Genomic DNA, 61,686 nt, shown 5'->3' with positions numbered 1-61,686 from the left:
CATTTTGGCAACGGTTTTTATGCGTTTCTTTTGTACAATTATTTAAACAACAATAAAAAAGCGTTGCTTAAAAACAAATCATAGTAACGGTTATAAAACCGTTCTTTAAAATAGTCTAAGAGAACGGTTTTAATTTGTTGCTATAAAATAATGAAAAATTGAATTCAACAGTAACACTACAAAAAACTGTTGTCTAAAACTATCTTAGAGAACGGTTTTAAGGCGTTGCAAAATTTGGCGTTTCTAAAGCCCATATTTGTTGTAGTGTTTGTTGAGGATGATCCAAATTTTTAAATTACTGTGAATAAGGGAAAGGTTCTAGTTGAAGGTCGTAATATACAAATCAAACTAAATAAATTTATTTACAGGCATTCTTTCCTCAAATCCAGAGTAGCATAGCTATAGGAAACCACAAGATGTAGCTATAGGATGTTAGGATTAAATGTCTATGGTAATTACATGCCAAACTCTGCTGGCATGGATAAATTGTACAAGTTGGCATTTTTTAAGATATTTTTGTTGTTTAGATATTGGAATTGATATTTAGATAATTTTTGTTGAAAAGTACTTTTAAGATAATTCTTTATTGGATTGTGTTTCTTTTACATGGTAAAATATTTGAGATATTTAGAGTCTAAATACCAAAATCAGTCATCAAAATTAGTCACTAATGTATTTATATATAAATACATGTGTTGTTCGATTTATTTTTAATATATATTTGTATTTCAATATATATTTTATACTAGTGGCTAATTTTGATGTACATCTAGCATGATTGAAATTAAAAAAATACATATAATGATTAAGTACTGCTTTATTTGATAATTCGGTAGCTACGAAACAGCTTTTCCTAAAAAATAAAAATAAAAACATTTTGAACATGATAAAGCTGTTTTGGAATTTATATCACAAAAAACTATATATAAGTTATCTTTACAACTAATTTTAAATTGTAAGTTTTTCAAAAACACTCAAAAACAATGAAGAAAACCTCATATATGTTCATGGCCGTTTCACAAAAACAATATATCCATCCATGCAACAGTTATTGGAAATTCACTTTCAAAAAGAAAACATTTCTATTCACCAAAACATTAATGATAACAAAAGATAAAAGTAAACCGAGATAACATATAACTTGGGACTAAGCAACAAACTCAGCTGCTATACTTAATATATGGCACATTAATTGTCAAATCAGTAAAATAAAAACTACTTTTATTTTCCTTACACCAAACATAAATCAAAGGTAGAGAAAAATCTAGAAAGTTTGCTGATTCTATGCCTTGGAGTCAAAATCACTAGCCGGTTTTTGCTTGCTTCTTAAGTTAGCCAACACCCTTGCAGCAGCCGAGTCTCTTGCTTCGCGAGATTTGGAACAAGTGTCACCCCCCAATGAACACTCAAAGTCGGGTCCTTTAAAGGTCACCAAAGCTCGGAATCCACTTTCATTAAGCAATGTATATATAATATATATAGTGCATGTCAAATACATGATAATTCTTCAACATAGATATACAAGCAACATAACTGTGTATCACAAGAATCTTGGCTTCTACACCTAAATTGGACAACTTACCATCTGATGGAGATACTCGATACATTGGTATGGTCCAAATATTTTCATTACATATACTGTCTAGTTCCTGCAAGATTAAACAGAGATCTGAGTACTTGTATGGAGATCAAAGGAACAGTTGCCATTGATTGCTAACTAACAGGTCATGAACATAAGCATTATTATCAGTATTATCTAACAGTCTCCCACTGACAAAGCAACATTCATGGATCATGGGACCCTCTGTTGAAACAGATTTAACAAGGCATCATAGATTCGTTAAACCGGTTCCTCTTGTTTTACTCAAACACATAGCTTAAGCATGTGAATGCACAACAAACGCCAATCACAAGTGTTAATCTGAAGGAAAAAGACAATGCCGAGTTCCCTTCTGTGCTTGGCCAAGATGATTCCCCACTTGGTTCAAATTCTGTTGTAATAACAAATGCTTCAATACGTGATGTACAGTTAGAGTCTGCTCATGTTCAGTTTTCTAATTCTAGTGATGCTCAGACTTTACTTGAAAAGGAAGAAGAAAATACTAATTCTAATATCCTTCCTACAAGTGTTGATAGAACTGAAGAATTGCCTTCAGCTCAAGCTCTGATAAATGATGCTGCAAAAGAATGGAACTCACCAGCAATATATCCTACGGAAATGAAGAGGGAAAAGAGAAAAGCCAAGAGCAGACCATATTGGATACAATTAGTATGTTGCTCATCAGTGGATCTTCAGAGAAGGCAAAAAACTGCCATATGATGGTTATGGTTATAGTTATTTTTATGCTATTTGGGGTCTTGTCTGCTTCTAGAGTTGAGATACATATTTTGATCATGCGTCTCATTCTATTGAACTGGATAGCCTCCTAGAAGTTTAGTTGTATATTTGAAGCATGTTCAGTTGCCATTACTGTTTATGTTATTTTAATGTATCATTATCATGGCTTTGGTGCCTTGTTATATATTGAAAATTAAGAAAACGTTGTGATCTTATGAGCTTTACAAGTAGGGAGGATTTTAGTCCAATATGTAAGGAATCAACCTTTTATTATTGTTGTGTTTTGAACTTCCATCCAAAAAATGTTAGACGATTTGAAGTACATAAATAAATAAATACTGTCGATAATAAGCTCGCTATTTGGTCCATAAAAATACATGTGAGTGTGATCCTTAAAAGTGCAGTATGACTGGGTATATCATTATCCTTAAAAGTGTCACTGTCAAATGTCAATTATGCAAAATTGGAACATTCTCCTTCCTAAACTTCAGACGCAAACCCTAAAATTTCATTATGCAGTTTTCAGTCGATTGTCTTCAAACCCTAGATACTTCCTCTCCCTATTCTCCACAAATTCCACTTCTCAGCCATCCCAATGCTCAAAGCAAATCTGCCCAATGACGACCATCAGTTTTTCTTGCAACACTTACAACAACATCAAGGTACTCCGGAAAATTCCTAATAAGATCACAAGTTTTCTCCAAAAGCGATCTTTTGGCATGTTTGGGAACTGACACTACAAGAAAAATGCGCATTTGTAACAAAAAATATTGTTACAAAACGTCAAAATTTTGAAACAAAAGTTTTTTTGTAACAAAAAAAGGGTCCATTGCAGTAAGTCCCGTTACAAAAAGTTTTGTAACAAAAAATGGAATTGTTACAATTCAATACCATATTTTGTAACAATTTTTTCTGATACAAAAAACCAGAAGCCGTTACAAAAGTGGTAACAAATTTTGATCTTGAAGGTATTTTTCGTGACAGTCAATTTTTTTCCTATAAAAAAATTTTGTTACAAAATGTAACATGATTTTGTAACATGTTTTTTCTTTAGTTACAAAAGCAAATTAATGATTTTGTAACAAATTTTTTTATTACAAATTACATGCATAATTTACTAAATTATTTTTTAAATTAACTAATATATTAACGATTTTAATAAGTAAGTTTACATGTAATAATATGCAAAAACATACATAAGTCAAACAAGATCTTTTTAGCTAAAATTGTCTTGAAACAAAATAAGATTAGCTAGTGAGTACATTGATTAGTTCAACCAAAACATATAAGTTCTAACATAAAAGTTCAACCAAAACATTAAAGTTCTAACATAGATTAGTATCTCTATGCATCAAAACATTCTTAAGCCCTCAAGGTAGCATATGGTCACCATTTCAGCACTCCTGTAAATAAGAAAAACCAAAACAAAAAAGTTAGAAACAAGATATAACACTAATTATAATTTTTCCACTAAGTTTTATCCAAAATGCTTAGAAAAATTTCGGCAGAACCTCCCCTAAAACTTAGATATTTCCACCGTCCACGGTTCCAACAAACACAACTAATTCACAACTTATGTCTCAGCCAGATCCAACCAAATTTATCAAACCAAATAATAGGACATTTATCATTTTTCAACCATGACACAAGTAAAATGTGATAAATAGATCCATATACAAATTAAAGTATACTAATATAAAATGGGAATCATCTACAAGTTCAAAACTTAGAAGTTAAAATTAACTAATTCCTTAAGAATATATTCTCAGAGTTCAAAACTAGCCAATCAAAAATACAAATTATCAAAAATTAATAATTCAATATATAAACTTAGTAGGCTAACTAATCACAATTCAATCACAACTTAGTGAACAAATTTATTAAATTTACATAAATATCAATTATCAAACAATTAAATTTAGGACTCGTATAACAGAGGGCGGCATAGTTGATGATCCATCAGTCTCAGCTAACTAAGATAAAGAAATCAGATGATGTGCAATAATGTTCAATTATTGAAGGAATACAATTAAAACACAACAAAGGCTCAGATAAGGCTTTTTTAAACCTGCTGAAGAAACTCTAAAAGATCAACATCATTTAAGTTGACACCTAAAATACAAGGTAACTACAAGCAATTACATAACACCACACATCAGTAATATACTAATATGTAAAAATATTACTATATATATTTTGAAAAACAATTTTAAATATCCGATTTGATAAGATTTTTATTGAGAATAGAAAAAAAAAATTTAAAAATAAAATAAAGCCATAGGTCAAATTTTGATTTGGATTTTTAGGTATATCTTCATTCTAAATAATTATTCAGTATTTTACCCAAACCAATGATATTTTTAAACCTTATATTCTAAATAATTTTTTAAAATAAAGTATGAGAATCACAAATTCCCATGTACAAGCCATAATAAGCAATTAAGCATGACTTGAAATATAAGCAGGAATCAAAACTTTCATCATCTAAGAAACAGATGTGAAGTATATCATGAAGCTCTCTAATCAGAAAAGTAAGCAATGTTTGCCGAAATCAATATCCTACTTAGTCCATCAGTCGGAAGGGCAAAAGAAAATGTAAAATGTGAAATAGTAATGTGATACATTCATACACTCAAACTTCCATTATTGAAATGAATGTACCTTTGAAAGCCTTTGTATACGCGACGTTGCAGCTTTGCGAACCATAACAGCATCAGATACTACTTCCAGTACATCCTCGACTAGCAAAGAGTAAGTACTCACTTAAAAGTATGGCAATTAAGAATTATATTTTGTAGACTAAACCCCTTAGGAGTCACAAATGATCAAAATGAAGGAATTATGACTTGGATTTGTTAACATAGGATGTAGACTTTCATTTCCAATTGGATTGGCAAAAATTGCATGCTATTTTGAGTTCTGAACTTGGTTTTATTAACCTTACAAAGAGGCACTAACTTACCAAACTTGAAGGCATAATTGATAGTCCAAATGAATCAAGCTCAAGTTCTTCAACAGCACCTGAATTGAGGCTGAACGTGTATCTACGCACCTAAGAGTTTAGACTTCCCTTATCAAAGTTTAGACTTCAACAGCACCTGAATTTAGGTTTTATCCATTGAAGATGAAAGTAGAAACTGCATCAAGAGATATTATAGATCAGACTAACATTCAAACAGAACACATGAGAGACAAATATATAATGTCTAGTAGTGTCATATCTAAAAAAGAAAATATTGTACAGGAGCTATCCTAAATGCATTTGCAGTTTATAAGATTATAATTATTCTTAATCACATTATAGGTTAACAAGTGCATTAGTACCTTAGAATAATACTCAATTGCATTTTTGAAGTCCTTGTCTCCAAATGCAATATCCCCAAACTTTTTTGTGTTCAATATATCTTGCACTTGTTGTGTCCACTCTTGAAAGAAAGCTGCAACAACATTCTCGGTTAATTGACAAGAGAAACCACAAAAGAAGTTGGCAGAACAAGATATACAATTATAGTCTTGTGAGAAATTACCAAAGATTTGTGCTAATCAACATCTCAGTACAAATAGAAGAAGAAAAAACAACAACCAACATAGAAAGTAGATCCTGCCTTGTACACAAATTTATGGTCATTGAGAAAAGCAAACAAAACATATAACAAATTAATGGCTTAAGAAAAATGTGAAACGTTAAAACAAGAACAAAAAAAAAACTAAGACATGGAAATGGAACATTTTTGTACCCCTCTCTCCCTCCGAGAGCTCGCACCGGTGACGCCTTCCTCGCGGCTCCATAATGGTGATGATGGAAAGCCTGCAGCAGACGCGATGGCAGCTCTCTCCCCCTCGGCGATCTCTGGCCTGACCCACGGCTCTTTTTTCCACGCATCTTCTCTCGGCAAAATCGACGGCAATGGCGAGGCATGTGACGGCGGCTTCTGATGGTGACTGCGGCGGACATGAACGACGCTGGTGGCAGCTGGCTTGACGGCGACGACTTCTCTCCTCTGTTCGTGCTTCCAGTGGCGGCGGCAAGGACAGGTTCGACGTCAGAGACACGAGGAAGCTGGCAGCGATGGCTTCCCCATGCCCGCGAGCACAACGGCAGTGATTCGTGGTGAGGGCGAAGGCAAAACAACGAGGCGACGAGGAAAGCTCCCTGCGTTCGACCTCTCTTTCTCCTCTTCGTCGACAATGCAACAACCTTGGCAGCGCGGCAGCGGTGTGCGGCGGCGGCGGCGAGTTGCTCCCTCCCCTCTTCTCTCTCAACCCGCACTCTCTTTTCTTTTCCCTTTCTTCCTGTTCTTCTTTCTGTTCTTGTGTGTGTGGGTGAGTTGTGTGTGTACCGTGGGTGAGGGTGAGTGTGAGAGATGAGTGTAGTGTTAGGGTTAGGGTGGTGTGGGGTAGTTTAGGTATTTTTATTAAAAGTAGGGTTAGTAGTGTAATTTTATGAAATAATTAAAAAAATAAAATAATAATCAAAAATCAAATTAAATATAAAATTTTTATCTTAAAAATACTTTTCAAATTCAATTTGTAATTTATTTTCACTCAAATACTAATTTAAAAAAATATTAGATATAAATAAATTAATTTTTCTTTATTTATAAAATTAGGTTAAAAATCTGAATATTTAAAATTAAGACATATAAAATATTCACTATTTTTCAATTATAAGAAATCTAAATAATAAATAAAAATTTACTCAACTTTTATATAAAAATTTCTAAAAATATAATCTTAAATAAATATAATACATCATAAATAATTTATTAATAACTTTTTAAAATTCAGAGTTTTACACAATCATAATACAAATTTCTTAAATTAAATTGTATAATACTTCTATTATTGAATTTTAATTTCAAATAACCAATTATAAAATTCGCACAAGAATATTAATTAATTTAACTCCAAATATTAATAAAACTAATTTAATTACTCTTTATAGATTAGTTTATAAAATAAGAAGTTTAAATTAATAATAAGTTATAACTATTTCATGATAAAAGTTACTTAAATTAAGCTATATAATTCTTTCTTATTTTTCAATTACTAAAATTACGCAAAATATTCAATTATAATAAAATTACTTAAGAATCTTAATTAATTTATAATGAAATTATCTCCGAATCTATTTAATTATTTCTAATAAAATAATTTCTAAAATTATAAAGTTTAAACTTAATAAAATAAAATCACAATTTATTTATATTTAGATTTTCAAAAATACAGGATGTTACAAAATAAAATTATTTTGAAAAAAATATATACACAATATTTTTACTCTTAAAGTGTTTAACATTTTGAAAAAAAAAATTGTTATAAAATATATTTATATTTTGTGACAAATAATTAACTTGTTACAAACAATATTGAATTTTGTGACAAATTAATTTTTTGTTAGAAAACAATTGGAGTTTTTGAAACAAAAAGGTGTTTTGTTACAAAACAATTGGTGTTTTTGAAACAAAAAACAAAATTTGTTACAAAATATTTTGAATTTTTGCAACTTTTTTTTGTTACAAAATATTACAATATTTTGTAACAAAACACCATCTCGTTACAAAAACTAACATAATTTGTAACAAAATAAAACAAGTTGTTACAAAATATTATCATGTTTTGCAACAATTTGTAATGTTGTTGCAAAATATTATTTTTTTGTAACAATCACATATTATTATTACAAAATACTATTTTTTCGTAACAATTTTAAATTTGATACAAATTTTTTGTTAAAAATGTTCCATTTTCTTGTAGTGTGAGAGCTGGTTCTTGTTTGGATTAGGCCTGGGGTAATCAGCATGAAAAATAAACAGCCAGAATAAACATTAGAAATGGACGCAGAAATTTATATTTGTTGCTGAATTAAAATGATAGAGATGATATTAAAGAGACCTCTCAATTCTCAAAACAATCACAATTACTCAGAGAATTTGAAACCCTTCTCTGTATCCTATCACTTCTATTTATACTAATCAAATGACTAAACCATTGTAACCAAGTACTCCTAGCTAACTCTTACTAATGGTAATCAACTTATATACCAATGTGATCCTAACCACTAAAGAATCAAGTTTAAGCACCATGAAATTTCAAAGGAAAATGACAAAGAAACTACAGGCAAATACCAGGTTGCTTCAACATCAGATAAATATTCAGTTTCATATTGTGAATATAGAATCATGAAGAGATCCCATTGATGATGTACACTTCTGCATCTAATTTTGTGTTTGGTTTGGAAAGAAAACTAAAATCTTGATCTAGGAAGTGTATAAAATTATGCTTTAAGAATTTTTCCCAACATTTTGCCCAAATGTCACCCATTTTGTCATTTTAAATGGGAGGAGAACCTCATTTCACTTGTAATGAGCTCATGCCACCGTTAAGTGCAGCTTAACAGAGCTTGTTATATGCAAAGAGTCGGTTCAATGAAGCAGCAAGAACAAGAGATTCCCCTCATAAAATTTGGCATAAAGTTTGTTTGAAGTAACAATATGGTTTACAAGAGTACATACATTGTTTGATCCATATAGTCATAAGCACAACCACAGGTTGAAATTCACAAATTAGACAGATACCATTATTAACCTTTATATATCTGCTTCAAATACCGTAAAAAGAAGACACTCTAGACAATGTGAAAAATGAGGCTTCTCAGCTGATAAATCTGTCAGCCTTAAAGCTTCTTCAATTTTGTCCCTCTAGCAAAAACATAAATAAATAAAAGTAAATCCAATTGGGGATCTGATAGATAAAAATAATTTCATTAAGATGAGGAGAAGGAAAATACAAATTGGGGATAAGCATTCCCTTATACAAAAGTAAAACCAAAAAACAAAAGATTTATCTATAACAAATCCACTTTTTTGGGGAACAGAGATTTGATTAGAGCAAAAAAGAATTTGCAAAAGTGGATACGCCATTTCAATGTATATCAAGGTATAGCAACCTTAAAAGATATGTGACAACAACACACAGATACAAGTTCAAATGATATCCATGTCTCCGTTTTTGTTGGTGTAATCAACTAAGAAACTGAGAAGGTCTCTTCTCCAACCCTGCCACAAAAAGGATAAGGATGAATAACTATAATAACTGTTGAAAACATGACATGAAGTCGGTCAGCAGGCGAGTCGTAGGAGCTACACAAATATAGCAACTAAGAGATCTTATATGCACTACTTAGTGGTTAGTATACACTTCTCTTATATACCTATTAAAAGTGATTGATAAAAGGTGAGAGAAGATAAAAAAATTCCTCTTTTATATCATAAACGAAAGGTGTACAAGAAAGGTGCACAATAAAAGTAGTACGTTTCTCCATTGACAGTATTAATAAGTGCCATATAGCAGTAGTAGTTGATAACATCAACATTCAAGCCCTGAGATGACCAAGACAAGCACTAATGATCTTATGATTAAAAAGGGAAAGTCAATTTATATATATCTATAGATAAATAAGTTATTACAACTTCATGCATCACTTAACAATAGTCCAACTGAGGGACTTACTTTAAAGATGTTGCTATGAAGGTTTCAGATATCCTGCTCATCCATCTCCTCAAGAATAACATATTTGCCAGCAGAATCTGTTGTGTGAAGCACTGCCACCTCGCCTTCACCAAAATGGCCCTTCTGAAGCTTCAGAAATCTAAAATAGAAAAATAGACTGAAAAAACATATAAACAAGCATAATAAAATTAAAGGAAAAAGAATTTTGGAAGACAAGTTTGCTGATGACTTACTTGTACCAGTTGAATAAACTGACACCAAACAGAATAGTGCAGAGACCGAGCCCTTTCACCCATGTAAATTTATCATGAAAGTACAATACCGCAACCTACACATAAATAGCATATAATCAGAAAGTGCAAGTAAATCTACAATCAGCAACTGCAACACTAAGAAACCTCTATCCTATTCGAACATAACATGCAACAATTATAAAAAATATAGTACTAAATTAATTCATATACTGAAGCAATGTAATCTTGACAAAATGATACCGAAAGGATCTGGTAATAAACATACAAGATTAAGAGGAACCACTGGATATTCATATCAAAAGCTATCTATCAACAAAATTTTCAGCCAAATTTTAACAAAGTTTCAGCACATTCTTAACAAAGAGTAACAAATTTTTCCAAATCTTTCTGATGTTAAGCATATTAGAAAAAGAAACCCAACTTTCAAGAGACAGTAACAAAATCATGAAATTTGAACAAGATCAATTACAGACCAAAAACAGAACAACACTCACAGAGCCAAAAATCAAGAACAATCAGCACAACATACTAAACAGAGCCAGAAATCAACAATAATCAGCAACTAAAATTAGAATACAACAACATATAATCACCCTAAATCCTAAAATCAATAAATCTATCAACAAAAATTCAAAAACAGCAGATTCAGAAGTTAAAAAACACTAAAACAGCAGCAGCAACATAACAAGTGGCATGACATTCAGAAATCAAAAGCACATCAACAGAGCAAATAGTTAAGTTACAATGGTGATATCACTCAGATGCATGTCAATAAAAAATAAAGAACAAATAAAAAAGCAACACAGCAACACACAAAACAGCACCACATCAGAAGATCATTCAAAAAAATATCACAACACACAAAAATAGCAACACAGCAGAACTAGAGCTCATTAGTAATCAAATAATCATTCAATAAAAAATTAAAACACAAAACATTCAAATATTCGGTAATCAAATAATCATTGAACATGGCATAAATAAAAAACGCAGAAGTTAGCAGTGAACTGACTGTCGAAGTCTAAGGTTTTTTTCTTGGTTGAGCTTCTGTTCTCTGAACTCGAAGGAAGGAAACTAGAATGGGGATGTGTTTTTCTTCTAAGCAGTCTGAGAAGAGGGGGCAGAATCGTGACGGAGACAGAGGCCAGGCGACGGACGACCAGACGACGATGGTAGTGCCTGAGAGCGACGGACGGCAGCAGTCCTTGCGGCGGTGGTGGAGAAGCTAGGGTTTCCTGTTTCAACTTCCTTTTTTTATTTGGGGAGAAGCTGTTAAGATAGGGGTATTAAAAGAGTATTTTTGTCTAATCAAATAAAGAAAGGATATTTAAGTCTTTTTATAAAATTAAATAAATAAATGTTTTTTATTTTTATTTAATTAAAAAGGGTGTTTTAGTAAAAGTGGTGATATACTATATATTTAAAAAAGAAAAAATTAAATGCTGACGTGGAAAATAAATTCCATATGTCTTATTGTTATTTATCTATATTTTAAACATATCAGTACGTATAAATTTATCATCGTACCGTAGCAAACACCTAATAATAAAGTCTAATTTTTATACATTGAAATAATCAAATCTTAATTAAGTCCTAGTTTGCTACAAGAATATTTATGTATCATTCATTACTTTCTATAGTTGTTGGAAAGTAATATGTACACAAATTGATCAACGGTCTTTTCGGAGCTAATACTCAAAATATCTTTAAAAGTTGACTTTTGATTTAATTTAATTTTTTAATTTTTAATTAATTTAAATTATACCCTAAAAAGCGTGACTCAAATTAGCCTCTCCATCTGTTTCTGTCACTTAAAAAATGACATAATATCATTAAAGGACATTGTTTTACTCTTTTTTCTATTATTCTTCCTCTTTTTCAATGTCTGAACCTCCCACTATCCAATTGCTATCACCCTCAATCATACTTTTTCAACTTTACCACCCTCACCACCACAACCCTCCTCCTCCTCACCTCTCCTCACTTCTTCTTCTTCTTCCTCTTCAATTTGATCAATGGAAGAGTATGTTAACGGGTTGAATTTCTAGAGGGTCTCACAGCTTGATACCAAAGTCACTTCTCAAAGAAGTGATCGATATGGCTCATCACCATGATGTGTACGTTAGCATTATTTGTTGATGTTTGAGTCTGAGAATTCTCTTTATTATTTCTAATTAGTTATTTGTTATTGTTGTGCTAAGTCAATAATGACTTGTGACAGGAATGCAAGAAGATGGGTGTTGAACTTCTGACACAATTGAACTCAATGTGAGCTCACTTGGGATTCCCGAAGATACTCTTTTTCTTTACCATTGTCAACTGATTAAATTGAGGAGAAGGAAGAAGAGGGAGAAGAGGGGTGGAGGAGGAGGGAGAGGGGTGATGTAACAACCCTAGTTTTTGAAAATTAGATAATTAGTTATTTGTGATTTATTTTATTTGTTGATAATTTTATTTTAAGAAAAATTATTTTACTAATGGTAATTAAATGGAGTTTCATCATAATTGGAGTTTAAATTAATTAGAATTTTTATATAAATTTTATTAGATATTTGGTATAATTGAAATTATAATTCTGGTAATTGAAAAATAAGAAAGCATGGTATAATTTAATTTAAATAAGTTCTATTTTGAATGAATTATGTTATTAATTTGAACTCCTAGAAATTATTTTATTAGAAATGATTAGATTGATATTTATGAATACTTTAAGTTTAAGTCAATTAATATTTATGTACAATTTTTATTATAATTGGTTATTTTATAAATTGAAATTAAAGTTTCAGAGATAGAAAACTAATAGAGATTTGTATGATTTAATCTAGAAAATTGATATTTGAATTTAAATTGTACTTTACAAAATATAATTAACTTGTTCATTTCATAATGAAAATTAGAAATAATTGATTGAGCTTAAAAATATGTTGATAAATAATGTTCCTAAATATTTTTAATAGAGTACATTTGATTTTAAAATTATCCTATCCTCTAATTTTATCAAAATATCTATTCATATCTATCCATATTACTTTATAAAATTCCTAATTCCTAAATTCCCAAATCAAACTCATAAACCTTAATTTCCAAATTGAGGAACCCTAACCCTAGCTTCCCTTTGCCTCAGCCACACCCCACCCCTCCTTCACCCTCTTCAGCTAACACACTCACCCTTAATCCCCAAGTCAGCGCTGTTACCCTCACCACATGACACACACAGAGACTTACCTCTCTCACTCTCAGCCTCACCAACGAACTCACACTCATTTCCTCACTATACACACGCACGCACACATATGGAGAAGACAGGAAGAAAGAGTGCCAGCGAAGAAGAGGGAGGAGCAGCGCCGCCACCGCACTCCATCACACCTAGCCGCGTCTTGCTCGCCGTCGTACCATCCACCCACGCCGAGAAGGAAGAGAGAAACAGAGGAGGGTGGCGTTGCGTCTGCCGCGAGCTTGCCGCCAAAGAAAGCCGCCGTGCCGTCGTCATCGTCATCCTCATCATGACCTGTCACCGTCGCTGGAGCCAGCCGCCTTCGCCGCCGTTAATTCTTGTCGTCGCCGTCGCCGCTGGTCTGCCTTGGAGCCGCCGTCGAGTAGAACGCGAGGAAGAGGAGTTCTCGTCACTATTGTGCACCCAGTCATCACTGCTGCTTCCCATCCCGCCGTTGATGCCGCCGCCACTGTCACAATCACCACCCGAGCTACTGTTGGCTTGTTATTTCTGTTTGTTGGGTTCAAGATTGCTGCTGCTATTCTTGCTTTGCTCAGCCTCTGCTTGTGATTTCCGTGAGTTGCCGGAGCCTCTCCCGCCATCAGAGCTTATATTTGGTTGATGCCGCTGCTGGAGCTCCGTTGAAGTTGGTCATTGTCGCTGAAGCCTCCCTAGTCGCCACTGCCGCTGCTAGAATTGATGTTGCTCTGGCTTTACTCTGAATTGTTACTGCTGCTGCTTGGCTGAAGTTGAGACCTTTCACCATCACTGGAGCTGCCCAGAATCATCATGGTAGCTGCTAAGAGAGCAGAACGGATGTTAGAACTACCAATGGAGCTTTTGAGTTTAGTGATTTCCGTGAGTTTCGACTTTGAGGTAGGGGATTTTAATTGAAATTAATAGCTTTTAACTTATGAATGCCAAAGAGGTTTAGTGAGTAATTGCAAATAATTTATAAATATGATTAATTGATAGGAATAAGCTTGGTTTGAAGTTGTAAAATTTGGATTAAGTTTGGTATTGAGATAATATTCTAAATTGGTTTATTGAGTTTAGTTTATGGCTGTGAATGTTATTAGGTTTTGTTATTGTAGGTAATTAACTTGACAAGATTAATTTTGGTTAATGCTGTGACTGATATTGGTTTTCTAATTTTGATGGATTTGTTGGAAATTCTGATCTTATGTGATATTGCTGAATTGGTTAAAATCTGGTTGTGAATTGTATTTTGAATTACTGATTTTTATGATGAGTTGGCTGAGATTCTGATCTTGAATAAGTTATTTTGAATTATTTGATATTGGTTTGGAATTACTGAGAATCCTGTTATTTGATTATGTTGAGCTGGTTGCCATAGGCTGATTTGCTTGATGGTTGCAAATTGACTGAAATTATGATCTTTGACGGATTTATATTGAATTGAATGATGTGCTGGTTATTCGATATATTGTAACGGAAGTGGATTTGTTGGGTGACTGATTGAAGAATGGTTTTGGAAAATTAGTTATAAGTTTTTAAAGTTAGACTGGTTTACTTTTATAATAAATGATGACTGGGTGAAATTCTGAATTTAATTGATGAAAGGATGTTAGTTCTTAAACTGATTTGTGATGAGATAATTATTGACAATCTGTTATGATAATCGCTAATGAACGGATGGAGAATTGATTGAGTTTAATTTGAAAGGATTTTATGACTTATGAATTTAGTTGTGAATATATGAGATTGGAGTTGGATTGATGGATTAGTTGGAATTGTGGAGTATGATTGACTTGCTAATTATTATGAATTGTGAAGGTCTGGTTGATTGAGAATTGCCCGTTTGAAACTTGTTGAAAAAAAGGGCTGGTGATTTGTGGAGGAAGAGGGAACCCGTAAGGGTGGTTAAGTCCGAGTTTTAGGGGAGGTGCTGCCGAAATTTTATAAAATCTAAGGTTTTATTTGAAAAGTCATTTTAGAAGCTTTGAATTTGAAAAATGATATTATTTGAGTTTTATCTAGTAAAGAAAAGAATTATTCTATTTTAATTTTGATTTACTAAAGAAAGGTTTATGTTTCAAAATTAAATTATCTAGGAAAGAAACTATATTTCAAGATTGATTTAATATGAAAAGGAGTTATGTTTTGGGATTTATTCAACATGAAAAGAGTTATTCTTGGGGTTTGAAATAAAGGATTTTTTTTTTAAGTTTGATGAATTTTTAATATTTAAATTTGAATAGTAAAGAGAGATTATTTTTGAGTCTTTGGAAAGTTAGTAAACTTGAAAAAGAGTTTTATTTGGTTACTTTTAGTAAGAGGGTGATGTTTTGAAAAGTATTTAGCGAATTTAAAATAAATGATTTTCTTGAGTCTTTTGAAAGAAAATTAAACTAGAAAATAGTTTTAAAATTGGTTCGAGTTAAGAAGTTGCAAAAGTGGAAGTCGTAAAGTTTGTACAACATGATTGAATAAAGAAAGAGAGAGATATTGTATAAGAATATGTAATTGGAGATGAATAACGAGAATGATAACTTATGATGATAATTTCCCTGATTCTTTTGAGTAAAGATATTCGGTTTATGAAATTGTTGGCAAGGACGTGGGTTTTGTCCCGCTTGCGTATTTATGATTATAAAAGAGAATAAAGAGTAGAGGACCTGTTGAAAGGTTATTTGTTGCTTGAGGCAACACAAGAGATGTGTTTATTCATTTGTTGCATTATGGCAACTTTTGAGATATTTGTGTAATGATCTGTTGCATGAAGGCAGTCAGATAGATGGTGGTACAACCACTAAAAGCGCTTCCCTGGGATACTTAGCTATAATGCTATTCTGTAAGTCAGAGGACTCTTACAGAGGTATCGAGAAAACACAACTAGCATATACTCCTGTAAGTCAAAGGACTCTTACAGTGAGAGTGTGTGTGCTCCTGTAAGTCAAAGGACTCTTACAGTGAGTGTGTTGGGCAGATATAAGTTAACTAGCTCCGCCATGCAAGTCAAAGGACTCTTGCAGTGGGTTGCTAGTGCCGCCCTGCAAGTCAAAGGACTCTTGCAGTGGTTTGCCTCACAAGTCAAAGGACTCTTGCGAGGGGCGTTGCCAACAGGGAAGCCTTACCTGGTCAGAGGACTCCGGGTAACGTCGGGAGCGGGTATGTAACCGACAAATGAGCTCATTACCTGCACTAGGGATAGACATGCATCATCCTTGTGTGTGCATTTGCATTTGATTGGGTTTGCTCGTTGTACTTCTTTGTGATTGTGCTGTTTGCCTTGTTGTGACTTGTTTGTGTGCTGAATTGAATCTTTTGTTAGTGCTATTAGTTGGTGAATGTATGATGATGATTAAGAATTGATGTTGTGATTGAAAATTATCTATGAGGTTGAAAAATGCTTAAAGTGACCAGTTTTATATTTTGGAATTTGTTTTGAGCTTAGATTTTTGAAAGAGGTAAATAATTAGTAAAGTAAAACCAAAAGAGTAGTATTTTCAAAAAGAATTTGACAAAACTATAGTTTCCTTGAGTATATTAATTATTTGCATTCTATTTCATTACTTTTACGGCATTCCCATTCCCTACTGAGAACGTGTGGTTTGTTCTCACCCCAAAATCTTCCACCCTTTCAGTGACACAGGTTCGAAGACTCCGTTTGAAGCTGCGGGAGATTATAGAATTTACTTATGAGTTAAGTTACTTCCATAGAAGTTCCCTCGCTCTTATTGCTTAACATTTTTATTTTATACAGAGGGATAGGATATGTATGTGAGTTTTATTTGAAATCTTATGTATGACATATTATTATTAATAATTATGTGATTATTATTACTTGGTGATGTTTGCTATATGATTTTAATTATGATAACAAGATTTTCTGGTATTTTTACTAAAACAAAATCGCGATATCGAACTAAAGGCTCAATAGTAAATAGTTAATAAAGGGAAGCAGGTTGGTAACACCTTACTTTCGGTACGATCATGACGTTCTGGAAGTTGGGTCGTTACAATATGGTATCAGAGCAGTTCGTTCCTGTTAGAGCCTTGGGAATGGACTGACTATGCTTCATTGCATACTCTGAGTGTCTGTCATGCTTTGTGACTTGTTCTGATAACAAGAGTTTGTGTTTTATTTGCATGACTGTCTGATGATTAACACTGTTGGTTTACCATTGCATGCCTCATGGTATTAGGTCTGGCCAACTTAATACTAATGATTTATGTATATGGCAACACTAATGGGTTATCATAGACGAAATAGAAGAATAGGTAATGCGATTTACGGGGTTTGGGAGCGTTAGAGGTTATGAAGTTAGCTTCGATTCGACGTATAATCTTTATTCGTGCCACATGAACTCGTGCCATCTTTTTCTTAGTTGCTTTCATTGGAATTCTCATGTTTGAATTTCCTTCTTAGAATGTGATTTGCTTGTTTCCCAACCATATTTTGTCATTCTTGTACACCTTTACTTGCCTATGAATCTGATTGCTTATATAATTCTTTGAATATTCATCCTTGACAATGCCTATCCTTTTGTCCATATATTCTGCTTTCTTTGATTTCAGTTTGAACTTATTTTATTCTAACAATTTTCGAGGACAAAAATTTTTCTAAGGTGGGTAGAATGTAACAACCCTAGTTTTTGAAAATTAGATAATTAGTTATTTGTGATTTATTTTATTTGTTGATAATTTTATTTTAAGAAAAATTATTTTACTAATGGTAATTAAATGGAGTTTCATCATAATTGGAGTTTAAATTAATTAGAATTTTTATATAAATTTTATTAGATATTTGGTATAATTGAAATTATAATTCTGGTAATTGAAAAATAAGAAAGCATGGTATAATTTAATTTAAATAAGTTCTATTTTGAATGAATTATGTTATTAATTTGAACTCCTAGAAATTATTTTATTAGAAATGATTAGATTGATATTTATGAATACTTTAAGTTTAAGTCAATTAATATTTATGTACAATTTTTATTATAATTGGTTATTTTATAAATTGAAATTAAAGTTTCAGAGATAGAAAACTAATAGAGATTTGTATGATTTAATCTAGAAAATTGATATTTGAATTTAAATTGTACTTTACAAAATATAATTAACTTGTTCATTTCATAATGAAAATTAGAAATAATTGATTGAGCTTAAAAATATGTTGATAAATAATGTTCCTAAATATTTTTAATAGAGTACATTTGATTTTAAAATTATCCTATCCTCTAATTTTATCAAAATATCTATTCATATCTATCCATATTACTTTATAAAATTCCTAATTCCTAAATTCCCAAATCAAACTCAGAAACCTTAATTCCCAAATTGAGGAACCCTAACCCTTGCTTCCCTTTGCCTCAGCCACACCCCACCCCTCCTTCACCCTCTTCAGCTAACACACTCACCCTTAATCCCCAAGTCAGCGCTGTTACCCTCACCACATGACACACACAGAGACTTACCTCTCTCACTCTCAGCCTCACCAACGAACTCACACTCATTTCCTCACTATACACACGCACGCACACATATGGAGAAGACAGGAAGAAAGAGTGCCAGCGAAGAAGAGGGAGGAGCAGCGCCGCCACCGCACTCCATCACACCTAGCCGCGTCTTGCTCGCCGTCGTACCATCCACCCACGCCGAGAAGGAAGAGAGAAACAGAGGAGGGTGGCGTTGCGTCTGCCGCGAGCTTGCCGCCAAAGAAAGCCGCCGTGCCGTCGTCATCGTCATCCTCATCATGACCTGTCACCGTCGCTGGAGCCAGCCGCCTTCGTCGCCGTTAATTCTTGTCGTCGCCGTCGCCGCTGGTCTGCCTTGGAGCCGCCGTCGAGTAGAACGCGAGGAAGAGGAGTTCTCGTCACTATTGTGCACCCAGTCATCACTGCTGCTTCCCATCCCGCCGTTGATGCCGCCGCCACTGTCACAATCACCACCCGAGCTACTGTTGGCTTGTTATTTCTGTTTGTTGGGTTCAAGATTGCTGCTGCTATTCTTGCTTTGCTCAGCCTCTGCTTGTGATTTCCGTGAGTTGCCGGAGCCTCTCCCGCCATCAGAGCTTATATTTGGTTGATGCCGCTGCTGGAGCTCCGTTGAAGTTGGTCATTGTCGCTGAAGCCTCCCTAGTCGCCACTGCCGCTGCTAGAGTTGATGTTGCTCTGGCTTTACTCTGAATTGTTACTGCTGCTGCTTGGCTGAAGTTGAGACCTTTCACCATCACTGGAGCTGCCCAGAATCATCATGGTAGCTGCTAAGAGAGCAGAACGGATGTTAGAACTACCAATGGAGCTTTTGAGTTTAGTGATTTCCGTGAGTTTCGACTTTGAGGTAGGGGATTTTAATTGAAATTAATAGCTTTTAACTTATGAATGCCAAAGAGGTTTAGTGAGTAATTGCAAATAATTTATAAATATGATTAATTGATAGGAATAAGCTTGGTTTGAAGTTGTAAAATTTGGATTAAGTTTGGTATTGAGATAATATTCTAAATTGGTTTATTGAGTTTAGTTTATGGCTGTGAATGTTATTAGGTTTTGTTATTGTAGGTAATTAACTTGACAAGATTAATTTTGGTTAATGCTGTGACTGATATTGGTTTTCTAATTTTGATGGATTTGTTGGAAATTCTGATCTTATGTGATATTGCTGAATTGGTTAAAATCTGGTTGTGAATTGTATTTTGAATTACTGATTTTTATGATGAGTTGGCTGAGATTCTGATCTTGAATAAGTATTTTGAATTATTTGATATTGGTTTGGAATTACTGAGAATCCTGTTATTTGATTATGTTGAGCTGGTTGCCATAGGCTGATTTGCTTGATGGTTGCAAATTGACTGAAATTATGATCTTTGACGGATTTATATTGAATTGAATGATGTGCTGGTTATTCGATATATTGTAACGGAAGTGGATTTGGTGGGTGACTGATTGAAGAATGGTTTTGGAAATTAGTTATAAGTTTTTAAAGTTAGACTGGTTTACTTTTATAATAAATGATGACTGGGTGAAATTCTGAATTTAATTGATGAAAGGATGTTAGTTCTTAAACTGATTTGTGATGAGATAATTATTGACAATCTGTTATGATAATCGCTAATGAACGGATGGAGAATTGATTGAGTTTAATTTGAAAGGATTTTATGACTTATGAATTTAGTTGTGAATATATGAGATTGGAGTTGGATTGATGGATTAGTTGGAATTGTGGAGTATGATTGACTTGCTAATTATTATGAATTGTGAAGGTCTGGTTGATTGAGAATTGCCCGTTTGAAACTTGTTGAAAAAAAGGGCTGGTGATTTGTGGAGGAAGAGGGAACCCGTAAGGGTGGTTAAGTCCGAGTTTTAGGGGAGGTGCTGCCGAAATTTTATAAAATCTAAGGTTTTATTTGAAAAGTCATTTTAGAAGCTTTGAATTTGAAAAATGATATTATTTGAGTTTTATCTAGTAAAGAAAAGAATTATTCTATTTTAATTTCGATTTACTAAAGAAAGGTTTATGTTTCAAAATTAAATTATCTAGGAAAGAAACTATATTTCAAGATTGATTTAATATGAAAAGGAGTTATGTTTTGGGATTTATTCAACATGAAAAGAGTTATTCTTGGGGTTTGAAATAAAGGATTATTTTTTTTAAGTTTGATGAATTTTTAATATTTAAATTTGAATAGTAAAGAGAGAGATTATTTTTGAGTCTTTGGAAAGTTAGTAAACTTGAAAAAGAGTTTTATTTGGTTACTTTTAGTAAGAGGGTGATGTTTTGAAAAGTATTTAGCGAATTTAAAATAAATGATTTTCTTGAGTCTTTTTGAAAGAAAATTAAACTAGAAAATAGTTTTAAAATTGGTTCGAGTTAAGAAGTTGCAAAAGTGGAAGTCGTAAAGTTTGTACAACATGATTGAATAAAGAAAGAGAGAGATATTGTATAAGAATATGTAATTGGAGATGAATAACGAGAATGATAACTTATGATGATAATTTCCCTGATTCTTTTGAGTAAAGATATTCGGTTTATGAAATTGTTGGCAAGGACGTGGGTTTTGTCCCGCTTGCGTATTTATGATTATAAAAGAGAATAAAGAGTAGAGGACCTGTTGAAAGGTTATTTGTTGCTTGAGGCAACACAAGAGATGTGTTTATTCATTTGTTGCATTATGGCACTTTTGAGATATTTGTGTAATGATCTGCTGCATGAAGGCAGTCAGATAGATGGTGGTACAACCACTAAAAGCGCTTCCCTGGGATACTTAGCTATAATGCTATTCTGTAAGTCAGAGGACTCTTACAGAGGTATCGAGAAAACACAACTAGCATATACTCCTGTAAGTCAAAGGACTCTTACAGTGAGAGTGTGTGTGTGCTCCTGTAAGTCAAAGGACTCTTACAGTGAGTGTGTTGGGCAGATATAAGTTAACTAGCTCCGCCATGCAAGTCAAAGGACTCTTGCAGTGGGTTGCTAGTGCCGCCCTGCAAGTCAAAGGACTCTTGCAGTGGTTTGCCTCACAAGTCAAAGGACTCTTGCGAGGGGCTTGCCAACAGGGAAGCCTTACCTGGTCAGAGGACTCCGGGTAACGTCGGGAGCGGGTATGTAACCGACAAATGAGCTCATTACCTGCACTAGGGATAGACATGCATCATCCTTGTGTGTGCATTTGCATTTGATTGGGTTTGCTCGTTGTACTTCTCTGTGATTGTGCTGTTTGCCTTGTTGTGACTTGTTTGTGCTGAATTGAATCTTTTGTTAGTGCTATTAGTTGGTGAATGTATGATGATGATTAAGAATTGATGTTGTGATTGAAAATTATCTATGAAGTTGAAAAATGCTTAAAGTGACCAGTTTTATATTTTGGAATTTGTTTTGAGCTTAGATTTTTGAAAGAGGTAAATAATTAGTAAAGTAAACCAAAAGAGTAGTATTTTCAAAAAGAATTTGACAAAACTATAGTTTCCTTGAGTATATTAATTATTTGCATTCTATTTCATTACTTTTACGGCATTCCCATTCCTACTGAGAACGTGGGTTTGTTCTCACCCCAAAATCTTCCACCCTTTCAGTGACACAGGTTCGAAGACTCCGTTTGAAGCTGCGGGAGATTATAGAATTTACTTATGAGTTAAGTTACTTCCATAGAAGTTCCCTCGCTCTTATTGCTTAACATTTTTATTTTATACAGAGGGATAGGATATGTATGTGAGTTTTATTTGAAATCTTATGTATGACATATTATTATTAATAATTATGTGATTATTATTACTTGGTGATGTTTGCTATATGATTTTAATTATGATAACAAGATTTTCTGGTATTTTTACTAAAACAAAATCGCGATATCGAACTAAAGGCTCAATAGTAAATAGTTAATAAAGGGAAGCAGGTTGGTAACACCTTACTTTCGGTACGATCATGACGTTCTGGAAGTTGGGTCGTTACAGGTGATGGTGGTGGGATGGTAAGATATGATTGAGGATGGTGGCAATGAAATGGTGGGAGGTTTAGACATTGAGGAGGATGAAGAAGCTAAAGAAGGAGTAAAATGACGACGTTTAAAAACAAACAGTAAAACGATTTCGTTAATCGTATCATATCATCTTTTGAGTGATGGAAATGGACGGAGGGATCAACTGGAGTCCCTCCTTAAAGTTTTAGGTATAATTTAGGTTAATTGAAAATTAAATAACTAAATTGAGTTAGATATCAAATTTTAGAAACCATTTTGAAAATTAACTTGATCTTTTTTATTAAATATGAGATAATAATGCTATAAGTTCTCTCAGTGATAACTGTCCCATAGAACATATTTAGATGCATCTTTGCATATTCAATGAGAAGTGCTATAAAATGGGACAAGTTCCATATTTGCAATGCCACAGCATGTTCTGTCCACGCTCTCAAATCCTGTTCCACAATCACTTAACCAATATGTATATGTATCAAATTTCACATATGAATATGAATATGAATGTAAATTCTTTTGTATATTAAACCTAGAATATCATCATGTTGGGAGTGGATGCATGCTATTATAGTATTCTTTCAATCATTTACTTGGTATAGTCAAAGGCATTTCATCAGGATGAATGGACCATGAAGGAAGCAGCCACAATTATATTCAATGAAGTATAATACAACTGAGCCGAGAAGACTTTTAAAATGGATAAATTTCATTCACGAAGTACAAGCAATACAACATTTATTTAATATCAAAAGTTAAGATAAAGGTATCTTTTATCAAACAGGTACAACAATAAACCAGATGTTAATAAAGGATACTTATTTTGATCAAGGAATTGAACTTTAAGAATTGTGGGACACTTTTTTTGCATGCATGTTACATGGTGAAGATCTTGTTAGGAAGAACTCGATTCATGATAGTAGGGTTTTTGTCACCTAGAATAGGAGCATTAGTGTCAGGGAAGAACTCAACTCCTGAGAGATTTGTGAGTGTTCCATCAGTAGAAATGTCAACAGGATACCGAAGCAAGTGACCAGGAAGGTTATTAGATCCAAGTAAATCTTTGTTAGAATACAACTCCCAATACTTGTCCCCAAGTTGCTTCACTTTGTTAATACATTCTTCACTTTCTGGGTTGAGGAAGGTGTCTTCATGCATGCCAAGGTGCTCGTACCATAGGGACAAGCGGAAGCCATGGATTTGGCCTCTTGCAACACCCTGGCTGGTAGCCAAATGGTGCGGTTGATAAGCTCCGATGGCAATTTCGGTGTCTCTTCCACCATCCATTGATCTCTGGTTGATGTTGGCAGATCCAATGATTATGTACTCATCATCAACTGTGAAACAAGCAAACAAAAACAAACAAAAGAAAAAAGAATCCACATAAATAGCTATGTAAAGTTTTTACAATAAAAAATTACTTACAATACAAAGAGTTTTTTAAATATTAATTATTATTTGCTATGAAGCACGGACACTTCGCTGAGTTATCGTGTTCGTGTGTCGGACACATTTCAGACACGCGTGTCCAACCGTGTCTTAATAAAAAATAAAAAATTCTTCTCCGGACACGCCTGGACACACCTAAATACCATCACGTGTCCACGTGTCCAGTCTTATTCTTAACATATATTCTTAAAATAAATTTAGATATAGTATATATTATTATTTATTAAAATAAAAAATATTTTAAATGCTTGATATAATTAAAATAAGACATTAAAAATAATTAAAAATTTTAATTTATATTTTAATATCAATAAAATATCAAAATATCATTACAATTTATCTAAAAATACTTTATATTTTACATATATGCGTGTCCCCGTGTCATGCGAAATTTTAAAATTCGCGTGTCGACGTATCCCGTATCGTGTCGTGTCCCATGTCCGTGTCAGTATCCGTGCATCATAGATTATTTGTATACAAAAAGAGTACATGAACGTTAAATTTAAAATAATATAGAAATTTAGGTGTGGTTAACTTCATGTGAAGTTGATAGCTAGAGTTAATCAAACATATTAAATCATTTAATGACGGCCAGCTATGAACTTTACATGAAGTTAACTACACCTAAATTTTCATTTTGAAATAATCATTGACTTACCTATCATCATCTTGGAATGCACATAAATCATGAAGTGTCTTTCTTCATGGGCTTTCTGGTAATCAGAACCTTGTTCTGGTCTCTGTGGAGGCACATACTCTCCGTCCTTCTTCACCTCTCGATTGCCAAGATAGAAGAATGACAAATATTTCCGAGGATCTTGTTCAATTTTCTCTTCCTTGAGTGCTTGAACAATGTCCTTGTACATCATCTCTATGGTCCTCTTCTGCAAATATAATATTTTCTGAACAGCTCCAGTAGTGTTATTTATTGGAACACCCTCCGGCCACATTGGAATCACTACGTACACCATGAACTTCTCCTTGGCTTTAATCTTGCTAACAATTTTGAGTGAAAGCTCCTTTGGGATAAGATGAACAGAATCAAATTCTGTGCTATCCACACTCCACCCGAAAGCACTTCCTATGAAATATTGGTTCTCAATATATATGAAATTCTTTGCTCGCCGAATAGCATTAATGTATGCATCTTGAATGCTCCGATCTATCATCTTGTTCTCCCCACTAATAAGCCCGTGTTCAAAAGCTTCTTTAGCGGTTTCTGGAAAACCAAGAGTAGTTGTATCATCAATGGATCTGAACAACTGAACATTCCACGTGTCATCGTCATCATCAGGGTTCGTTACTTGAGATGGTGTAATGATGAAATCCTTAAGCTTTTCTTCTGAAAAAAGCATGCCCTGATCTGTGCCATGTTTCCAAAATCTCTGCACAAAGGTGGAGTAAACATCCCATGCAATAGGCCCTTCAAGATTACAATGTATATCATGCCATGGCTCCCTAGGACCACCCTTTTCAATTGCAGATCCAGAAATACTTGGTTGATAAAAATCTTTACTCTGTTCAGCAGCTAAAGTTTGAAAAAGAGAATGAAATTGAGTATCATATCTTCAATTATAGAGATCAATACCTCCAATAAAACTCACAATTCTTCATTGATGATCTGTATAACACCCTCACTATCAGAAGTCACGCTTCCGGCTGCGCTACTCTGATAGCAAGAAGTATTACGACTACTTTACATACTAAATACTAAAATAGGAGCCTGTGACTCGATACTGTATCGCTGATTTCTTTGAAGACCAGAAATAAACACTTTATCTTAAGAAAAATACAAGCAAACATAGATTCATATACAAGACTCCTTACATAATAATTCATAATATATTATACATATAAACCATACAATCCCTATCTCTCTTACAAACTTGTAATAACAAAGACGAGGGAAGAAAATAATCTAATTAATACAACAATTTATAAACCAAATGCAGTATAACTCTTCTTAATGCTTCTTCATCCGGTTCCTAAAAAGTAAAGCTGTAGGGGGGTGAGAACCTAACCACACGGTCTCACCACGGAGTTTCAAAGTTGTCATAAGAAGATATTTGATAAGAAAACTGTTTTCAAGCTCAGTGATTATCATTGCCTTACGAATATTTTAAAAACCAATAGGTAATCGTTTAAAACCTTTTCGAAGAAACATTGTCTAATCTTTTAGAAATCCAAAACTTTTCCTTTCTTATAAGAAAATCTCAATAAAAAACCAATCATGCAATCAAACAACACAATCATTAACTCAGCACCAAAGTTCATTCTCAAGTGTAGCATGCCAAGACAAACACAGGCAAGACAGACAAGGAAAACACAAGTACGCAGCAGTTACAGCAAATAGTTCAAGTAGCAGTTAAAAACAGTTTAGCAATTAGGCAAACCAAAACAAATTCAAACCCAAACAAAGCATACAAATGCATATGATGCATGCCTGTCCTATGGTTGATGAGGCTCATCTGTCGGTTATCCAGCCAACCCGACAAGTCTGAATTGTCCTTAAACTGTCCCCCGACGTGCATCCCCAAGAGTCTATGCATAGCTTTTTCTCAAATAATCAATATTGCTCAATGGGGGTAACATTCCCGGGGATTTATATAGTGCCCGGTCACACTTACGTCGTAGGGTCAATAGAGTATCGAGTTTTCAACCTGGTACACGTGGTGGTAAACCATAGTACTTTATCCAGGGAACCTCGTATCTCAGATAATTCAAATTTATAAACCATGTGATAAATTCAAAGTTTATATCTCAACATTCTCAATGTCATAATCATTTATCAATCCAAATCTCATTTCTAAATTCATTCCAAAACTATATTTCAAAGAAAATCCTCATTATCCTTCTTTCCATTCCATCCATTAACAAATCCTCATTCAAAACATAATCCTTTCTCTGATAAATAAATCAATCTTAAAACACATATAATGTTTAAGAACAAACCTTTTTAGTTAAATACACCAAATAAAACTTCCAATTTTATAAAATTTTGGCAACATCTCCTCTAAAACTCGGACACTGCCACCCTTTCCGGGTCCCAACAAAACCATTTCTCAAACTCCTTTCAACTCAATTTCAAAATCAGAACAATTTCAATATCTCAAACCATTTTCAATATAAATTCATTTTTCTACAAATCAAGCTCATTTCCAATATTATAACCCTTTCCAAATTCCAATTCATTTCCAACAAAGTCAATTAACATTTTCTCATACACTTTCCAACATTTTCAAACCCAAGTCATTCACAAATCTCAAATCATTTTCGGAAGTCAAACTAAATCCAACATCAAATCACTTTCCAATTCTCAATTATACTTGATAAACATTCAAATCAGATTTTCAAATTAACCTTTCATTCACTACTTCAATATCAACTCAATATTCAGAACTAGCAACAGGCAAGTAAGCAATCACATTCATTCAAGGCAGTTCAGTTCAACTCATAAGATTCCATAATCACCAAAAATATTTACTCGCCTAAATATCAATTTATAACAACTCTTAAGAACAAAAATGAGTTTTAATAAAAACGCCCCTACCTCGCGAAACCACAAACCAAACGCGTTGGAGAATTCCTTTTTTTTTCCTCATTCCAAAATCGAATGACATTGACTCCGACTATTTCCCACAGCCGTATAGCCCAAAAAGCACTATTCACAGCAGAACTCGACCCTGAGACATTAAAGTTGCGTAAGACTCACAAACATATAATTGAATACTAACGTGAGGGTTTCGAAACAGAAACACTTACTGTACTAAGAGAATGAAACAACGGCAGTGGCATTAGCTACACTGAAAACTCTCACCAACAACACCATCAAACACGGCTCAATGGTTTAACCCTGAAACGTGAATACCCAAAACCCTCAACAAGCATATAACAACAATAACAATAAAGATTTTAGTTAGGAATTCACTACAGTTATGGAAAAATAGAATGATGGAGCGATAACTGCATCAGTACCGGCGCAACTAGAAGCAGAAGCAGAACAGAAGACAACAGTGATCCGGGACAGGGACGAATTGCATTAAAACCAGAATAGTAACTCTGGTGTCCTTCTCCAGCATCAAGGATGACAGTTTGGCTTACCATCATCAGCAGCAACGAGCTAGGATCCAGATTGACGACGGCGACAGCAGTACTAAACAGGAACATTACTATTTTATCCAGAATAAAAATTATAGAGAATTAAAATCGGGAAGCAGAGTAAGGACTTGTTTGGGTGAGCTTCTAAAAAAAGATTTTTTTTCGAGTTATTTTTTTTAAAAGATCTTATAGAGAAGTAAAAGTAATTTTATGTTTGGATATCTCATGTAAAAAAGTCTTTTTATCTATCAATTATGTTTGGGTATAACAATATAAAAGTACTTTTTTGTTTATTTATTACATGAAAAACATCTTTTTTTTTTTAAGGAAAAAAGATCTTTTAAAAAAAGATATAAATTACAGCTTCTCAAAAAAGGTCTTTTTTTGATTTTACTAGTGCTTTTACTCTTACTACTAAAAATTTGCCAAACACATTAAAAAATAATGGCGCCCAAACATGCACTGAGCAAGAATATTACAGTTTCAAGAATGGGATTGGGAACGCAGGGGAAACTGCTGTCGGGCAACTTCAGTGGCACTTCCCTTCAAGCTCGATTGTGATTGAACTGTGACAGCGCGCTCCCTTTGACGGCAGCGCTGATGGTGGTGGATCTCAACGGCGGTAGAAGCTCCGCCACCCGCCTCTAGGAGCGGTGATGGAGTAAGCGACGGCGGCTGGACGCGGCGGTGGTGGCAGAATCGGCTCCCTCTCTCTCTTCATGCACTCTTTCTCTTCGCGGTTCTGTTACTCGCGGGTGGTTCGGCGGCGACGACTCGATGGCGCGGACGCATCTGTGGTGGCGACGGCTTCAGCCGCGACGAGGAGCGGCGGAACAGCCCTCCAGCTCTGGCGCGTCTTCCCCCTTCCACCGGCGCTCTTCCCTCTCTTTCTCTCTGCTTTCTCGAATCTCACCCTCTCTCCCCTCCTTTCCCTGTTTCCATTTCCCTTCTCTTTTTTCTTTCTTAGTTTAATCTGAAGCTGTTTCTTTTTGGGAAAGGGGGGTGTGGCGGTTGTGGCTAGAGTTAATAGGTTTAATTTAGGGATTTTGTTTTTGTTTTGGGTAGTTTAGGTATATTTAATAAAATTAGAGGTCTAGAGTATTAATTAAAAATCTAATTTAATCTTAAAAATTATTTTAAAATATTATTTGTTGTATTAAAATATTAATTGGTTTGAAATCAAATTCTTTAATTGAATTTATAAGATAATAAGATTAATTTTCTTTATTCCTAAAACTTGAAGTATTAAATCATAGAATTATCAATTATTTGAATTAAGTCACATAAATATTATTGTCATTTCGTAACTACTAATTTTATAATTTAAATATAAAAAATAATTCAATAATTATAAAATTAGATAAAATTTTAATTAATTATCAAAACCTAATTTAATTTTTGATTTAACTAGTTTTAATAAAATAATTTCTAAAAATAACATTTCTAATGAATAAATGAATTTAAATTAATTTACAATAAATTTTATTTGAAAAATTTTGGGTCTTACAATCTGAGTCTTTTTCATTTGGCAACTTAGCATCCACCACCACAATCTTTGGGTGATGACAGTAACAAACACTATCACGTGGGCACAAAATGCAGCGGACATTTGTGTCCTTGAAATAGCTTTGGGTTTCTTTATCATGAGTACCCGAGTTCTGACGTAGTTTCCAATTTCCGGAACTGAAATTATTCCATCCTGCCATAGAAGCATCACAACCCTGACTCCATCGTCCTTTGCCTTTTTCTTGAGCAACTCACCGAGTGTTATGTCTCCACCATGCTTTGGCCTCTTAGATCTCTTATAAGAAAAATCTGAGTGTAAAGAGACCAGCCATTGATGTATATAAAGTGTTTTGCTTCGTTGATTGCATCAAAGATATCCTCCTAGCATCTTTGAGGCTTGTAAGTCTTACTTCCATCAAGCACTACTCTTGGAGAAAAATCATCTAGGACATGAGCATCTTGGTAAAGAGTAACCTGAACATATTTTAGATACAAAAATATTATTTGTACATTAAAATCAGCTATTAAAATAAGTTATTTGTATATAAATACATATGTGATTTAATTTATTTTTAATATATATTTATATTTCAACATGTATTTTAGAATGATAATTAATTTTAATAGCTGGGTAAAAAACGCATTTAAGCCAAAGAGAGAAATTTATTATGCATATAAGCCAAACAAGAATCTGATACAAGAATTAGTCAAAGCACAATTTAATGTAATTCGAAACAACTTTATTCGAATTACATTCCTTAATAATTAGAATCAATACAACTCGAATTATTCCCAACCATTGCGTATAAGTAATTCGAATCAACTTGAAACGAATTATAAAAGTATAATTCGAATTGTGTCAATTCGAATTAGTAGGAACACATAAGTAGGAGGAAGTTCGAATCAAATTGATTGGAATTACTCACATTTCGAATCAAATGGTAATTCAAATTACACATTGTATAATAAGATACTAGAAAAAATACTATATAATATAAAAAAATATACTAAAAAAAAGTATAAAACAAGATTATAGTAAATTAATTTTAGCATAAAATTATTAAATATAAATTAATTTTAACTCCTATTAATACATTGAATTAAAAATAACATATAAAAATGTACTTGTATTTATTAAATTTTAATAACATATAAAAATTTAATGACTTTTTAAATATTTTTTTTATAATAGGAGTACATTTTTATATACTTTAAATATTTTATATAAAAATGTACTTGTATTTATCATACAAAAATAAAGTAGTGAGCCAATATAATAACATTATAACATTTTAAATCAATTTTTTTCTAAGATTTTAGATTAAAAGCAGCACATGAAAAAGTATTATTGGTATTTTAAAGCTAACTTAATTAAAAAAGATAGAACTGTATTTTTTAGGATTTTATGTACATAATTAAGTTAATTTTTTTTAATATTGATGTGTTACACTATGTTATTTGGTTTCAGGTAAGTTTTACTCTACTATATTTTTTTTTTTACTTTTCAAAAGACACAAATCAAAAAAAAATTTTATAAAACGTCAATGATATTTTCTTTTAAATTAATTTATAAAATTTTTTAGATTTGTGTCTCCTGAAAAGTAAAAAATAAAAAATTATAGTAGAGTAAAACTTACCTAAAATCAAATAACATAGTGTAACACACATCTTTGATCAATATTAAAATAGCCTAATTATGTACGTAAAATCCTAAAAAATACAGTTCTATCTTTTCTAATTAAGTTAGCTTTAAAATACCAATAATACTTTTTCATGTGCTGCTTTTAATCTAAAATCCTAGAAAAAATTGATTTAAAATGTTATAATGTTATTATATTGGCACAACACTTTATTTTTGTATGATAAATACCAGTACATTTTTATATAAAGTATTTAAAGTATATAAAAATGTACTCCTATTATAAAAAGAATATTTAAAAAGTCATTAAATTTTTATATGTTATTAAAATTTAATAAAATACAAGTACATTTTTATATGTTATTTTTAATTCAATGTACTAATAGTAGTTAAAATTAATTTATATTTAATAATTTTATACTAAAATTAATTTACTATAATCTTATTTTATACTTCTTTTAGTATATTTTTTTATATTATATAGTATTTTTTTAGTATCTTATTGTACAATGTGTAATTTGAATTACCATTTGATTCGAAATGTGAGTAATTCGAATCAATTTGATTCGAACTTCCTCCTACTCACGTGTTCCTACTAATTCGAATTAACACAATTCGAATTATGCTTTTATAATTCGATCCAAGTTGATTCGAATTACTTGTACGCAATGATTGGGAATAATTCGAACTGTATTGATTCGAATTATTAAGGAATGTAATTCGAATAAAGTTGTTTCGAATTACATTAAAGTGTGCTTTGACTGATTCTTATTTGGCTTATATGCGTAATAAATTTCTCTCTTTGGTTTAAATGCATTTTTTACCCTAATAACTGATTTTAATATATACGCAATATAATCATTTTGGATAATACTAATTAGTTGAACTCAAAACAAGGGTGTGCATGTACTTAGATCTGAATATGTCCTAATATTTTATAGTGAAATGGATATCCTCACTCCAATTTTAATAACATCACTCTTTTTTTACAAATTTATGCAATATATAATGTAAAAAATTGTATATAAAGTAACATTATAAAAAATAAGAATGTAATTATCAATTTTTTTTTTATTTTGAGTACACGAATTCGACCCTAAGTTAATCCGAATATAAATTAAATTAAGGAAAAGTCTAGGGGGCCAGCAGTTTTATTGAATTTTGGCCAGCATGTAATCAGCAGAGGAAGGTGAGCCATTGGATGAAATTTTACATCAATCTCACACCATCAAATTATCATTGATGGCTAGTTGATGGCTAACAATTACAAAAATTGTTGGCCCCCTAGCATTGCTCTTAAATTAAATCAAATCGACTCGACGACGTATGATTAGTATATATAATTCTTATAAATTTTGTACAACAAAAAATAAAATATGATATTTAAATGTTAAATTTAATAAATATTATGTATATTTATATTAAAATAAATTATTTTAAAACCAAAATGATGTTATATAATATTAAAATATAAATATAATATTAATTACTAATTATATTATAAAATATATTATAACATAATTTTAGACCGAATTTGATCCATTTAAAACATAATTTTTTTAATTTTGTCAAAAAAATACCAAATAAAAATAACAAATCTAACAAAATCTATTCTCAACAAAAAGACCCCTAACAAAGTGTAATTTAGCTATAATGTCTAGAGTTAACTAATACTAACTTTTATTTTGTTTCAATTTTGTCCCAAAAGTTTTCGATTTGCATCAAATATACTTCTAACGGCTAATTTGTCAAAATATTTAAGACCAATTTAACAATAATTTTATAAGAACAACTCTCAACACAAACAAACTAAGTATAATTTTCATGCATTATTGTTATATTGGTCTTAATTTTTTTGAAAATTTAGCCGTCAAAAATATATTTGATGCAAATAAAAAACTTTTGGTACAAAATTAAAACAAAATAAAACTTAGAGGTATTTTTAAAATTTTTACCAAATTTCAAAGATAAAAAATATACTTTACTCTAACAATATATATCCGTTGAAAATATTTTATATTGAAATGGCGAACTTGTAATTTTAGAAACAGAAGTTAATGTTTAAATGTTGATTATTATGATGCTTAAAAGGTGATACTTAAGCGGTAGGTTTTGTGGTGAGTTTTGATGTTTGGTGATTACAAACTTACAATAACTAGCTTAGCTGCATTAATTTATGGTATACACGTATAGTAGAAAAAAGTGTTTGAATTTGAATTTGACATTGTTAATGATAGTAACATTATTAAGCAAACATGGTAAATAGGTAACTAACTAAATATATATATAAAAAAATTTGGTGGACTTAGATATTGTTTAATACTGTCAAAACAAAAGAAGCTTGTCAACTTTCTATTAAATGGTCAACCCTCACCCACCCGTAGCTGCTAATAACGTGGCCATTGGACACCAAAGATGTGGTTTACTAAGTTATCATAAAGAGTTAAATATTAAAATTAAATTTAAAAAACATAAAGATAAATAAATTTTAAAAATTTAAAATTTATTTTTTACGTTTGACAAAATTTAAATACCATCTCACATATATCATAGAATAGAATTTGCCATTTTAAATATACAGGTGGAGTAGTTTGTTGGGAGTCGATACACTCTATATTTTAATATTCTTTCAGTCATTTACTTGGTATAATCAAAGGCATTTCATCAGGATGAATGGACCATAAAGGAAGAAACCACAATTATATTCAACGAAGTAATACAACTGAGCCGAGAAGACTTTTGAAATGGATAAATTTCATTCACGAAGTACAAGCAATACAACATTTATTTAATATCAAAAGTTAAGATAAAGGTATCCATTATCAGACAGGTACAACAATAAACCAGATGTGAATAAAGGATACTTATTTTGATCAAGGAATTGAACTTTAAGAATTGTGGGACACTTTTTTTGCATGCGTGCTACCTGGTGAAGATCTTGTTAAAGATATCCACTATGGGCTTAGGAATAACTCGATGTATAATAGTAGGATTTTTGTCACCTAGAATAGGAGCAGTAGTGTCAGGGAAGAACTCAAATCCTGAGAGATTTGTGAGTGTTCCATCAGCAGAAATGTCAACAGGATACCGAAGCAAGTGGCCAGGAAGGTTACTAGATCCAAGTGAATTCTTGTTAGAATACAATTCCCAATACTTCTCCCCAAGTTGCTTCACTTTGTTAATACATTCTTCACTTTCTGGGTTGAGGAAGGTGTCTTCATGCATGCCAAGGTGCTCGTACCATAAGGACATGCGTAAGCCATGGATTTGGCCTCTTGCACCACCCTGGCTGGTAGCCAAATGGTGCGGTTGATAAGCTCCCATGGCAATTTCGGTGTCTCTTCCACCATCCATTGATCTCTGGTTGATGTTGGCAGATCCAATGATTATGTACTCATCATCAACTGTTAAACAAGCAAACAAAAACAAACAAGAGAAAAAAGAATCCACATAAATAGCTAGCTAGGTAAGTTTTTAGAATAAAAAATTACTTACAATATAAAGAGTTTTTTATGGATGACATTTTAAATACTGCAATTCAAAATAATATATAAACTCAGGTGCAGTAACAATTTAGTCAAACCTGTTAAATCATTTAACTACGGTCAGCAATCAACTTTACTTAAAGTTAACTGCACCTAAATTTTCACTTTAAAATAATCATGGACTTACCTATCATCATCTTGGAATGCACATAAATCATGAAGCGTCTGGCTTCTTGAGCTTTTTGGTAATCGGAACCTTGTTCTGGTCTCTGCGGAGGCACATACTCTCCGTCCTTCTTTACCTCTCGATTGCCAAGACAGAAGAATGACAAATATTTCCGAGGATCTTGTTCAATTTTCTCTTCCTTGAGTGCTTGAGCAATGTCCTGGTACATCATCTCTATGGTCCTCCTCTGCAAATATAGTATTTTCTGAACAGTTCCAGTAGTGTTATTTATTGGAACACCCTCCGGCCACATTGGAATCACTACATACACCATGAACTTCTCCTTAGCTTTAATCTTACTAACAATTTTGAGTGAAAGCTCCTTTGGGATAAGATGAACGGCATCAAATTCTGTGCTATCCACACTCCACCCGAAAGCACTTCCTATGAAATATTGGTTCTCAATATATATGAAATTCTTTGCTCGCCGAATAGCATTAATGTATGCATCTTGAATGCTCCGATCTATCATCTTGTTCTCCCCACTAACAAGCCCATGTTCAGCTTTTCTTTTGAAAGAAGCATGCCCTGATCTGTGCCCTGTTTCCGAAATCTCTGCACAAATGTGGAGTAAACATCCCATGCAATAGGCCCTTCAAGCTTACAATGTATATCATGCCATGGCTCTCTAGGACCACCCTTTTCAATTGCAGATCCAGAAATACTAGGTTGATAAAAATCTTTACTGTGTTCAACAGCTAAAGTTTGAAAAAGAGAATGAAATTGAGTATCATATCTTCCATTACAAAGATCAATACCTCCAATGAAGCTCACAATTCTTCTTTGATGATCTGAGTCCTTTCCATTTGGCAACTTAGCATCCACCACCACAATCTTTTGGTGATGACTGTAAAAAACACTGTCACGTGGGCACAAAATGCAGTGGACATTTGTGTCCTTGAAATAGCTTTGGGTTTCTTTATCATGAGTACCCATGAGTCTGATGTAGTTTCCAATTCCTGGAACTGGAATTATTCCATCCTGCCATAGAAGTAGCACAACCTTGACTCCATCTTCCTTTGCCTTTTTCTTGAGCAACTCACCGAGTGTTATGTCTCCACCATGCTTTGGCCTCTTAGGATCTCTTATAAGAGAAATCTGAGTGTAAAGAGACCAGCCAGTGATGTATATAAAGTGTTTTGCTTCGTTGATTGCATTAAAGATATCCTCCCAGCATCTTTGAGGCTCGTAAGTCTTACCTCCATCAAGCACTACTCTTGGCAAAAAATCATTTAGGACATGAGCATCTTGGTAAAGAGTAACCTGAACATATTTGGGATGCAAAAATGTTATTCGTACATCAAATCAGTTTTTGTATAAATATATATATGTAATTTAATTTATTTTTAATGTGTATTTGTATTTTAATATGTGACTATATTAAATCAATTACTAAAATATTTGTGTATAAATACATATGTAATTTAATTTATTTTTAATATATATTTATATTTTAATATATGACTAACTTTGATGGCTAATTTTAATATTAAGGTAACATCATCATTTTGGATAATACTAGTTAGTTGAACTCAAAGGAGGGGTATGCATGTGCTTAGCCGAATATATCCTAATATTTTATAGTGAAATCGATATTCTCACCTCAATTTAATAACATCACTCTTTTTTACAAATTTATGCAATATATAATGTAAAAAATTGTATATAAAGTAACATTATAAAAAATAAAAATGTAATTATCATTTTTTTTTTATTTTGAGTACAGGAATTCGACCCTAAATTAATCCAAATATAAATCAAATTAAATCAAATCGACTCGACGACGTATAATTAGTATATATAATTCTTATAAATTTTGTACAACAAAAAATAAAATATGATATCTAAATGTGAAATTTAATAAATATTATGTATATTTATATTAAAATAAATTATTTTAAAAACAAAATGATGTTATATAATATTAAAATATAAATATAATATTAATTACTAATTCTATTATAAAATATATATTTTAGTTATATAACATAATTTTAGACCGAATTTGATCCATTTAAAACATAATTTTTTAAATTTTGTCAAAAAAATACCAAATGAAAATAAAAAATCTAACAAAATCTATTCTCAACAAAAAGACCGCTAACAAAGTATAATTTAGCTATAATGTCTGGAGTTAACTAATACTAACTTATAGTTAGCTAATGTTAGGATTATAATTTAAAATTTAAAATTAAAAAAAATTAGCTAATATTGACGAAAAGAATTAATTCTCTAGTATTACTCTAATAATAATAACAATAATAATAATAATAATAATAAAGTAACTAATTTACTTTATCATGATGATATATACCTTGCATCCCTTATACTGGGAGAAGAAAGTGCGAGGAACTCCAGGAAAGTCAGGAGATTTGATGCCTTGAGACCAGTTTTGGTGTCGTTTAGCATCAAAAAATTGTAGCTTGATATGGATCTTTGGACCCCCAGATATGGGCCTTTTACTCGCATCAACTATTTCAATCCATTTGTCTACTTCAACGCCATTTAACATTTTCTCATCAACTTCCACATATGCTTCTCCAATAACACCTCGTCCACGAAGATAAGAAGGCCATTTGTCACGTTCCAATTTGACTACGATATTTGATGCCATATGGGCACAACGAATGTAAAAACACTCTTCCAATTTAGGGTTATTAGGCTCTTTTAAAGACCTGCTTTCAATCTTTACTTCATCCAGATAAATGCTTGCATAAAGGGGCACCTGGAATAGGAGGAGGACAAACTTTTTGTAAATATATATATATATATATATATATATATATATATATATATATAATCTAAAAATCAACTTAAAATAGTCGAAATTTATTTTTATTTTATATTCATTAACTCTTGCTGAAATAAATAGATAATTTTAGATATAATAAATATATAATTATAGATATTATAATATAAAATTATAAATATTAAATTAAATAAAATAATTTTGTGTTATTATTTTTTTAATGTTACTTTTATTTTTATTATAAAATAATAATAATACTGATTTTTATGTATACATAAATTGTCATTTATAATATAGGTACGTACAAATCTTGTTAAATTCTAATGTTTTTTATAAATCAATCTAATAAAAATTTTATAGAATTTAAAATTGATAGCCAAGGGGCCAACAGGGCCTAGGGCCATAGACCCAAAACAAAATAAGTAGTTTATATATGTGCACAGGCAGTTTTGATTATAAATAGTTTAATATTCGTGTAATATTATTTTTATATAGTGTTGACTGACTCTATAAAAAGAAATTAAATTTGTATATAACTATATAATGTTTACATAGAAATTGAACTTTTCAAATTGAAATTTTTGTAACAATAAATTATGATGACCCTGGTGGATAAATAGTGACAGAAACAGGACTAACCGATGAAAAGGTGTCGAACTTTTGAGTCTCATAAATGGTTGCATTGATATCTCCGTGTAATAGAAATGGTGCCATCACTTATACCTGCAAGTAAAAATGCAATTAAAGTTCAAAACAAAGCACGCACGTTAAGGTTTAGAATAATTAGATGGCCATGAAAAGTAAATCAAACTTGAAAAGAAAATAAGAAAAGATTGTGTGAGAGTAGTTCTGACTTGGGAGCGAAGAGTTGAGAAGAAGCATGGAAAGAGAGGACATACCATATACCTATTTATAGTTGGCGGATAATGCATTCCTTAGTAACCATTAATTTGCATGCTATTAAATTATATTTCAAATTAGATAGTGTGAAATAGAACCACATGGAGGAATTTATTTAGTTAGCTTCTTTATTAGGGAGGATCTTTTCCTTTCAGCATTTGAGATTCACATTCACTTGCACTTGCATTATTTAATATCACTATTTCTTCTGTTTTACAGATTTTTTTATCTAATGCTTCCATCTCCGATTCAGGGCAGAACCATGTTCACGTGTAAAGGTTTGTTTCAATTATTTCAGGGTCAAACATTTTTTTAATTAAATAATTCCAGATTTTCGTGTATTCTCACCAAGATGATTTTAATTTTATTATTGTTTCAATTTTATTTTTAACATTCTATTTCATTTCAATTTTATTATTTGCTAAAGATAATTTTATATATGTAAGAACATCTTTAGAGATAATTTTGGACTAGATTTTCATAAATTGGAGTTCAATTTATAAATTTGACACTGATTAATGAATTATTACGTACACATGAAATTTTATTTGAATATTTATTTAAATAGACAAGTGAATTAATTATTTTACCGATTTATGTTGATTAGCATTTATTTATAATTGTAAGGTCTCAGTGCGTCACCAACAAAATATTAAAAATAAAAATAAATATATTTTCAAAAACTGAATATATTTTAAATTATTTGGTAAAATTACATAAATAATTTTATGTATGATAAATACAACAAATATATTAGATATCCTATATGAATAAATTATATTAAGTATATACTAAAATCAACTACTAACATATAAAATATATATTAAAATATAAAATATATATTAAAAATAAATTAAACTATATATATATATATATATATATATATATAAATACATAATAATTAATTTTAGCGACCAGACAAATAGCATTTTTTATACAAATACAAATTAAATATGTGACAATGTGGCCCTAAGTTGCGTTCAAAGATAATTTCTCATACTACATGATGTTATTTTGTAAAAATATTATTTGTATATTAAAATCAGTTACTAAAATTAGACACTAATATATTTATGTATAAATACATGTGATTTAATTTATTTTTAATATGTATTTATATTCTAACATGTATTTTATATTAATAGCTAATTTTGGTGACAGATTTTAGTGTATGTATACGTAACATAATTTAATAACTGATTTTACTGACTAATTTTAGTGTACACATAGTATAATACAACTCCTTGAGATCTAAGCACATGGAGAAAAGAGACCAAAAATTAGATAAAAAGAAAGACCAAATTGAAAGTCTTACAAAAATTATTTAATTTCCGAATGAATATATATGCAACAAGTTGCGAAGACAGCAGAGAGGTATGGCTCGCCATGCACCAAGGGACGCGGGTCAAACTTTTTTTTTTTTTAATTACATACATTATTCATCCAAGACTTTTTGAATCAATTATCTAACAATATTTGTTGAAAGTCTTGTTTTTAATTATTATTTTTCTTACAATTAGTCATCTAATGGAAGTTGAAATAGTTATTTGTTCTAAAATTCAACCGTTATATATATATTATTGCATATTAATTTATATATTTTTAACGTTTTATTTTGTTTTAGCTTTGTTTTTACTGTTTCAAATGATAAGAAAAATTAGTTAAACCGCCTTTTTTGCACTTTCTAAAATGATAAAAACAATGAAAGTCAATTAGACATGCTTGTTAAAGTGATAGGGAACGAATTTTCCTAATAAAAACGATGTTAAACCACAATTGTTAACAAAGTCTAATTTTTATTAATTGATATAATCAAATCTTAGGTCCTACCTAGCTTGGTAAAGTATAATATGCATGATTCATTAGACAAATTAATATGGAAAGTAATTTTCAGACAAATTGATCAGTGGTGTGTTTTTGATCAAATCTGAAGTAAGAATGCTGTAAGTTCTCTTGGTAAGTTGGAAACTCATGTGCAGTGTAATTTATAACTCGGAGCCGTTAGATAAAAATTTAGTTAAATTAGTCAAATTATTTAATAATTTTCATATTGTGACTGTACATTGAGTTTTCACGGTATATGAATATGAATATGATGTAAATTCTTTTAGTATATTAGACCTATAATTTCATTTATTTTTTATATGATATTTATTATTTAAAAATTTAATATTATGTCGTTATGTTCTATACAAATTTTTAATATGGCTCTTATATAAGGACTACAACACCATCTAAATCACATTACAACATTTTTTTATTTTAAATCATGATTTTTTATATCACGTTTAAAATTATTGTTTATTTTTATTTATGGTCGTAATTTTTAACGGTAATCAATAGTACCTAAAGAGGATTGTAACAGAAATAAAATGAGAGAAAATTTACTAAGACCGAATGAAAGTGGTTATTAATTTGAAGTGTTAATATTAAGGTTGTGAGAATCGAACTGGTTATTGAACCAGTCAAGTAATCGGTTCAATAATTCAATAGTTTAACCGTAATTGAATCGGGATTGAACTGTTTTAATTAAATATATAATAAAATTATTAACCCAAAAGATCATATTCAATAATCACAAAAAAAAATTAGAATAACAAACTTACATAGAAACTCAAACTCCCAACAACAAAGAATTAAGAATTACAAAAAATTTTAACAAAAACTTCTAATAAAATATTCAACAATAAAAATTCGAATCCAAACACAGAGAACTCAGCATTCAAAGTCAGAAAATTTAAAAACAGAAAAAATAAACAAAGAATTCATACTCAGCATCCAAATTAAATTCATAATCACATCATCAACTATCCCTAACTCAGAACACAAAATTAACAAAACTAACAACTACTGTTAAAATCAACCATCAACCCCAACTCAGAATTTCATCAACAAAATTAACTCAGCAAAAAAAAAAATTCAACAGAATCATTCAAATCAAGTATTTTTTCAGAAGACAGCAAAATCATAAATTGAAGTAGCAGCGCTTATCGACAACGAGGGAGGAAGGGAAGTGACGTCGAGGGAGAAAGGAAATTCAGCTCGGACAGAAAGAGAAAGAGATAGAGGGCTTGACGATGACTATGACGACAGAGACTGCGACGCCAATAGCTCCAAGCAGATCTTTGAGAGGCGACGACGGTAAAGAGAAGCAACATCTGCAACAACGACGAGATACAGTGCGGAGCAAAGAGGCAGCAACGACAAGACTGATGGGAAGCAGAGAAGAGGTGACAACCAGAAACGATGAGGAGCAATGCGAGGAGGGGAGAAGCACCGTCGACCGACGCTAAAGAGTGGATAGCGGTGATCGTGGCTGGGTGGCGGCTGCTCTTCATTGGAGTTGGAGGAAGATTGGAAGAGGAAATTAGGGTAAAGTGTGGTGAGGTGAGGGACTAAACAAAAGGGGTTGGGGTAGGGTTCAGACGTTTAGTAATGTGTTTCATTTTTCTTTTTTTTTTCTACGCGTCAAAACTACGCCATTTCAGTCCAAAAGTAAAAAATTCGACCGGTTCGGCCAATTTACCGATTAACCACCGATTCAACCAATTTTTTACCCATTTTTTATAGTACGGTTTTGAAGGTCAGCCGAACCGATTAAGTAATCGGTTTCAGATTAATCCGGTTAAACTAATCGGTCCGATCCGATTTTCAAAACCTTGGTTAATACAAAGCTCAGGCACTCTTCTTATAGATGCAGAGCAAGAATCTCATCAAGATTCTGTTATAACTGATGTAACAGATAAAAGACTCTATTCATGCATGGACTACGTAAGTTAACTAAACTTGACAACGTTAACACTCACGTTCGTGATCCGGTGTAAACCGTTTCGGACTATTTTGATCCGTGTAATTAGATATCCTCTAAATATAGTTTTTTATTCAGTTTTTATATGAGAAAATAATAAAAAATAAGTAATTTTTTTATTTTTTAGAAAATTGATATATAAAATTGAGTATTTAAATTAATTAAATAATAATAAATTCTTAAAAAAAATCTACTCACCTCAAAGTAGTTTTTTCCCTTCCCTTTTATAGTGTTAGGGACGTTATTTTAGGACTTTGGAGTTATTCCTGCTTAATGTCTTGATCTTTATTAATTTATTTTTTATTACTTTTAATTTGTTTTATTGAAGGAGAAAATTCAGGTGAAATCGACTTCATGTGAAGTTGATACCCGAGAGCCATTGGATAAAAATTTAGTCAAATCAGTTAAATCATCTAAGAACTCTTACATATCAACTTCACATGAAGGCGACTTCACCTGAATTTCCACTAAATTAAGATATTCGTTGTCGTAATGTCTTTATTGTTGGATCTTCCCTACTAATGACTATTGGGCCTCGTCCATATTAATATGTTATTACCTCCGGGCTGCAGCAATGCAAGTAAAGTCAAAGAAACAAACGTTAGCAGGTTTAGTGTGTGTTTAGATTACAGTTTGTAAACAAGAGTTTGTATTAAATTAATTTTGTAAAATTAATTTTGATGAAAAATAAGTTTGGGTTAACGTAATTTATGTTTGGTAATCTTTATATCAAAATTGATTGTAGTAAAATAAATATTGTTTAGATTATACTACTCAAAATTACTTTTAGATGAAAAATTACTAAAAGAGATATCAATTTAAATATTTTTTTTTTTATATATGTTGATGAGTTTGAAAAACTCTAATTTAATTTGATGATCAAACATTATTAATATGATTAATTACAAAATTATTAATATGATATCCTGAATTATTATTGCAAGCCCAATATGCTTATAAACATCCAGCCTTGTTCAAAGTCTGTTATATTAAGTGGTTGAACTAATTTGTGACTAATTGGACTAGAACCTTGTTGAACTAAGCCCAAAATTAAATTGCTTGCTAGAAGCAAGCTTGCATGGTCCGAAACCATTAAGCAAAGAAAGCAAAATTTCATTGCTTCCAACGGATCTCATTTTTCATCATGTGATGGAATTCAAATTTTATTAAGATGAGTTAACGTAGACCTTGAAACTATGAGAGAGAAATTGATTTGATTGATGGCTTTAATGAGGCATGCTACCTAAAGCAAAGGGAAGTGGAAATTTAATTTACTTTATCAAAATTCATTAGTTAATGTTCAAATTTCTCTTTCCTCTCTCATCTTGCTTCTTGTTTTTGGTCACTTCCATCACAGCAACCATGGAAGCTTTTGTAAGCTATCAAAATGAAGCTAGAAGCAAGTTAAAGACCATCATAATGATGGCAAGAAAAAGAAAACATAAAATATGTAGTGGCTGAGATCTTCACCAAAATAAGGTAAGATTTGGTGAAGTAAGCTCAAGCTTTCCATACCCAAAAATGAAAGAGAAGATCTCGGTCAGAGGAAGAAGATTTCAGGGATGGCTCGTCTCTGCTTTTGGTTCACTCATCACAGAAGGTAGCTAGGGTGACTACGTGATGGAGGAAGCAAAAGTGGAGCAGGAGGAGCTGTCATGCATCAAGAAGTATCAAGGGCTATGAGTCCTTCTTGGAGTGCAAGCAAGGAGGGATGGCTCGGATTGATGAAGCTTGGTGTAAAGAGAAGAATCAGAGGTAATTGCATGTTTGGTATAGCATTCGGTTTCCTCTTCTCTCTCTGGCCGAATCGATTTGCATGAAGAAGAAGTTTAGCTTAGTTTAGTTAGTTTCAACCGTGGATGCTTCCCCTTATAAATAAGGGAGAACAGCCAAGGCTTGAAGCAAGGAGTGAGAGTATAAGGTACAGAGTTTTCAGAGCTATCTAAGCTAACAGATTGTCTTTTCCTTCAATGTATTCTGTTTTGTATTTTTCTGTTTAATTTTGTCATGTCTTGAGTTTCATGGAAAAAGGCAAATAGTGAAGTTCGTATGAAAAAGTCATAAATATCTTTAGAGTTCATTTGTACATCTGTATTGTATTTCATGATTTTGTGAGAATCCTCTTATAAGTTGGGTTAACAATTAATAAAGCATACGAGGATAGCGATATTTATAGTTTCGGTTTTTCTATGAGTGAATTTTTTTCCGATTAATTAACAAGCAGTAGTAAACAAAAAATAAGCAATAAATATTTAAAGGTGGAAAATATTTAAGAAAATAATTTCTAATTTTTCCCCCTTGTGATAAATTGTTGGATGCTTTATTAGCTGTGGGTCAATTAATAAATTAAACACGCATTAGTACTTATTACCATTATTTGCATGTGATTAAATTCTTTTTTAAATGTTGTGAAATATAGAATCACCAGTTACGTGGATTACTGGTTATCTAGTAGTTAGCGGTGGATTTGATTTTGTTTTTTAATGAAAATTTCTGGATTTAGTAACTCTTAATTATTACAGGTAAAATAAATTTTTAAGAAAAAAATAAATTTATTTCTAATTTTTTGTCTATGAATATTTAAGTTTAAGAAAATTTAAAAATATATTTAAATTTTTGGTTTCTTTAAAATATGGATACATTGATTCCTAGTCTAATTTGTTCTATTTTAAAAATTTTCTCACATGTTCGCTGATAATCGGGATAAATGCCGGTCAAGAATTATCAAAAGTATTTTTCTAAATTAACGTTGTAAGTACAGTTTTAACCAACGAGATTTAATTTCCGCTATCGAATTTAAAATGTGTCACAAATGAAATAAATAACCGAGAGTAAAATTTCGGGTCGTTTTTTCTAGGAGTTGACACAAGATGCGAATTATTGATTAGAATTTTCTAGATATTTTTTTTGAAGTTGAAAATGAAAAATAGATGACTAGAAATTAGAGCAATAGAGAACTAGCAAGAGTTGTAAAATAATCAATATAAAAAGCCTTAGTTAGGAGTGAGAATTGGAAATTTTATCCTTATTGTCTTTTCCAAGTGTAATGGTAAAGGCTCATTGCTCTTACTTAGTTATCCTCGAGCAAATGAAAGAAAGTCAAGTGAACACTTTAGCTCACAAGTCCTAGTCACTTCATAGAGGAGAATTAGAGTTAGTGAGGTTAAAGCTAGTCAGCAATTTTCAATTACAGATCAACATTTGAGTATAACAATTCAAGTGGCTCCAATTACTCAACCCTCAAACCAAGCAAGGAAATCCACTCTATTATCATGAATGACATTTCCTCAAATACTTGGTGAACGAAAATAAAAGACATGATAAATATGATAAAATAATTCAATTCAAATTACCACTAATAATAATCAATAATAACAAAACAAGCAAATAATAATAGATATGGAAATAACTCAATGCATTAATAAAATTCAAGAGTAACAAGATTCAAATATGAATTCAATAACAAATAGAAAAGAGTGATAAAGGAATTAAAGAAGAAAACTAGAAGAAAAATGATCAAGAATGAGCTACACACAACTAGAAAATGGATTAATACAGACAGATTTACAGACAGATTTAGTCTTTATTACAGACAGACTTTTGGTTACCGACAAAATTCAAAACAAAACTAAGAATGCCAAAAACCCTAGAGAGAAGTAGTAGTTTCTCTCACTACAATTCAAAACTCAAAACTAAGCTAAAATAATTAATTATTAAAATAATTAAACTTTTCACAACAAAAATAATAAAAAAAATTATGAACAAAAAAAATTAACCATCATGATAATTTTTTGTATTTTTATTCATATTTTAATTATAAACATAAATATAATTTGATTATATTATTTATGAAATATGACTATAGATGTAGATAAAATTTAGTTATATTATTTATATATATAGTTTCATTGTATTATATTGCTTATAAAGTTAGATTATAATTTTGACAATAGAACTGTTTTATTATTTTTATATGTATGACTAATTGGTGATATTAAAACATTACTCTTAATTATAAATAAGGTTTATAATTTAAAAAATTAAAGACTCAATTAAAAAGATACAAAAAAGATGATGTTAAAATATTCTAACTCTTTAAAATAAAAATATTCAAAATTTAATTAAAAATTATTTAAAATTTAAACTCAATAAAAATTTATATTCAATGTGTTTTGTATTAAATATATTTAATAACCTATTATATCATATTGGTTAAAATTAGCTTTTATAATATTAATTTTTTAATAATACTTTATTAGAAAAAACTATTTTTTCAGAATTTTTTAAAAATTAATTAATATTATATATATTTTGTTATACTACATCTTGTTATAAAAATTTTATTTATTTCTAATGCTTATATTAAAAATAAAAATAAAATTTAAATTAATAAATTTTAATCTATAATATAATAATAATATAATAATTATTTTATATATTGTACAAATATAAATTAATTATTTTTTTATTTGTAAAAATTTTAAGAGCTTGTTATATATATATATGAATGTGATATATTTTTATATAAATAATTAAAAAAATCTAATAGTTAATTTATTACTTTTTTTGGTTTTAGTGCAAATTAAATGTTTTTTATTATTTTTGAAAAGAAAACCTTTTGAAAAATTTAATAATATGTGATGAGAAACACCGAATAAATTATAAAGAAACTAATTAAAATACAACATGAAAACATCTTTAGCAAAAGATAAAATAGACGTCTTTATTTGAGTGGTCACCTTTTTTCTATAGTTGTTGGAAAGTAATATTCACACAAATTGATCAACAGTCTTTTCAGAGTTAATACTCAAAATATCTTTAAAATTTGACTTTTGATTTAATTTAATTTTTTAATTTTTAATTAATTTAAATTGTATTTTAAAAGCGTGACTGAAGTTGGTCTCTTCATCTATTTCTATCGCTAAAAAAATGACATAGTATCATTAAAAGACATTGTTTTAGGCTAATTTTTTTTTAAATATGAGATTGGCATGTGAGTTACGCTGAGTTATGGAGTATTGGGGAGAGATACACGGTTGTGACGGCGTTCAATTTTTTGTTTTAGTGGGAAGAAATCGGACCGTCCGATTTCATTACAGAGAGAGAGGGACGCAAATCGAACCCAGAGTTTTCTGAAATCGGACCCAGAGTTTTCATTGCAGAATTTTGTGGATACTGAAATCGGACCAGAATTTTCTGCCAGTACACAAATCGGATCCAGGATTTTCTGTTAGTGCACAAATCAGATCTAGGATTTTCTGTTAGTGCACAAATCGGATCCAGGATTTTCAGTACATCCAATCGAACGATCCGATTTCTCTTGGACAGCCATCATACGCCAGTGAATCACCATACACCCCCAAAACCAGCTATACACCATTCCTTTCATCATATTAAAAATAAAAAGTTCCATTGTTTTACTCTTTTTTCTATTATTCTTCCTCCTCTTCGGTGTCTGAACCTCTTACTATCCAATTGTTATCACCTTCGATCATACTTTTCAACTTCACCACCCTTATCACCACCACCCTCACCACCATCACCCTCCTCCTCCTCACCTCTCCTCACCTCTTCTTCTTTCTCCTCTTCAATTTGATCAATGGAAGAGTATGTTAACGAGTTGAAGTTTTCTAGAGGTGTTAAAAAATTATTTAATTTCCTAACTTATTTGTGAGCAATACATATATTAATTATAATCACAAATGATGCTATTTTAAATTAAATGACTTATATAATGATGATCTCATTTATTGTTATAAATGCTAATTGAATAAGTCATTGTTACTTTTGATTTGGAATTAAATGAGAATAAAACCAGATATTATCTTTTGTTCCTTAGATAATTATCTTTTGGATTTTAGATATATTATCTTTTGGGCTTTAGATACTATTTTATTTGGGTTTTAGGGTTTAATGGGTGCCATGCTCAAATATAAATAGACCTTCAGAGTTTCGGTTCCCAATATACTAAAGCCGCCTTTGTTGCTCTTCCCCATCAAAAGAATTGCAGTTTAACTATCTAGGAATATAGAAGGCTTTGGTTGAGGAAGATCGAAAGAACCACAAGATCCAAATTCTTTCATCAATTTCTAACTCTTATGAGTAAAGGTACGCTTTCGCATTATGTTATATTTTTTGGTAATTCAATATAGATGATCTGGGTTAATAAAATTAATTTATTCTAACAAGTGGTATCAGAACCATCCATAATTTAATCATAAAAAATATTTGATTTTATTTCATTGGATCAATATATATAAATATGCGTTGTTTACATTATATATGAAATTGTTGCACACTAATAAAATTGTTCCTGATTGTGTGCGCATCAATACGTATATGCTTTATATATGAAACGTATTCCTTCCATACCGTTTTGGATTGCTTATATATATATATATATATATATATATATAGATGAGTGCTACACATACAAGTCTTTTTGACTTACAAGTCTTACAAGTTACTAGGCCTTTTAATGCGTTATTCAACGTTTCCTGTTTTCAATGTTTCCTGTTTTTAAAGCGCTACACTCAGAACGGTGGTTCTTCTTCTTCTTCCAGAACGGTTCTTCTTCTTCCTCTTCCTCTTCTTCTTCCTCTTCTTCGTTTTTTTTTCGATTTTCATGGTTTCTGAAATCAAGCTTTGAAATCGTTTTGAAGAAGAAGAAGCAGCAGAAGATGAGGAGAAAGAGAAAGAGTTCTGAATTATGCAACGAATTTTGGGTGTATTTCTTAAATACTTTGGGTGTATTTTTCGTAATCCTTTGGGTGTATTTCTGTAATCCTTTTGAAGATAATGGAACTTCAGAAATACACCCAAACGATTACAGAATTACACCCAAAATGATTACAGAAATACACCCAAAGGATTACAGAAATACACCCAAACGGTTACAGGAATTCACCCAAACGATTATAGAAAATACACCCAAAGGATTACAGAAAATACACCCAAAGGATTTAAAGAAATACACCCAAAATTCGTTAAAATACATCTTATGCATAATTCAGAACTCTTTCTTTTTCTCCTCCTCATCTTCTACTGCTTCTTCTTCTTCAAAAACGATTTTACCATGAAAAATCGAAAAAAAAAAGATAAAACAGAGAGAAAAGAACGTAAATGAAGAAGAAGAGGAAGACGATGAAGAAGAACGTGCAGAAACGAAAGAAAAGGAGAAGAAGAAGAGTAAGAGGAAGAAGAACGTGTAGCAAGAAGAAAAAGAAGAAGGAGAAAGAGAAGGCAAAAAACGAAAGAAAAGAAGAAAGAGAAGACGAAAAGGAAGAAAAATGATTGGAAGCGTGTTTTGAGCGTTAGTTTTAATTGAACTTGTAAGGCTTACAAGCCTTAATCGCTTGTATGCGAAGAATTACTCATATATATATATATATATTGTTGGTAATTTATTATACATATATATTATTTTTTTTTCGATATGTATATATATGTATATTGTTGCGTGCTTATACTGTATGCTGAGCACGTTTTAGTATATATATATATATATATATATATATATATATATATATATATATATATATATAATTTTTTTTAAAGGTCTGAAAAGACACCATTAAGATTTAAATCTTTTTGCGATTTAAATATTTTTTAATTGTTACATAAGAAAACTAGTAACAATTTGGATTATTATACCCATCTATTATAAAGATTTAGTTTTAGAATAAATTGATTGAACATTATACTGCCAAAGTAGCCTCTTTTGTGAAGATTGATTTATTTAAAACATTAGGAATATTGTGATATGTAATTCATGCAAATATTGGTCGACCCAAAAGAAGGTCTGTATTTGGCCGAATTACATACACATATTGATGGTAAATACATATTTGGGTAACTAATTAAGAATAAAGTAATGCTTATTATTTATGCGAACAATAATTGACCAAAAGAAAGTTTATTGTTTGGCCAAATAATAAGCATTGCGTACTTTTGTTTATTTTCTATTAATTATGCGGTCAATAATCGGCCCAAAGGAAGGTTATTGTTTGGCCAATTAATAAAAAATATATGCGGTAATAAATAGGTTGCAAAGTTTAAGTCTCCATGTGCGCATTAAGTCGGTCCAAAGAAAGGTTTAGTGTGTGACAGAAATTTTGACAATATTTGATTACTGCAATGAGAGTATCACTTACAGTTAATTTTTCTATCCAAAGATTGAAAATTAATATTGTTCTAGATATCTCAATATGGATTTTTTCCATTATTTAACTAATATTTAATACATGTTCTTTTGTTCTAATCCAGAAACTATGGCTTTAGCTACCAATGTTTCTGCACAAATTAGCAGTATTCCTATGCTAAATGGTTCAAACTTTAAAGTTTGGAAGGATACCGTGGAGATTGTCCTCAGTTGTATGGATCTGGATATAGCTATTCGAGAGGAGAAACCCATTTCTACTTCGGAAAATCTCAATGAGGTTAAAATAGAGAAGTGGGAGAGATCCAAATCGAATGAGCATTATGATCATGAAACGCTCAATTTCTGAGGCGTTTCGGGGCTCAATTACTGAGGATAAAGATACCAAACAGTTCCTAAAAGATGTTGAAAAAATTCTTTACTAAGAATGAAAAGGCGGAGGCAAGTAGCCTTTTGAGCAAACTTGTCTCCATGAGGTATAAAGGTAAAGGGAACATAAGGGAGTACATTATGGAAATGTTTCATCTTACCTCAAAATTGAAAGCACTAAAGTTAGAGTTGTCTGAAGATTTACTCGTGCATTTCATTTTGATTTCCCTTCCTGCACACTTTGGGCAATTTAAAGTGAGTTATAACACTCTAAAAGACAATTGGTCCTTAAATGAGCTTATATCTCACTATGTGCAAGAAGAAGAGAGGCTACAGCAAGATAAGACTGAAAGTGCTCACATGGCTTCATTTTCTCAGTATAAAAGAAAGCGTGATACTACTGCGGATGTGCCTTCTCAGCAGAAAAAGGCTAAGAAACAAGATCAAGTTTCAACTTGTTTCTTCTGTAAAAAGGTGAGACACATGAAGAAGGATTGTACCAAATATGCCACCTGGCGTGTAAAGAAGGGTATAATTCTTACTTTCGTTTGTTCTGAGACTAGTTTAAATTATGCACCTGTTGATACTTGGTGGGTAGATTCTGCTGCTACTACTCATGTAAGTGTTACTATGCAGGGTTGCCTGTGGAGCCGACCGCCAAATGATGTTGAAAGATACATCTATGTAACAGACGGCAATATTGTTGCAGTCGAAGCTATAGGAACCTTTAGATTATGTTCCACGAGTGGATTTTACTTGGATTTATTAGAGACATTTTATGTACCGTCATTTAGAAAAAATTTGGTTTCTATTTCTCGTTTGGACAAATCAGGTTATTTTTGTTCATTCGGAGACAATAAAGTCAGTCTCTTCTATAATTCGAATAATATTTGCTCCGGTCATTTGGTGGATAATCTATATAGGCTTGACTTAAATTCCTATAATAATGAAATACTGCAAACAGATACAAAACAAAAATTAAATGAGAATTCAGCATCATTATGGCACAAACGCATAGGTCACATCTCTAAACATAGAATTCAACGGCTCGTGTCGGATGAAATTCTTGGACCCCTAAATTTGATAGACTTTGAAGTCTGTATTGAGTGCATAAAGGGGAAAACGACAAACGAAAGGAAATTAGGTGCCGAGAGAGCTAAAGATGTCTTAGAACTGATACGTACCGATATATGTGGCCCATTTCCTACTGTCTCTTGGAAATGAACAACGGTACTTTATTACGTTCATAGATGATTACTTTCGTTATGGGTATCTATATCTAATTCATGAAAAGTCCCAAGCCTTGGATGTTTTCAAGTCTTTCAAAGCTGAAGTTGAAACTTCAACTTGGAAAGAAAATTAAAGCTGTCAAATCTGATCGTGGTGGTGAATACTACGGAAGATATGATGGTTCAGGTGAGCAACGTCCCGGGCCTTTTGCTCTTTTCCTAGAGGAGTATGGTATTGTTCCGCAATACACCATGCCAGGCAAACCTAGCATAGATCGTGTTGCAAAGCGAAGGAACCGAACTCTTAAGGACATGGTGAGAAGTATGATTAGTCATTCTTCCTTGCCTGAATCACTCTGGGGAGAAGTCTTAAAGACCGCAGTGTACATCCTTAATAGGGTGCCAAGCAAAGCAGTTAAAAAACCCCATATGAAATTTAGACTGGGAAAAGGCCTAGTATAAAGCATTTGCATATTTGGGGATGTCCAGCTGGGGCGCGACCTTATAGGCCGCATAAAAGAAAATTGGACTCAAGGACAATTAGTTGCTACTTTGTTGGTTACGCTGAGTGCTCATGGGGGTACAAGTTTTACAATCCTTGAAGGTTGTGGTAGGCTTAGAGAAGGGGGGTTGAATCTATGCCTTCCTTTTAAGTTGCTGTTATTACCCTTTTAAAACAAATCTGCAATTCTGATTCTGTTTGAACTCAGCAGCAGAAATTTATGAGACAATTTATTTTTGTCTCATGAATATCAGAAAATAGAACACAGCAGAGAAAAGAAAAGCTAACACCAGCAAGTATCCTGGTTCGGTTGCCTTGTGCTATGCAACCTACATCCAGTCTCCTCCACAACTATGGAAGAATTTCACTATAGTTAACAGTATTACATACACCAATAACACAGGATTGACCCAATCCTTTCATACTCAAGTTCTAACCTAACTTGACATTGGCTATGCTAATACCTAACTATACCTCTTAGTGCTAACCCAACTAAGAAAGGGATACCTTTCAGGTACAAGATACAAGACACTTAACCAACCTAAAGAAATCAGAAAATAACTCTAGGCTTTTCTCTCAAGTGTATCTCTCAGCCTTTTTCCACTCATGGCTTTTTCTCAAGCTTTCTCACAATGCCTTTTCTCTCAAGAAATTACAGAAAGATAAGCTTAGAAAAGTACATTACAATCAGTAAAACATGAAGGAGATTGACTTCATCAACAGCCTCTGTGCTATGCGAAAAACCAGATTAGCAAGCCTCTGATTCAGTTCTTCATACTGGCGGAATGCACCTTTGATTAGGTTACACTGTCCAGTTAGTTGAACTTCTTCAAAGTGCTCTCTCAGAACAAACACCTCAGGTTCACTGGTTTTCTCTCCTTGCTTCAGAATGAACAACAAGCTTCTTTTTATCTCCTAGCATGTTCCTTGGTTCTTCCTCCAAGGTCAACATCTTGAGCCTTGAGCTTCACCAACCACAGATTCACTTTTTCGCCTTAATCATCAAAGTAGAACCTTTCCTTCTGACTTTTCCAACTTGACCGAAAGCCACAAAGGAGTAACCGAAATTGTTTTCCAATGGTCAACCAAATCTGAACCCTTGAACACCAACTTGGTCCCCAAGTTTTGATTAAGACCGTAGATATACAGCAGAATAGGGCAGAGAACAACTTTCCCTTCAAAGCCATTTTCGGATAGAGCAGAGAGTAGGGAAGAAAGGATGAAGATCTGATGCATGCAAGATGATATGGTTTACCTTTCTTAAGCTTGATTTAGCTTGAGATTTCTGTTTTAGCTTCTGTGCTTCAAGCTTCAACTCTCTCTCTCTTGCTTCTTTGGTTAATGGCTTATGGAAGAAGCTTTTCTTCTCTTTCTCTTTCTTGCTTTTCTGAAATCTTGATGTGACTTGATTAGAAGGAAGAAGAACGTTGCTTTTAGTTAAGCAAGAGAGAGGGAATTTCAATTCTGAAACCAGTTCGGGCTTGGATCGGGTATTAGTATGCATGGCCCGATTTAATTTCTTTGGTTTCTTCCTTTGCTTTTGCTTGGGCTCTTTATTTTGCTTTCAGCTCAATATTCTTTGCTGAATGCCTTTTATTCTATTTGGGCTATTAACATTTGGCCTGCAACAATAAACAATTAGTTAATAAGTAGATATAATTAATCAACACTAATTATTTATTTTGCTCAAAAATAATGTTTGTCATCATTAATTAGTTTAGTTAATTTCTTAACTCAACAATCTCCCCCTTGATGACAAACATGATTTAAGCAATAATCAAAAGGAAATAAGTTTGAGTTAGGTTTAGAAAACTCCCTTTGATTTTATGTTGCTCCCCCTATCCTTTTCAACAGTAGCTCCCCCTGAATCTATGCTTTCCTCTTTATCCCTGTTTCACATTGTTCTTAAAGAAAGCACGATGAAGGGTTATGTACAATATATCTTGTACAAGGGATATCAAATGAGCAACATCACATAATCAGCCCAACATCAAGCTATTATCAGCAATCAAATTCAGCATGTGAAAACAAGTATTAATGCAGCAAGAATAAGTAAGAGGTACTAGGATCTACTATCCTATCCTATCCTATTGCTAATTTTACTCCCCCTTTTGTCATCAAGGGCGGATAAGAGCAACAAAAACAAAGTCTTGTATCCTGCAGAAAAGAGTTAGAGCACAGACCAAAGTACTAATTAAGCTGTCTAAAGTGCACCAATATTAAGAGTTATTACAGTCATCCAAAATGAAATAGTTCAAAAGTAGCAAAAGAAGCAGAAATCATGAGACAAAAAGAGAGCAGCAGCAGTTTTTATGAGACAAATCCTAGGCATCAGAACCATTCCCCTCCGAAACAGCATCCTCTTCAACATCAGTGGCAACATCTTCATCATTTTGAAGGTTATCAATGAAGGTCATCAGTACAGCCACCCTATCCCTTGATTTCTTCAGGAAGTTCTCATGCTTGCTAGCCAGCTTCCTTTTCTCTTTGCTCAATTCAATCAAGTGGTTCGATTGGGAGACAAACTCTTGAGCAACATCCCTGACCACATTCAGCAGAGTGGATTTCTTCCCAGTGGAAATGGAAGTACCCTCAGTGGAAGGAGCAGTAGAATCCTCAGGGACAAAATCCTCATCTTCATCATCTAGGACGACTCGTTCAGATCGAGTGGGTCCTTTGTTCTGTTTCACTGAACCACCCCCTTTTAGGTATGAATGTCTGTTCTCATATTTCTCATTGGTCAAGTCAACACCAAAATACTCAAAAATACAAGTTAGAAACATGCCATAAGGAAGAGCTTTGTCCTTTTCACTTCTAACAGAATCAAACATGTATCTAACCATCAAATATGCAAATAAAATTTCAGTTTTGGTGAGAATGGCATATAAAACAAGAGTGTCAGTGTATGAAACCCTTTGATATGAACCACTTTGAGGAAGTATAATGTGGTTGACCATTCGGTGCAACTGAGCACGTTCATATCCTAGGGCTTTGTGTGTGGGTGTAATGCCATCTATTAAGGAAACATGTTCACAAATACTAGCTAGGGCATCATTGTAAGAAACACCAACTCCTTCATCCCACTTAACTGACGTGTATGCACAAGGCCCAACATCAGTATACTTCAAAGCTTCACTGATGGTCTCATTGTTTAAAATGATATCTCGGCCCTTGACATACGAATGAGCAGTGCCTTCATGATAAGTCATGTTTGCATAAAACTCTTTGACCAACAATGGATAAACAGGTTTTTTGATGTCAAAAAGGTGATTCCAGTCCAGAAAAATTAAGTTGTCAACAAAAGGAAAACCTTTTCTTTTCAAAGATGGTAGATCAGCGAGAAATGAAGAGCATAGGGTACGATACTGGATGACTCCCTCATAAAAATCATTATTCATGGCAGATTTGAATCTATAGGGGTTATAGTTTGAATGAGAGGTCATAAAATGGGCTTTGTGATCAAATGGTCCAATTTCTGGTTCTTTAACATTTTTGAGAGGGACTCGAGTGTTACCTCTCTGTGAACGCACAGGAACTGACCTTGCCCTGGGTTGTTGTGGCTCGGAAACAGGTTCCTCCGTTGCCGGACGCTTCCCTTTGGATGAGGGTGGCTTTGAAGAGCCAGGTTTTGAAGAGGCAGGTTTGGAGGGCGTTGCCTTTGGTGGTGGAGTTGGTTTGGCAGAGGCAGGGAACCTTGGAGTGTTCTTGGTTCGAGCCATGGGGTCACACCGAGGAGGAGAGGTAGGAGGAGAAGGAGAAGGGGTAAAGGTTCGGTCTTGAGAGCGAGTGGAAGGCTTTGTGGGTAGTTTGTAAATCTTCTCACGAGGAGCCCTTTTTGCAATGACTTTCTTCCTCATTTTGGTTAAAATGATGCCTTTGATGAAAGAGAGATAGTGGTGTGAGAGGGAAGAAACCGAAGGGTTGAGGAGAAGTTATGGAGGGAAGAGAGGGAGTGTTGGTAACCGTACCCAAAAGTAAATTTCCAAAACCATGCAACTGCATCACCATTTGAAAAGACTTGACAAGACATGACCTCATAAAAGAAAGGATTTTATTTGATTTTCAAAAATTAATTTTAAAATTTGAAAGACAATCAGCATTAAATTGAAACTCCTTTTGGACCAAAGTCAAAAATTAAGGTTGCCAAAAAAAAAACTTTCCGGCCAAAAAAAAAAAAAACTTTTTAATGAAACCTTAAACACACAAGTAAGAATGTAACATTCACATTGGGCCCAGATGTGGTTTGAATTAATGAAACATATAGGACTACCCAGATCTGAATTGATGTTGGCCCAGATTGATTTTTCACTTGCAATAAGTCCAGAACACGCTGTTTTGAAGAAAACATTCATCATCTGCCCCGAATTGTCTCATACCTGTTTATGAGACAAAATTCTCCAGCAAACACATCAGCACTTTTCAAATAAAGAATTATAACTCAAAATTCCTAGACAAGTCCTAAGCATGCAGAATCTATCCTCAGCTAATGGTTTAGTAAAAATATCAGCTAATTGCTCTTCTGATTTAACAAATTGAATGCAAATATCCCCCTTTTGGACATGTTCTCTTATTGAGTGAAATTTCACTTCAATATGCTTAGTCCTAGAGTGCAAAACTGGATTTTTAGAAATATTGATGGCACTCATATTATCACACATTAAGGGAATATTTTCAGCATTTAATTTGTAATCAGCAAGCTGTATTTTTAACCATAAAAGCTGAGAACAACAAGAAGAAGCAGCTATATACTCAGCCTCTGCAGTGGATAAGGCCACTGTTGGTTGCTTCTTACTTGACCAAACATTTAAGGACTTTCCAAGGAAGCAACATAAACCAGAAGTGCTCCTTCTATCAACTCTGTCACCAGCAAAGTCTGCATCACAATAACCAACTGCAGAAAAATCATCAGTCTTAGGATACCAAAGACCAAAGTTGGATGTGCCATGAACATATCTAATGATCCTTTTAACCGCAGAAAGATGTGACTCCTTAGGTTTGGATTGGAACCTAGAACACAATCCAACACTTTGCACAATATCGGGTCTAGAGGAGGTTAAGTACATAAGAGAACCAATCATCCCTCTATACCTAGTCTCATCAACATCTTTCTCATTTTCTCCCTTATCCAATTTAGAATTCGGGTGCATGGGAGTTCCCATGGTTTTGGCATTTTCAAGACCAAATTTCTTAACTAATTCCTTGGCATACTTTTCTTGATGAATGAAAATACCATTTTCAGTTTGTTTAATCTGTAGCCCAAGGAAAAAATTAAGTTCACCCATCATACTCATGTCAAATTCACTTGTCATGAGCTTTCCAAATTCAGTACAAAGGGATTCATTTGCTGATCCAAAAATAATGTCATCAACATATATTTGGACTAGAATAAAAGAATCATTAGAATTCTTAATAAATAGAGTTGTATCAGTGGTGCCTCTTTGAAAACCATTTTTCAAAAGAAAAGAGCTAAGTCTCTCATACCAAGCTCTAGGAGCTTGTCTTAAACCATAGAGAGCTTTAGACAGTTTAAAAACATGATCAGAATGCTCTTTATTTTCAAAACCAGGAGGCTGCTCCACATATACTTCTCTATCTATCACACCATTTAAAAATGCACATTTCACATCCATTTGATATAATTTAAAACCACAAAATGCAGCATAGGCTAGGAGAAGTCTAATGGCTTCCATTCGTGCAACAGGGGCAAAGGATTCATCAAAGTCTATTCCTTCTTCTTGGTCATATCCTTGTGCCACTAGCCTTGCCTTGTTTCTTGCAATGCTACCATCTTCTCCCAACTTATTCCGGAATATCCACTTGGTGCCGGTCACTTTCTTTCCACTTGGCCTTGGAACCAACGTCCACACTTGGTTCTTTTCAAACTCAAGAAGCTCATCCTCCATAGCCTTGATCCAAGAGGGGTCACTAAGGGCTTCCTTGACATTTTGAGGCTCCATTTGTGAGAGGAGGGCAATGTTTGAACCTTCATTTGCCTTTCTAGTGGAAGACCTAGTTTGCACTCCATGAGAGACATCCCCAATTACAAATTCTTCAGGATAATTCTTCAAGAATCTCCATTCACGAGGTCTGGTGGACTTGGAGGCAGATTCGGACACCAATGGATTCTGTATGATGCTGTCTGCAGAATTTTCTTCAGATTCATGAGACAAAATGGAATTGTCTCTTGAATTTTCAGCATTTGCTGTTTCTGGTTCAGCTTGTCCAGAATTTTCTTTTCCATGATTCTGAGCAGCTTCATCATCCTTTTGAGCTTGATTTCCTGCATCACCATCTTCCAAAATGCTTTGCACCAAGTTAGTATCATAAAATGTAACATGTATGGATTCTTCAATAATTCTAGCATCTTGATGATAAACTCTATATGCTTTACTAGTTGTGGAATATCCTACAAACAAGCACTCATAAGCCTTTGGATCAAATTTTCCCAAATTTTCTTTGTTATTCAAAACAAAACATTTGCATCCAAAGATGTGCAAGTAATCTAAGTTTGGTGGGTAGCCTTTCCAAAGTTCATAAGGGGTTTTCTTCAAAAATTTCCTTATGATTGTTCTATTCAAAATGTGGCAAGCCGTGTTAACCGCTTCAGCCCAAAGGAATTTTGGAACATTACTCTCACAAAGCATAGCTCTTGTCATCTCTTGTATGCTTCTATTTCTTCGTTCCACAACACCATTTTGTTGTGGTGTTCTTGGACAAGAGAAGTTGTGAGATATTCCAAATTCCTCACAAAAGGATTCAAACAAATTGTTTTCAAATTCAGTTCCATGATCGCTTCTTATGGAAGAGATTTTCAAATCCTTTTCATTTTGAATTTTCTTGCAAAAAGGTTCAAAGGCCGAAAAGGCTTCATTTTTGTGTGCAAGAAATAAAACCCAACCAAACCTAGTGTAGTCATCCACAATTACTAAACCATAATGTTTACCACCTAGGCTTTGAGTTCTTGTTGGACCAAATAAATCAATGTGTAGCAACTCAAGTGGTCTTTTAGTAGAGATGTCTTCCTTCGGTTTGAAAGAGCTTTTTGTTTGTTTTCCCATTTGGCAAGCATCACAAGTGATGTCTTTGTCAAACTTTATCAAAGGAAGACCTCTTACTAACTCTTTCTTAACAAGTTTGTTTATTTGAAACATACTTGCATGGCCCAATCGCTTGTGCCACAACCACTTTTCAGATTCTTTAGAATGAAGACAAGCTACATTTTGATCCTTTAGTTCATCAAGAGTAAGTCCATACATATTATTGAAACGCTTGGCAACAAACATCACTTCATTTGTATTTTTATTAACAACATAGCATTCAAGTTTTTTGAAAACCACTAAATATCCTAAATCACACAGCTGGCTAATACTCAAAAGATTGTGCTTTAAACCACAAACTAAAAGCACATCATCAATGAAAGTAGATTGCTCATTACCTACTTTTCCAACAGCAATGATTTTACCTTTACCATCATCTCCAAAGGTCACAAAACCTCCATCATACTTATTTAGTTTGATGAAGTAGGTTGACCTTCCAGTCATGTGCCTTGAACATCCACTATCCATGTACCACATGTCCTTTTTGTTCTTGGATGCTAGGCAAATCTGCATGATGAGTTTCAAGTAGCCTTAGGTATCCAAATTAATTTGGATCCTTTGAAGTTAATCCATCTTGGTTGCCCAAGTGCATTGAAATCACAAACAACATTGTAGACTTTGTTTCCTACAACTCTCTTCTCAATGAAGCATTGTACATATGAGTGACCAAATTTCTTGCAATTAACACAATGGTTTTCTTGTGTGCGTTGCTGAAACTGATGTGAGTTATATTGCTTGAAATGATTAAAGCTTTGAAATTTTCTGGTTTTTGGAGGGGATGCATTTCTTTTAACAAACTGATTTTTATTAAAGTTATTCCTCTTTGCAAAAGTATTTTCACCAGAATTTTTTTGAACATTATTGCCTTTCGAATATGAGGTTTTGTTGTAAAATGGTGGTTTCTTGAAAACAACCTCATTTTTCGAAACATAGCCCAAACCTGGTCGGTTTGAACTCGGACCAGTTCTTGGTGAAATTTCAGTTTCATTTGTGTATTCTTCATCAGATTTTTCTTCACAAGTGGAAACATATCCGATACCTGATTTATTTGGTATGGATTTAGTATTTGATGAAGAGGCCACAAATTTTATAGAGGAAGTGTTGGAAACAGCATCTTCCTTGGCTATGTAGCCTAAACCAGATTTTTCAAACAATGGTCTTTGACTTGCAAGTAATTTGTCCAAGTTACTAGAACCTTGTGCAAATTTTGCCAAGTCACCATTCAGTCTTTTAATCATATCATTTAATCTTTCATTTTCAGCAATTAACTCATGAGAAGGATCCACAATGTGCTTTCCTTTTAATTTTTCAAGTTCAGATTTTAAAAATCTGTTTTCTTCAATGATGTCCAAAGCACATTCAGTTTCCTTTACTTTTTCTTTTAAAAATTCATTTTCAGCTCTTAACACATCTCTTTCAGATCTGCAACCATTGTATTTATCAAGCAGTTTTGAGGTATTTAAAGTGAGATCATCAATAATAACATGCAAGTCCTCAATGGTCAAATCATAATAATTTACCTCATCAAGATTGTTGTTTCCAGCCATGAAACAGTCTTTGTCATCTCCTTCAGATTCTTCTTCTTCATTTGAGTCATTCTCAAGATCTTTCCAAGCTGCCATGAGTACTCTCTTCCTTTCCTTCTTCCCTTTGTCTTCCTTTTTGAGCTTTGGATAGTTTGATTTGAAGTGTCCAGCCTCCTTGCAATGATGGCACG

At 32.4% G+C, this 61,686-nt stretch overlaps 2 protein-coding genes and 1 pseudogene across 5 annotated transcripts; 1 reads left to right on the top strand and 2 right to left on the bottom strand.

Annotated features, from left to right (window-relative positions):
• Window positions 1-18,494: 18,494 nt before the first annotated feature.
• LOC130962577 (uncharacterized) lies at window positions 18,495-22,832 on the top strand. The gene is made up of 2 exons (XM_057888775.1): window positions 18,495-19,627; window positions 22,357-22,832. Exon 1 carries the CDS (start codon window positions 18,831-18,833, stop codon window positions 19,371-19,373), a length of 543 nt encoding a protein of 180 aa, XP_057744758.1. The 5' UTR covers window positions 18,495-18,830; the 3' UTR covers window positions 19,374-19,627; window positions 22,357-22,832.
• Window positions 22,833-23,461: 629 nt separating this feature from the next.
• LOC130966290 (phospholipase D alpha 1-like) lies at window positions 23,462-29,311 on the bottom strand. Of its 4 annotated transcripts, none has more exons than XM_057891076.1 (6): window positions 28,781-29,311; window positions 28,179-28,372; window positions 27,966-28,056; window positions 27,754-27,886; window positions 24,862-25,731; window positions 23,462-24,091 (listed from the first exon to the last, which is right to left on the bottom strand). In XM_057891076.1, the coding sequence occupies exons 4-6, from the start codon at window positions 27,821-27,823 to the stop codon at window positions 23,631-23,633; spliced, it is 1,401 nt and encodes a 466-aa protein (XP_057747059.1). In that variant the 5' UTR covers window positions 27,824-27,886; window positions 27,966-28,056; window positions 28,179-28,372; window positions 28,781-29,311; the 3' UTR covers window positions 23,462-23,630. The 4 variants fall into 4 exon arrangements, with proteins under 4 accessions (XP_057747059.1, XP_057747068.1, XP_057747074.1 ...); XM_057891085.1 differs by having other exon boundaries at window positions 28,179-28,356; XM_057891091.1 differs by having other exon boundaries at window positions 28,179-28,323.
• Window positions 29,312-34,169: 4,858 nt separating this feature from the next.
• LOC130966692 (phospholipase D alpha 1-like) lies at window positions 34,170-38,774 on the bottom strand (annotated as a pseudogene).
• Window positions 38,775-61,686: the final 22,912 nt, after the last annotated feature.

This window comes from Arachis stenosperma, chromosome 1, assembly GCF_014773155.1.
Source record: "Arachis stenosperma cultivar V10309 chromosome 1, arast.V10309.gnm1.PFL2, whole genome shotgun sequence".
NCBI lineage: Eukaryota > Viridiplantae > Streptophyta > Magnoliopsida > Fabales > Fabaceae > Arachis > Arachis stenosperma.
This window is presented reverse-complemented; position numbering and strand designations above follow the sequence as displayed.

What these genes read in the sequence shown, in the direction of transcription:
- LOC130962577 (XM_057888775.1), top strand. Translation starts at nt 18,831, where the DNA reads ATGGAGAAGACAGGAAGAAAGAGTGCCAGCGAAGAAGAGGGAGGAGCA.
- LOC130966290 (XM_057891081.1), bottom strand. Translation starts at nt 27,823, where the DNA reads ATGTCATTCGATTTTGGAATGAGGAAAAAAAAAGGAATTCTCCAACGC. An exon ending in TTGGTTTGTGGTTTCGCGAG is followed by an intron (nt 25,732 to 27,753) that starts GTAGGGGCGTTT and finishes TTCAAACTTTAG; the next exon opens with CTGCTGAACAGAGTAAAGAT. An exon ending in GCATTCCAAGATGATGATAG is followed by an intron (nt 24,092 to 24,861) that starts GTAAGTCAATGA and finishes CTTGTTTCACAG; the next exon opens with TTGATGATGAGTACATAATC.